This window comes from Aegilops tauschii, chromosome 3, assembly GCF_002575655.3.
Source record: "Aegilops tauschii subsp. strangulata cultivar AL8/78 chromosome 3, Aet v6.0, whole genome shotgun sequence".
Taxonomy (NCBI): Eukaryota; Viridiplantae; Streptophyta; class Magnoliopsida; order Poales; family Poaceae; genus Aegilops; species Aegilops tauschii.
This window is the reverse complement of record NC_053037.3, coordinates 515,431,816-515,503,904: the sequence shown is the minus strand read 5'-3', so window position 1 is coordinate 515,503,904 and position 72,089 is coordinate 515,431,816. Positions and strand designations below refer to the sequence as shown.

Genomic DNA, 72,089 nt, shown 5'->3' with positions numbered 1-72,089 from the left:
GCAGCCCATAGCCGCCGCACTCCCTGACGGGGTCCCTCCCGGGGGTGTGGGGTTTTCGGGTCTGCAAAAGCGCCTGTCGACTGTCTTGCGTATCGCGCTGTCGGTCGGGTCTCCTTCGACGTGAGCTGCGGTGCATCACCCCCGGCGTCGAGGGTACACGTGATGTGTTCGTGTGTCAACAAGCATGCAACATGCCGATCATTTTGTGCAGTTCCTGTCATGGAATTGTCACGGCAGATGCCCTCGAGCTAGGACTTAGTCGCGGAGCCATCGCAGCTAGGAAGCTTGAAGGAGTTAAGTGGGACAAGGAACACGAGGGTTTATACTGGTTCGGCCCCTTACGGTGAAGGTAAAAGACTACGTCCAGTTTGAGGTGGTATTGATTAGGGTTTCGATGACCAGGGAGCTTAACTGCTATGCCTGGCTCTCGATGAGATCTTACTTGTCCCTAAACTGATGTCGGGTCGTCCCTTTATATAGGGAGGCTGACGCCCAGCAGCTCTCAGAGTCCCGGCCGGCTCATAAGAGTGTCCGGCTCGGATTCTCAACTATTCTTGCCTTACACTACAAGTTTACCATAATAATGACTGTAACTACGGGCTTTAAGCCATATCCGGGTCTTAAGCCCATCTTTGGCCCACCGTCTTTAAGCTTAGCACTGGGCTTCTGGCAATGACCTTTATGAGTAACCCGGCCCCTCCTGGCGGGTGACTCTAAGGTCTATATCCTCAACATTAGGCCCCAGATTGATTTGAGCCGGCTCATGTCAATCTTCAATCCTTTCGACAGAAAATCCCCGGCTTACAATTGTGTGAAGGCCATAACCCGGCGTGACGTCATCCTCTGGACTCCGGGTAATCCGCCGTGACATCATCTTCCATTAAACCCGTTTTTTACTCCGCCAGATCCGCAACGGATCTTATCTTTACTGTCATCCCGAAAATCGAGGCGTTTCGTGGGGAGATAACCACGCCGTGGTCTCCTTGATTCTCGCGCCCACTTATGAGCTCGCCCTTATAAATAGGCCGGCCCGACGGGCCTTCAGCCACTCTTCTTCCTCCTCGCGCCACTGTTCCTCTGCTCGAGCTCGAACTCCACCGCCGCCGCCGCGCCCCCGGTCTTCATCAACCTTGGCCGCTACATCACCCTGACTCGGTCCAGACAAACGGCGGCGACCCCCGCACCTCTTCAGCACCGGTAAGTCCTCACTACCCCGTAGAACAGATCTGCAGTAGGGTTCATCCTTGTTCGTCTGTGTTCGTCGCCGTCGCCCACAAGCTCCGGTAGTTCTCATTGTTACTGCCCCTGTTTGATCTTAGCCTTGTATAGAACCACTGCGGTAGATGTTTAGCATCCATTTCACACGCAAGTAGACCCCTCCTTCACTGCATAAAGGCCTCATTCGAGCTCAAGAACTCCCCTGCGTCTGCTTTTAGGTCTAGAAATTTTCTTTTTACCCGACCATTTTGATCCAAAATATTTACCGCAAAGTGTGAAACATGTTTTCACCACACTTAGTAAAAAACTGCACTCATTGAGTCATGGCGGTTTATATTTCCGGCTTAAAGAAAACCCGCCCCGTAGAATCTTCCGACTCAAAGGAAACCATGCGCCATAGAATTTTCCGGCTCATCTGTGATAAGGCCATAGACAAATTGAATTACTCTTGACATCTTTTCTGCGGCTTAGATAACTCAATGTACTCAGATATATATCATTAGGCCCCTCCGTAAGCCGCCACTTAACACTGAACTATAACTTTCCTCCGGCTTATACTTAAACCGGACGTTTCCTTTTATCATAGGCTGCCGACTTTCACCATGCCTCCCAAAGCTCCTAAGGCCTCCATCACTTGCAATTGGATGAGGTCCAACGTCACCAATGAGACCTTAGCGGATTTTGTCAAGTCAGGCCACCTGCCCAAGAAGGATGTCATGTCCTACCGTGCCCCTGACCCGTCAGAGGAGATACCACAGCCAAAGGACGGAGAGGTGGTAATTTTTGCGGATCACATGAGCCGGGGCTTCGCACCGCCCGGCTCAAAGTTTTTCAGAGACGTTCTGAATTTCTTCGATCTGCGGCCTCAGGATATAGGACCCAACTCAGTGTCATATATCTGCAACTTCCAAGTGTTCTGCGAGGTTTACCTTGGAGAAGAACCTAGTCTGCTGCTCTTCAGAGAGCTTTTTTACATGAACCGTCAGAATGAGTGCGCCAATGGGCCAAGTCTGGAGCTAGGTGGCATCTCCATTCAGCGGCGGAGGGACTGCCTTTTCCCGTACGCAGAGCCGCCAAGCCACCCCAAAGACTGGAATCTGACGTGGTTCTACTGCCAAGACACGTCACCGGCTGATGAAAGTCCGTTGCCCGGCTTTCGCCCCTCGCGTCTGGAGTCAGCACACCCACTGTCAGACAAACTGACTCAAGCGGAGCGCCAGCCTCTGCTCCCCACCATAAACAAGATCAAGGCTCTTCTGGGCAATGGTCTCAACGGAATCGATCTGGTCCGGGTCTGGATCTCCTGGCGGGTGATCCCATTGAGCCGCCGCCCCGGCTTAATGTGCGAGTACACGGGCCGAAAGGATGACCCCCAGAGACACAGCCGCAATGACCTTCCTGAAGATGTTGCAGAGGAGATGACTAAGGCTCTCTTGAATGAGAGCCTGGCAGATTGCGAGAGGACCGGGTTAGCCCCCTTCTGCAAGATCAACCCAGCCCCAGCAGTAAGCCACTGATTTGAACACTTTATCTTTGTCTATAGATAACCTTCATCTGAATCTTTTAAGAAATCATCATTGTATTTTTCAGGCTGATGACAAATTCTGGCGGGTCAAATATGACCATGAGGCGGCCAAGAAGGCCAGAAAGGCGAAGAAAGCCGCTCCCCGCAAGAAGGGAAGTAGGCCAACTGCTTCGGAGCTGATGCAACTAAGCGACAGCTCCGAGTCAGAGGTAACCCCTGAACCTGTAAGCTCTTGTTGTGTTTATTGTTTATTTCTTGTCCGCCTTACCAACACTTGTTCATCAACAGGATGACACCGGAGCAAGTAACCCGGTGGTTGAAGAGGTGATGTCACTTTCCTCCGACTCGGAGCCCTTGCCAAGGCTGAAAGTCCGAAGGGTAACCCGGAAAGTAAGCTTTTCACATCCTTTTGCTTATCAAGATCCTCAATTTATTTTGAAGCAACAGACTCATGAGAGCCGGCGGCACACCCGGACCAACAAGGACGCCGACCTCTCTTCCAGCTTACCAGACGCGTCGAGGAAGCGCCGGACCGAGGTGATCTCAACTTTGTACCCTTTTCATCCTTTGGCGGGTGTTATACGTCAACCACTTAATTCCTCTGACTCAAATTATCAGGAAACTTCCCCCTCTTCTGGCGACTCTATGCAGTCAAGCCTGCCGGCTTTCAAGACCGTGCCCGGGTAATGATAATCACCTCATGTTGTACTTTGTCTTTACTTACACTATTGTGCTTAACCTTTCTGTCTTTTCAGTGCCCAGGCCAAGCTCACCAAGAGGGCGAAGAAGACTAAGCCGGTCGAAGAGCCGGAGTTGCCTGAGCCGGAGGTAGTAGGTCAAGAACCGCCAGCTGCCTCTGCTCCCGAAGCCACCGCTCCAACCGTCAAGGCAACTGTAGAAGCTTCTGCTAACCCGGAGGCCCCCAGCCCGGCTCAACCAGCAGATGACCCGGACGTGGTAATCACCCGGACGGAGTTTGTTGAGCCGGGGAGACCTACTGCGCTGGCCAAGTGCTCCGCCAAAGGGGAGCTGCTAGAATCCCGCCAGGTAAATCTGGACCTCACCGACTACGCCAATTTGAACATTGGAGAGATCGTCTCCGGCTTCGTCAGCCAAGTGCACAAGAGCCGGGACGTAGAGATTGCCATGGTGAACTAGATCCAGCAGAAATCTGAGGTATTATTCTTCTGTCCTCTTACTTACTGCATAGTTACCTTTACCATGCTAGCCCCCAAGTCAACGACTTATGACTGAATATGTTGTAGACTTAAATTTCGGCTTATCCAATTGAACCGGCAAGTTGTAGATAGAAACGTTCAACACGCATTAGCCCCCAAGTGCCAAGTGTCTTTGCTTGGAAAACGCTTGGGACTTTAAATTTGTATAATAACTGCTCATGCTATAACCCGGAAATTTATGCAGGCTGCTAGCAAGAAGTTGGAGGCTGATATCGCTGATCTCAAGAACCGGCTGAAGATGCAAGAAATGGAGACCCGGAAGGCAAATGCCAAATTTGTGTCCAGCATCGCCGCGCAAGAAAAGCTGAAGACGGAGTTTGACGCTGAACGGAAGGCTTGGGCCGAAGAAAAGGCCGCGCTGGTGACCCGGGCTGAACAGGCGGAGAAGGCTCTCTCCGAGAAGACCGCCGAACTCTCCGGTTTAAAGCGCCAAGTGTCCCAGATGGTGGCCGCAATCTTCGGTAAGTCATCCGCCGGCTTTCGTCCAGTTTAAAATTTTAATGCCTCAATACTCACCCTTGTCGGCGGCTTATCCTATTCTGTGAAACAGGTCCCAGAAGTGCCAACCTCAACCAGAGTGTGGTAACCAAGCTGAAGGCCGTGTACACCCTGGTGGAGCAATTCTACACCGGGTCACAGCGTGCCTTGGCTGTGGTGGCCCTATCCAACGAGGTGCCGACTCGCCTGGCGGAGGTTCTTCGCCGGCTCGCCGTTCTGCCTCAACGTATCCAAGAACTGCGACGGGCCTCTGCAAGAGCCGGATCAATCGCTGCACTGAGCCAGGCCAAGGCGTTCCTTCCAGAGTTAGACCCGGCAGACATCGCCCTTGGCTATCCAAGTCTGAAGGAAGACGGCACGGCTTTCGACCAAAAAGACTTCGCCGCCTGCGTGAAGATCATGCGCCCGGTGGCAACTCTTATTGGAAACGACACGGATCTGACCAAGTACCAGCCGGGTTACAATGCGGAAAATCAGAGGATTCCGACCCCTCGCTATGAAGCCCTCAGCTTAATCCCGCCGGCTCGTCAGCACACCTTCGCCCCGGAGATTGACCCGGCCGGGTTAATTGACGAGGAAGCTCAATTCGAAGCTCTGAGCGGCATCGACTGGAAGTCGTCGACTTTCCAGACCTTGGGAACAGCCGGAGGAGAAGAGAGGGACGAGCCGGAGACTTCAACCCAGCAAGCGTCGTAACTCTGCTGGCGGCTTATCAAACAATGCCTCACCCTTTTGGACTCAATGAGTCTTGTAATAGAGTAGGACCAACACTTTATCTTTGTCGTGCCATCGTGCACGTATTGAATCCTGAAGTCTATTGAAGTTGTCTCTTTTATATTTCTCCGGGTCATTCATTCTCCTTAGTCTCAAATAGTTGCCTTTAACTATCCTGCATAAAAGGACAAATCACAAGTCTCTAGGCGGCTTACCGCGCTGAGAATCATAGGTTTTAGATATATAACCCGGATATGAATCAAAAAAGATTGGCCCTCAAGTATGTCCTTAATACAGCCGTAATAACACACTTAGCGGCCTGCAAGCGTACTTCCGGTTTAAATAACCCGGATAATAAGGTTGATACCTCAATGCTGGTTTACCTGTCTGGCTAACACCAATTGTGTTCAACTAACACTGTAAATCAAAGTTAAGCCGGCAAAGTGAGACCCGGCCATACACACTTTGAAATATTCAGAAGAAACGTGCTATAAAGCAGAAGAACTTAGGGGCTTCCGGTTTGAATACGACCAGAGACCCGGCCCAAAGGGGTTATGCTATGATTCGAATACGATCATATAGCCCCCAGTGGGTGTGGCGATGCCAATCAAGAGGGTACCGACAGCTATGTTCTCTTTGGTTCGAATACGACCCATGTTTGAACAGGAAGCCCCCAAATGACTTTAAGAATTGTTTAACGACGCTGATTCGAATACGATCCACGTCGGTTCTCAAAGGGGTTAAACTATGATTCAAATATGATCAAAGAAAACTCCCCAATGAGCTCGGCACTTTGCCAATCAAATGGGTATCGACAGCTATGTTCTCTTTGGTTCGAATACGACCTATGTTTGAAAAGGAAGCCCCCAAGTGACCTTATTGCCTGCAGCCAGATTCGAATACGATCATAAGCCGGATCCTCCTTCAGATTATCATGTAATCTTGCAATGAAAACAACACGTGCACATATGGAGGAGAAAAAAGGACAGAGGTCCTGCTTTATTGCTTATCATAATATATACATGACTTAGAGAAATATGTACATCATGAGAGCCGGTGGCTCAAGTGTAGTAAGGCCGAAGCTAAGCTATGTTCCACGGCCGACGGGTTTCTTCCTCCGACTTACGTGAATCTTTGTGCTCCCGAATGTCAATGAGGTAATATGACCCGTTGTGCAAATTCTTGCTGACCACAAAGGGCCCTTCCCAAGGCGGGGATAACTTGTGCGCGTCTGTTTGATCTTGGATGAGTCGGAGCACCAGATCGCCTTCCTGGAAGACCTGGGACTTAACCCGGCGACTATGATAACGGCGCAGGTCTTGTTGGTAAATCGCTGAGCGAGCTGCTGCCACATCACGCTGTTCGTCCAACAAGTCAAGAGCATCTTGGCGCGCTTGTTCATTATGCGCCTCAACGTAAGCCGCCACTCGAGGTGAGTCATGACGGATGTCACTGGGGAGGACTGCCTCTGCCCCATAAACCATGAAAAAAGGCGTGAAACCTGTAGATCGGTTAGGAGTAGTGTTGATGCTCCATAACACGGAGGGCAACTCCTCCACCCAACAACCCGGCGTCCGTTGCAAAGGGACCAAAAGCCGGGGCTTGATGCCCTTCAGAATCTCCTGATTAGCTCTCTCAGCTTGACCATTGGATTGAGGATGAGCCACTGAGGAAACATCAAGTCGGATATGCTCTCGTTGACAAAACTCTTCCACAGCGCCTTTGGATAGATTGGTGCCGTTGTCAGTTATAATGCTGTGCGGAAAGCCAAAGCGAAAGATCACCTTTTTCATAAACTGAACTGCCGTGGCTGCATCACACTTGCTAACTGGCTCTGCTTCTACCCACTTGGTAAATTTGTCAACTGCCACCAAGAGGTGGGTCTTCTTATCTTTGGACCTTTTAAAAGGCCCAACCATATCAAGCCCCTAGACCGCAAAGGGCCAAGTAATCGGGATCATCCTCAGCTCCTGAGCCGGCACATGAGCCCGTCGTGAGAACCTTTGGCAACCATCACATTTACTGACCAAATCTTCCGCATCAGCATGAGCCGTCAGCCAATAAAAACCATGACGAAAAGCCTTGGCCACAAGAGATTTTGAGCCGGCGTGATGGCCACAATCCCCTTCATGAATCTCACGCAAGATCTCTTGACCTTCCTCAGGGGAGACACAACGCTGGAATGCTCCCGTAACACTGCGGTGATGCAACTCGCCATTGATAACGATCATGGACTTAGCCCGCCGGGTTATTTGCCTGGCCAAATTTTCATCCTCAGGCAATTCTCCCCGGGTCATGTAAGCCAGATAGGGCATTGTCCAGCCGGTATGATATGGAGAGCCGCCACCAGTCGTGCCTCCGGGTCAGGGACAACCAAGTCTTCCTCTGTAGGCAACTTAACAGAAGGGCTATACAGGACATCCAGGAAAATGTTAGGCGGCACCGGTTTTCGCTGAGAGCCCAGCCGGCTTAAAGCATCAGCCGCCTCGTTCTTCCTACGATCGATGTGTTCCACTTGGTAACCCTGAAAGTGCCCAGCAATGGCATCAACTTCGCGGCGATAAGCCGCCATGAGAGGGTCCTTGGAATCCCACTTTCCTGATACTTGTTGAGCCACCAAGTCTGAGTCGCCGAAGCATCTTACCCAGCTCAAGCTCATCTCTTTAGCCATCCGAAGACCATGGAGCAAGGCCTCGTACTCAGCCACGTTGTTAGTGCAAGGAAACAGCAACTGTAGCACATAATGGAACTTGTCACCTTTAGGGGAAGCCAACACGACTCCAGCCCCCGAGCCCTCCAACTGCCTGGACCCATCAAAGTGAATAGTCCAATATGTGTTATCCGGCTTCTGCTCGGGCACTTGTGACTCTGTCCAGTCATTGATGAAATCCACCAAGGCCTGAGATTTAACAGCAGTGCATGGCACGTACTTGAGACCATGAGATCCAAGCTCTATAGCCCACTTAGCCACCCTCCCTGTGGCCTCTCTGTTTTGAATGATATCACCAAGAGGGGCAGAACTGACCACAGTGATAGGATGACCCTGGAAATAATGCTTAAGCTTCCGGCTCGCCATGAACACACCATAACAAGCTTCTGCCAATGCGGATACCGCTGCTTGGACTCAATGAGCACTTCGCTGACATAATAAACCGGCCGCTGAACCGGATGCTCCTTACCCTCTTCCTTGCGCTCCACCACCACAGCCACACTGACAGCTCGTGTGTTCGCCGCCACATATAATAATAAGGGCTCTTTATCAACCGGAGCAGCAAGGACTGGGGGCTCTGCCAGCTACTTCTTCAAATCCTCAAAGGCAGTATTAGTTGCATCATTCCAGACAAAGCTATCAGTTTTCTTCATCAACTGATATAATGGCATGGCCTTCTCACCCAAACGGCTTATAAACCGGCTTAAAGCAGCGATGCGACCCGCCAAGCGCTGAACATCATTTATACACGCCGGCTTAGCCAGGGAGGTGATGGCCTTGATCTTCTCCGGGTTAGCTTCAATGCCTCTGTCAGAAACCAAGAAACCCAAGAGTTTGCCTGCAGGAACACCAAAAACACACTTGGCCGGGTTAAGCATCATCTTGTAAACCCAGAGATTATCAAAGGTTTCTCTCAAATCATCTATCAGGGTTTCCTCCTTTATAGATTTAACCACAATATCGTCCACATAAGCATGAACATTGCGCCCAATCTGCTTATGAAGACAGTTCTGCACGCAACGCTGATAAGTCGCCTGTGCACACTTGAGTCCAAAGGGCATGGACACATAGCAGAAGGCTCCAAAGGGAGTGATGAACGCCGTCTTCTCCTGGTCCTTAACTGCCATTTTAATCTCATGATATCCGGAATAAGCGTCCAAGAAACTTAAGCGCGCACAACCGGTCGTAGCATCAATGATTTGATCAATACGGGGAAGGGCAAAAGGATCAGCCAGACACGCCTTGTTTAAGTCCGTGTAGTCCACACACATCCGCCAAGTGCCGTTCTTCTTGAGCACGAGCACCTGGTTAGCTAACCACTCTGGGTGAAAGACTTCAACAATAAACCCGGCCGCCAAGAGCCGGGCCACCTCTTCACCAATAGCTTTCCTCCTCTCCTCATTGAACCGCCGAAGGAACTGCCTGACCGGCTTAAATTTCGGATCAACATTGAGAGTGTGCTTAGTGAGTTCTCTAGGTACACCTGGCATGTCAGAAGGTTTCCATGCGAAGATGTCCCTATCCTCACAGATAAACTCGATGAGTGCGCTTTCCTATTTTGGATCCATATTGGCACTGATGCTAAATTGCTGAGATGAATCTCCTGGAACGAAATCAACAAGTTTAGTCTCATCAGCCGACTTAAATTTCATTGCCGGCTCATGCTCCATAGTCGGCTTTTTCAGAGAGGTCATATCAGTTGGGTCAACATTGTCTTTGTAAAATTTCAACTCCTCTGTTGCGCAAACAGATTCTGCATAAGCTGCATCGCCTTCCTCACATTCCAAGGCCACCTTCCGGCTGCCGTGAACCGTAATGGTCCCATTATGACCCGGCATCTTGAGTTGTAAGTATACATAACACGGCCATGCCATGAACTTGGCGTAAGCCGGCCGCCCAAATATAGCATGGTACGGACTTCTTATCTTGACCACCTCAAAGGTCAATTTTTCCACCCTGTAGTTATTCTCATCTCCGAAGGCCACTTCCAACTCGATCTTGCCGACTGGATAAGCCGACTTACCAGGTACCACACCATGGAAGATAGTGTTTGACTGGCTGAGGTTCTTATCAACCAACCCCATACGGCGAAAAGTCTCATAATAGAGGATGTTGATGCTGCTGCCTCCATCCATGAGTACCTTAGTGAACTTATATCCTCCCACCTGAGGAGCCACCACTAAGGCCAAGTGACCCGGATTGTCCACCCGGGGAGGGTGATCCTCTCTACTCCATACTATAGGCTGCTCAGACCACCGCAAGTAGCGTGGAACCGCCGGCTCAACAGCATTCACAGCCCTCTTATGAAGCTTCTGATCTCGCTTACACAAACTGGTGGTAAATACATGGTACTGTCCACCGCTAAGCTACTTTGGATTGGTCTGATAACCCCCCTGCTGCTGTTGATGACCCTGGCCAGACTGTTGATTAAAGCCCCCTTGACCGTTCTGAGGATTAGAGTTTGAGCCGCCGCCCGGGCCATGAAAACCGCCGGCGCCTGAGCCGCCGCCCGGGCCATTGTAATTCTTAAATGCCTTCATGATTGCACAATCCTTCCATAGATGAGTCACTGGCTTCTCTCTAGAGCCATGCCTTGGACAAGGCTCATTCAACAGCTGCTCCAGCGTCGGGCCTGACCCGCCGCCTCAGGGAGGGGGCCTCCCCTAGCGTCGCTAGTTATTACCTTGTGAGCTGGCGTTGGCTACAAACTCTAGGCTGCCATCGGCCTTGCGCTTGCCTCCTCCTTGGTTCCCCGGGTTATGCTGAGGACCCTTGCCATTGCCGTTCTTCTTTCCCTTCCCTGTCCTTTCATCATCTGAAGCGGGGTCCTTGGTACCATCAGAATCGGCATACTTGACAAGAGCCGCCATCAGTGTACCCATATCATTGCAGTCGCGCTTAAGCCACCCGAGTTTCATCTTCAGGGGCACAAAACGACAATTCTGCTCCAACATTAAGACTGCAGAGCCGGCATCCATCTTATCTGATGATTGTATGATCTCTTTGACCCGGTGAACCCAATGTGTCGTGGATTCACCCTCCTGCTACTTACAGTTAGTCAAATCCACAATTGACATAGACTGCCTACAGGTATCCTTGAAGTTTTGGATGAAACGGGCTTTCAGCTCAGCCCAAGACTCGATGGAATTCGGTGGTAGCCCTTTCAACCAAGTGCGGGCAGTCCCATCTAACATCATGGTGAAGTACTTGGCCATTGCCGCCTCACTGACCTCCAGCAGTTCCATGGCCATCTCGTAACTCTCGATCCAGGCTGCGGGTTGTAAGTCTGCCGTGTAATTAGGCACCTTCCTAGGGCCTTTGAAATCCTTGGGTAGACGTTCATTGCGGATAGCTGGCACTAAACAAGGGACACCCCCAGTCCTGGTAGGGATACCCACGTCGACGGAAGCCGTCGGGTAAGCCGGGGGAGTCTGGTAAGCCGTCAACTGAGGCACCTGCTCCGCCTCTTGCCGCGCTCTGTCCTGGTCTGCTGCGTGAAAGGCTCCATTATGAGCCGGGCCGTGGCCAGGGGGCGGGTCATGGCGTCGGACGTTGCTTGAGCCGGTCGCTGAGACCATGTGCCTGCTGTAACTCGGGCTCCGGCCTGGATGAAGGGTCGAGTGGATCCTGTCCCGGCTGTAGGAGTACGCCTCTTGCTGCGCCAGTGCTGTCTGAAGGAGTCCCCTGACCCGGCGGGTTTCAATAGCCGTCGGAGAGTCGCCGTCAACTGGGAGAGCCGCCAGCCGTGCTGCCGCGGCGACCATGTTCTCCAGCGGGTTATTATAATGACCCGGGGGTATTGGCACGTACTGAGGCAGGGCAGGGGGCACCTGGGGAGGCCCCATCACTTGTGGCTGAATAGGGGTCCCAGACCCGGGCACTATGACCCCTGGCGGGTTACTAGACCCTGCACCTGGCGTGTTGAAGAGGTTGCGTGGATCGTAAACCGGAGGGAGTCGAGATTGGGCCTTTTGATGCCTCCTTCTCATGACCTCATTGGACGCGTTCTGATCCATCATGAGTTGGAAGGACTGCGCCTGGATCAACTGAGTTTGAGCATCGAGAGCCGCCCTCTCCGCAGCCATCCTGATCCCTTCCGCTGCCAGATCCTCCTTAGATTTCACTAGATCCAACTTTAACTGTGCCACCTCCGCATCATGCTGAGCCTGATCCACCGGGTCAACCGTGGCAGTTAACAGGGCCGTCATCTTGTCCGTGAGATCCATTAGCACCTGAGCCGGCGAGGGCACCGGGTTTCCCGCTCCAGCAGCAGGGTTCTGAACAGGCTATGCACCGGCCATAAAGACTCCAACCTGACTTGGCGGCTCAAACGGGTCCGGAATACTGTCACCATCGGAACAACCCATGAGCCTGCCATCTTGAAGTTGATACAACGAGTTTGACTCATCGGTGGACGACTCGACGTCAGAGCCGGCGGCCGCCTCATCACCAGATCCAGATCAATCAGAGGGCCCTCCATGAATACATCCCACAAAAGCATCCCAGATCGGCGCAGAGTTCCGGCTCAGGGCCCGGCTCACCAATCTTGCCAATGAAAACATGAATTCCGCCGAAGGGGACCCGGTACCCGTACTCAATTGAGCCGGCGTCGGGGCCCCAATTTGCATCGTCGATGTAGAGCTTGCCGCGACGACTCTTGGTCATCCGGCCCACAGCGTATCCCTTGAGCCCTTCGAAGCTGCCCTTCAAGAACTCAAATCCACCATGCGCTGGCCCCACGGTGGGCGCCAACTGTCGTGGAATTGTCACGGCAGATGCCCTCGAGCTAGGACTTAGTCGCGGAGCCATCGCAGCTAGGAAGCTTGAAGGGGTTAAGTGGGACAAGGAACACGAGGGTTTATACTGGTTCGGCCCCTTACGGTGAAGGTAAAAGCCTACGTCCAGTTTGAGGTGGTATTGATTAGGGTTTCGATGACCAGGGAGCTTAACTGCTATGCCTGGCTCTCAATGAGATCTTACTTGTCCCTAAACTGCTGCCGGGTCGTCCCTTTATATAGGGAGGCTGATGCCCAGCAGCTCTTAGAGTCCCGGCCGGCTCATAAGAGTGTCCGGCTCAGATTCTCAACTATTCTTGCCTTACACTACAAGTTCTACCATAATAATGACTGTAACTACGGGCTTTAAGCCATATCTGGGTCTTAAGCCCATCTTTGGCCCACCGTCTTTAAGCTTAGCACCGGGCTTCTGGCAATGACCTTTATGAGTAACCCGGCCCCTCCTGGCGGGTGACTCTAAGGTCTATATCCTCAACAGTTCCACTAAAATAGAGCTGAGCGTCCCTGTTCCAAAGATATTAAGTGTGATTATGATAATAGAGGACTGCTGATGAAACAATAAACACACAGATAGAAGCCGGTCACCTTTGCAGTCTCTCTTAAGACTAACTAGTTTAGTTGGAGAAGATTAGGCTCGGAGTTGGATGAGGAGGATAGAGCAAAACCAATCTCCCTTTGTGCAGTCGCACTGAAATGTAGAGACGTTGCCCGTCTGACATTTTAGTACAACTGCACAAAACACTCTTAAGAAAAAAGTGATTTGTGCAGTTCACCAAAAGGTCGCAATAGCAATGAGGTGAAATGGATAGCCCTGTTTGCAAAAAAGAGGTAGAAAGGAAACAATTACTGGCCAATAACAGTTGATGACACATGCGACGACAAAAAAGAAGCATATTCCTTGTCCTAAGGGAAGATAACAACCCGGTTGTGTTTGTCTAAAACGGTGTAAGGACGAGATTGCAATATGGAAAGTACGCCGGACAAGCTACGTTTTGGGCAAAGAACTATGGAAGATCCACATGCAAGATTTTCCACATGCAGCGACATGGGAAGGCTAGCAGTGGAGCAAGGCTGGAGGGGATACCTGGGGGTCGTCGGGATGTAACTAGGTGAGCGGCAGCAGGCGGGATCTACCCATACTACGGCAGCGAGCAAGTGGCGTAGGCCCTACCGCGCCGGAGCTTGGTCAGAGAGAACGGCGGGTACCGCAGATCGGGACGTGCTGCCTCGGCGCCGTCGAACGGAGAAACGATGCACATCCTCCCTTTCCGCCGGCGGACGAGATGCGGCCGGATCATTGACCAACGGTGAGAGAGAGAGGCCACCGCCGTATTGTGTGAGATACTCTGAAGAGAGACAAACTCAGGCAGGCAGGCTCCATTGTATATAGTGGAGCGGACTACCTTTTTCTCCATAAAAATCATTTTATATTCTCTGTACGTGCCATTGAGCGATATAACTTTATTTAAAAATAACGCGCCAACGCATCAAGTCAAACTTTGTTTCGTGCACGCGTGGTACACGACCTCCGTAGGTAAACAACCGCTACACGCGTTCAAATTAGCATGTGGGCTGCCATTTCGTACAGAAATGAGCTCCACCGTGTACCCGCGCGGGTGTGGCTGGGCACGAAGCGTGAGTACGTGCACCTATTCTCTTCGTGTACGTACACCACCTACGTGGGGTTGTGTGAGAGAGATACAAACGTAGAGAGATATAGTGTGTGGGTTCGTGAGTGTTTTTTTGGGGGTGTCAATCAAAAAATGTAACATATGCAATGTGTGTGAAATAGAGTCCTGGATATATCATATATATAGAGGGGGCGATCACGAGAAGAGAGTGGAGGTATCATCGGCTTGTATCCATAGAATCAAAGAGAGGGATGATGTGTGTGTGTGTGTGCGCGCGCGCGATCGATAAAGAGTGCCATCGAATTTGTGTGTGCCCACGTCAAAGATATAGGGTGGCTGGCCTACTGGAACGTGAGAGGGGACAGGTGCAGTTTGTCTCTATGGCATGGATACCTACCTACAGTGCTCGACTATCGGTGTGTGGTGGGGGAGGCCTTATTAACTATAGAGGTACAATGGCTGGTATATGTGTGGAGGAGGAGAGAGGCCTACCTTATGTATTAAGGGAGATCGATCGCATCCATGCATATGTGTAGGAGAGGAATAAGGTTGGGAGAGAGACAGAGCTAGAGTGTTGGAGGGGGTGGTAGTGGAGTTGCTTCTAACAAATGGTGGGAGAGGCTTGCTAGACAAACGGAGGGCACGCCTGCAATATCAATAAGAGAGGGGATGGCTGCCTGTCTGTGCACGTGCGTGTGAGAGACGGGTTAGGAGGCATGCACGAATGATGAGGGGGGACGATATGGCTGTGGTAAGCAGACGTAACTACATAGGAAGATCAATCGTCCTCTGTCAGAGAAAGGAGAGACATAACTTGTGAGGTACGTCGATCAATGGGTGGGGGGGAATAGTTAAAGTCGACCTAGGTATATGTAGGGAGATCGATCGGTATACATGCATGTATGTGTTAGAAGCAAATAAGGCCCGGGGAGAAGGATAGAGAGAGAGAGAGGGATGCATCTAAGAGGTGGTGCGAGAGGAATACTATATCGAGGGGGAAGGAATGTGCGAGTACGAGATCGATGAAAAGAGTGGTGGGAGTGAGGCATGGACGGTGAGAAGAGAAGAGGGGAAGCTTGTGTTTGTGGTAGGCACACCTGGCTAGAGAGGCATATCGATCGATGTGTGCCGTAAAGAAGGAGCTGGGGGGCCTACACACACCATGGGTGAACGACCTAAAGTGAAAAGGCGAATTTGCGCGATGGAGCTAGAGAATGCCGAGGGAGGGTGAGAGGGATGCGGGCGTGTGCATGCACGAGAGAAAGTTAGCGCTAGCTACAAAGATAAGAGGATTGTGTGGGTCTAAAAGATGAATAGAGATCATAATTCATTATAAAAAGCGAATTCGGATATTTGAAGAATTTATTAGTGTTTTAAACCGACACATGCGTGAATATATATAACGGTGATCCACATGGTGTGGTTATGAACAGGTTATACTACATATAATATATTTTATCTCTACTCTTATAAAAAAAATAGAGTTGTTGATGATGGTGTGCCTACCATCCTGCAATATAGGCCGTCCGATTTATATCTCACGGATAGGAAGGAAACTATGGCAATTTTGAAAAAAGATACCCACACCCCTCTCCATATTTGCAAATAAGGCCTCCCCTTGATCATGTTGATGTTCCGTGGAACGCATGGGCATCTTGCTAGTACTACATATAATATATAGAACACTGATTATAATTTGGGCTAATGTGTGGCTTTTGCAGCTCAGGGCTAAATACTTGTCATAATGTAGGGGGCGGGGCACTATACTTTGTGTGATAAACACGGTGTACGTATGGAACATGGTTTAGATTATGAATATATATAGTTAGTCATCAAATGTACTATTATTTGGAATCAAGACCAAGTGTATTCAAAAAATTGAATTCGAGTTCATATAGTACACATAGTTCATATATATCTCTATAGTAATCATGTGGTGTGTTGTTAAGGTAATACACGAATGATGGTTGAAGTTGGCAACAATCATGATTGTAGATTCTTATTGAAATAGAGAAACGAATTCAAATTCAGTTCGAATTGCAGCGGTAGTACAAACATTTGGAATGCACTAAAATGTTGGTATGAGTAGGTTACATGCATTATACAGCCAGCGAAAAAATTTAATTGGACATAACATGGATTCATACTCCCTCCTTCCATCTATATAGGGCCTAATGCGTTTTTTAAGACCGCCTTTGACTATTGACAAGATTAATAGTACATGACATGCACAATGTGAAAATTATATCATTGAAAGCTCCTTTCACACACGAATTTAACGGTGTGCTTTGTGTAAGTTGCATGTCATATATTATTGCTCTAATATTTGGTCAAAGTTAGCCTCGAAAAACGCATTAGGCCCAATATAGATGAAAGGATGGAGTAGCTTTGAATAGCATTTGTATAGTAAAACGGGACAAGACTCTCTCTTTGTGTGGTGTGAATAGTTTTATTTTTTTCGTTTTTTTCGTTGAGGGAAGTGCGAATTGATTTGGTACGTACAAGTACAATATTACACGTTAGGCTTGTCCCTAAAATTCAACCCGCGCCTTGTTATATCCTGAAAATTCTGATATCGTGCTCCCAAAACTGGCGCCTTCACAACCCGCGCCTTGCTATCCCAAAATTACAACGCGCGCGAAAACTCCCTCCAGCTGCCAAATCCCGACACGCAAAATCCCCCTTCTAACCCTGAGCCGAAAGGGCCGCTAGTTCAAATCGGTGGGGGTACTTTTGAAACACATCCTACATTTTGGACAAGCGCGTCCCTAAGTCATGGTTCCCCCCTCCCATCGCCTCCTTTTCGCCATTCGAAATCCCAGGCCGCCATAACCTCTCCGCTCCAGCCGCGAAACCCCACCCTCCTTCGTCCACCACCTCACCGCTGCCCAGCCGGAGCCTCTTCCCCGACGACGTCGTCCACCGCAACAGCTCGACGTCCCTCATCCACCTCCCCGGATGAGGATCCGTCGTCCATCTCGGCGTCCCGCCGGTTCAGCCGCCCCGTCCTCCACCTCCAAGGAGCTGCTCCGACGATTGCCTCGTCTATCACGGCTGCTCCATCCCCACAGCGCCGCCTTAACCTGCTCCACTGGAACCGCAGCATCCTCACCGACTCCTCGGACGAAGCTGAGGCCAACTCAATGCTACCAAAGAGGTTGTACACTCATTGCATTGCACCTTCTCCTTAACTCGACCTTCCGGCACCGACGGTGCTCCATCCCGCACCCCCATGGAGCGGCTACCTCGAAGCCGGCGCCGCGGGCGACATCTCCACGGCGGCTCTCCCCCAGTGCGAGGCCCCTTCGGCGGCAACGTCCATACCAGCCAGATATGTTGCTGCTGCTCCGGCTCTCGCTCGCTCGCTCACGCTGCTGCTGCTCCGGCTCTCGCTCGCTCGTGTTGCTGCCGCTGCTCTCCCCCTCACTCGTGCTACCCCTCTGCTCCGATTTAGCTACACTTCAGTCGACTGAATCGACTTCTGGGTCAGTCGATTTTTAGGGGGGGCTCGCCGGAGTTAAGGAAGAACCACCCGCAGCGGGGAGGGGGCTCGCCGGAGAGGTACCCCACTATCTATCTTAGGGTTCTGAGTGGGGGTGCTACCTCTTGAGCACTGCGTTGGTTTTCCCTTGAAGAGGAAAGAGTGATGCAGCAAAGTAGCGTAAGTATTTCCCTCAGTTTTTGAGAACCAATGTATCAATCCAGTAGGAGGCTACACACGAGTCCCTCGCACCTACACAAACAAATAAATCCTCGCAACCAACGCGATAAGGGGTTATCAATCCCTACACGGTCACTTACGAGAGTGAGATCTGATAGATATGATAGGATAATATTTTTGTTATTTTTATGATAAAGATGCAAAGTAAAGAAAGTAATAAAAATGGCGCTAGAAATAACTTGTTGACGGAAGATTAATATGATGGAAAATAGACCCGGGGGCCATAGGTTTGACTAGTGGCTTCTCTCAAGAGCATAAGTATTTTACGGTGGGTGAACAAATTACTGTTGAGCAATTGACAGAATTGAGCATAGTTATGAGAATATCTAGGCATGATCATGTATATAGGCACCACGTCCGAGACAAGTAGACCGACTCCTGCCTGCATCTACTACTATTACTCCACACATCGACCGCTATCCAGCATGCATCTAGAGTATTAAGTTCATAAGAACAGAGTAACGCTTTAAGCAAGATGACATGATGTAGAGGGATAAACTCATGCAATATGATATAAACCCCATCTTGTTATCCTCGATGGCAACAATACAATACGTGCCTTGCTGCCCCTACTGTCACTGGGAAAGGACACCGCAAGATTGAACCCAAAGCTAAGCACTTCTCCCATTGCAAGAAAGATCAATCTAGTAGGCCAAACCAAACTGATAATTCGAAGAGACTTGCAAAGATAACCAATCATCCTTAAAGGAATTCAGAAGATTCAAATATTGTTCATAGATAAACTTGATCATAAACCCACAATTCATCGGTCTCAACAAACACACCACAAAAGAAGATTACATCGAATAGATCTCCACAAGAGAGGGGAGAACATTGTATTGAGATCCAAAAAGAGAGAGGAAGCCATCTAGCTAATAACTATGGACCCTAAGGTCTGAGGTAAACTACTCACACTTCATCGGAGAGGCTATGGTGTTGATATAGAAGCCCTCCGTGATCGATGCCCCCTCCGGCGGAGCTCCGGAATAGGCCCCAAGATGGGATCTCACGGGTACAGAAGGTTGCGGCGGTGGAATTACGTTTTTGGCTCCGTATCTGGTAGTTTGGGGGTACGTAGGTATATATAGGAGGAAGGAGTACGTCGGTGGAGCAACGTGGGGCCCACGAGGGTGGAGGGCGCGCTTGGGGGGGTAGGCGCGCCCCCTACCTCGTGGCTTCCTGGTAGCTTTCTTGACGTAGGGTCCAAGTCCTCTGGATCATGTTCATTCCGAAAATCACGTTCCCGAAGGTTTCATTCCGTTTGGACTCCGTTTGATATTCTTTTTCTGCGAAACTCTGAAATAGGCAAAAAAAACAGCAATTCTGGGCTGGGCCTCCGGTTAATAGGTTAGTCCCAAAAATAATATAAAAGTGAATAATACAGCCCAATAATGTCCAAAACAGAATATAATATAGCATGGAACAATCAAAAATTATAGATACATTGGAGACATATCAAGCATCCCCAAGCTTAATTCCTGCTCGTCCTCGAGTAGGTAAATGATAAAAACAGAATTTTTGATGTGGAATGCTACTTGGCATAATTTCAATGTAATTCTTCTTAATTGTGGTATGAATATTCAGATCCGAAAGATTCAAGATAAAAGTTCAATATTGACATAAAAATAATAATACTTCAAGCATACTAACTAAGCAATTATGTCCTCTCAAAATAACATGGCGAAAGAAAGTTCATCCCTACAAAATCATATAGTTTAGTCATGCTCCATTTTCGTCACACAAGAATGCTCTCATCATGCACAACCCCGATGACAAGCCAAGCAATTGTTTCATACTTTAGTAATCTCAAACTTTTTCAACCTTCACGCAATACATGAGCGTGAGCCATGGATATAGCACTATGGGTGGAATAGAATATGATGATGGGGGTTATGTGGAGAAGACAAAAAAGGAGAAAGTCTCACATCAACGAGGCTAATCAATGAGCTATGGAGATGCCCATCGATTGATGTTAATGCAAGGAGTAGGGATTGCCTTGCAACGGATGCACTAGAGCTATAAATATATGAAAGCTCAACAAAAGAAACTAAGTGGGTGTGCATCCAACTTGCTTGCTCACGAAGACCTAGGGCACTTGAGGAGGCCCATTGTTGGAATATACAAGCCAAGTTCTGTAATGAAAAATTCCCACTAGTATATGAAAGTGACAAAACAAGAGACTCTCTATCATGAAGATTATGGTGCTACTTTGAAGCACAAGTGTGGTAAAAGGATAGTAACATTGTCCCTTCTCTCTTTTTCTCTCATTTTTTTTGGCCTTCTCTTTTTTTATGGCCTTTCTCTCTTTTTTTTATTCCTCACTTGGGACAATGCTCTAGAAAATGATGATCATCACACTTCTATTTATTTACAACTCAATGATTACAACTCGATACTAGAACAAAGTATTACTCTATATGAATGCTTCCGGCGGTGTACCGGGATAGGCAATGAACCAAGAGTGACATGTATGAAAGAATTATGAATGGTGGCTTTGCCACAAATACTATGTCAACTACATGATCATGCAAAGCAATATGACAATGATGAACATGTCATTATAAACAGAACGGTGGAAAGTTGCATGGCAATATATCTCGCAATGGCTATGGAAATGCCATAATAGGTAGGTATGGTGGCTGTTTTGAGGAAGATATAAGGAGGTTTATGTGTGAAAGAGCGTATCATATCATGGGGTTTGGATGCACTGGCGAAGTTTGCACCAACTCTCAATGTGAGAAAGGGCAATGCACGGTACCGAAGAGGCTAGCAATGATGGAAAGGTGAGAGTGCGTATAATCCATGGACTCAACATTAGTCATAAAGAACTCACATACTTATTGCAAAAATCTACAAGCCATCAAAAACCAAGCACTACGCGCATGCTCCTAGGGGGATAGATTGGTAGGAAAAGACCATCGCTCGTCCCCGACCGCCACTCATAAGGAGGACAATCAAAGAACACCTCATGTTTCAAATTTGTTACATAACATTTACCATACGTGCATGCTACGGGACTTGCAAACTTCAACACAAGTATTTCTCAATTCACAACTACTCAACTATCACAACTTTAATATCACTACCTCCATGTCTCAAAACAATCATCAAGCATCAAACTTCTCTTAGTATTCAACACACTCATAAGAAAGTTTTTACTATTCTTGAATACCTAGCATATTAGGATTATTTAAGCAAATTACCATGCTATTTAAGACTCTCAAAATAATCTAAGTGAAGTATGAGAGATCAATAGTTTCTATAAAACAAATCCACCACCGTGCTCTAAAAGATATAAGTGAAGTACTAGAGCAAAAACTGTGTAACTCAAAAGATATAAGTGAAGCACATAGAGTATTCTAATAATTTCCGAATCATGTGTGTCTCTCTCAAAAGGTGTGTACAACAAGGATGATTGTGGTAAAATAAAAAGCAATCATGTGGTGAATAAAAATATAGCTCCAAGTAAAGTTACCGATGGAAGTAGACGAAAGAGGGGATGCCTTCCGGGGCATCCCCAAGCTTTGGCTTTTAGGTGTCCTTAGATTATCTTGGGGGTGCCATGGGCATCCCCAAGCTTAGGCTCTTGCCACTCCTTGTTCCATAATCCATCAAATCTTTCACCCAAAACTTGAAAACTTCACAACACAAAACTCAGCAGAAAATCTCGTGAGCTCCGTTAGCGAAAGAAAACAAAAGACCACTTCAAGGTACTGTAATGAACTCATTCTTTATTTATATTGGTGTTAAACCTACTATATTCCAACTTCTCTATGGTTTATAAACTATTTTACTAGCCATAGATTCATCAAAATAAGCAAACAACACAAGAAAAACAGAATCTGTCAAAAACAGAACAGTCTGTAGTAATCTGTAACTAACACAAACTTCTGGAACTCCAAAAACTCAGCCAAAATAGGACGACCTAGACAATTTTTTTATTGATCAGCAGCAATTGGAATCAATATTTTATCACGTTCTGGTGATTTTTAACAATTATTTTCGTGAACATAAAGTTTCTGGAATTTTCTGCAAGATCAAATAACTATCATCCAAGAAGATCCTGTAGGTTTAACTTGGCACAAACACTAATTAAAACATAAAACACATCTAACCAGAGGCTAGAACAAATATTTATTCCTAAACAGAAGCAAAAAAAAAACTAAAAATAAAATTGGGTTGCCTCCCAACAAGCGCTATCGTTTAACGCCCCTAGCTAGGCATAATAGCAAGGATAGATCTAGGTATTGCCATCTTTGGTAGGCAATCCATAAGTGGCTCTCATAATAGATTCATATGGTAATTTTATATTCTTTCTAGGGAAGTGTTCCATGCCTTTCTTTAATGGAAATTAGAATCTAATATTCCCTTCCTTCATATCAATAATTGCACCAATCGTTCTAAGGAAAGGTCTACCAAGAATAATAGGACATGAAGGATTGCAATCTATATCAAGGACAATAAAATCTACGGGCACATAGTTCCTATTTGCAACAATAAGAACATCATTAATTCTTCCCATAGGTTTCTTAATAGTGAAATCCGCAAGGTGCAAGTTTAAAAAGCAATCATCAAAATCACGGAAACCTAGCAAATCACACAAAGTTTTTGGAATCGTGGAAACACTAGCACCCAAATCACACAAAGCATAGCATTCATGATCTTTAATCTTAATTTTAATAGTAGGTTCCCACTCATCATAAAGTTTTCTAGGGATAGAAACTTCCAACTCAAGCTTTTCTTCATAAGATTGCATCAAAGCATCAACGATATGTTTGGTAAAGGCTTTATTTTGACTATAAGCATGAGGAGAATTTAGCACGGATTACAGAAAGGAAATACAATCTATCAAAGAGCAATTATCATAATTAAATTCCTTGAAATCCAAAATAGTGGGTTCATTAATATCTAGAGTTTTGATCTCTTCAATCCCACTTTTATCAATTTTAGCATCAAGATCTAAAAACTCCGATTTTTTGGAACGCCTTCTAGGTAAAGGGGGATCATATTCAGTCCCATCATTATCAAGATTCATGTTGCAAAACAAAGATTTAATAGGGGACACATCAATAACTTTTAGATCTTCATCTTTATTTTCAAAGTTTTCCGGCTTAGCGGCCATCTTATTAACTAAGGTAGCCTGCTTATCCGATATTTCAGCTATTAACTTCTCAAGATAAGCAATTTGGGATCTCAAACCATCAAATTCTTTAGACATATCATCGAGCTCTTTATTCATATAACCCATAAAGCTTTTTTGTTCCTTAAGCTCGTTTCTAAAGAAATTATTATGCTCAGACTGTAAGACCATAAAACTCCTGACATTGCCTTCGATCTCTTCCAACCTTTTAAGGTGAAGATCACCAAATTTAGGCAGAGCCGTCGTGACAAGCAAGCAATCCAACACACGGGCAAACAAGAAGCAAGCGAAAAAGAGGCGAACGGAAAAGAGAGGGCGAATAAAATGGCAAGGGTGAAGTGGGGGAGAAAAAAAGAGAGGCAAATGGCAAATAATGTAATGCGGGAGATAAGGGTTTGTGATAGGTACTTGGTATGTTGACTTTTGCGTAGACTCCCCAGCAACGGCGCCAGAAATCCTTCTTGCTACCTCTTGAGCACTGCGTTGGTTTTCCCTTGAAGAGGAAAGGGTGATGTAGCAAAGTAGCGTAGGTATTTCCCTCAGTTTTTGAGAACCAAGGTATCAATCCAGTAGGAGGCTACACACGAGTCCCTCGCACCTACACAAACAATTAAATCCTCGCAACCAACGCGATAAGGGGTTGTCAATCCCTACACAGTTACTTATGAGAGTGAGATCTGATAGATATGATAGGATAATATTTTTATATTTTTATGATAAAGATGAAAAGTAAAGAAAGTAATAAAAACGGCGCTAGAAATAACTTGTTGACGGAAGATTAATATGATGGAAAATAGACCCGGGAGCCATAGGTTTCACTAGTGGCTTCTCTCAAGAGCATAAGTATTTTACGGTGGGTGAACAAATTACTGTTGAGCAATTGACAGAATTGAGCATAGTTATGAGAATATCTAGGCATGATCATGTATATAGGCATCACGTCCGAGACAAGTAGACCGACTCCTGCCTGCATCTACTACTATTACTCCACACATCGACCGCTATCCAGCATGCATCTAGAGTATTAAGTTCATAAGAACAGAGTAACGCTTTAAGCAAGATGACATGATGTAGAGGGATAAACTCATGCAATATGATATAAACCCCATCTTGTTATCCTCGATGGCAACAATACAATACGTGCCTTGCTGCCCCTACTGTCACTGGGAAAGGACACCGCAAGATTGAACCCAAAGCTAAGCACTTCTCCCATTGCAAGAAAGATCAATCTAGTAGGCCAAACCAAACTGATAATTCGAAGAGACTTGCAAAGATAACCAATCACACATAAAAGAATTCAGAAGATTCAAATATTGTTCATAGATAAACTTGATCATAAACCCACAATTCATCGGTCTCAACAAACACACCGCAAGAGAAGATTACATCGAATAGATCTCCACAAGAGAGGGGGAGAACATTGTATTGAGATCCAAAAAGAGAGAGGAAGCCATCTAGCTAATAACTATGGACCCGAAGGTCTGAGGTAAACTACTCACACTTCATCGGAGAGGCTATGGTGTTGATGTAGAAGCCCTCCGTGATCGATGCCCCCTCCGGCGGAGCTCCGGAACAGGCCCCAAGATGGGATCTCACGGGTACAGAAGGTTGCGGCGGTGGAATTAGGTTTTTGGCTCCGTATCTGGTAGTTTGGGGGTACGTAGGTATATATAGGAGGAAGGAGTACGTCGGTGGAGCAACGTGGGGCCCACGAGGGTGCAGGGCACGCCTGGGGGGGTAGGCGCGCCCCCTACCTCGTGGCTTCCTGGTAGCTTTCTTGACGTAGGGTCCAAGTCCTCTGGATCATGTTCGTTCCAAAAATCACGTTCCCGAAGGTTTCATTCCGTTTGGACTCCGTTTGATATTCTTTTTCTGCGAAACTCTGAAATAGGCAAAAAAACAGCAATTCTGGGCTGGGCCTCCGGTTAATAGGTTAGTCCCAAAAATAATATAAAAGTGAATAATAAAGCCCAATAATGTCCAAAACAGAATATAATATAGCATGGAACAATCAAAAATTATAGATATGTTGGAGACGTATCGGGGGCGGTGCTCACCGGCGGTGGGTGGGCGCGGTGGGTGGGCGCGGTGGGTGGGCGCGGTGGTGGGGCGGTGGCGTGGGGATCGCCGAAAAAAAAGCTTGGCGCGGGGGGATGGGGCTAGATGGCTGGCCGGGGAGGCGGCGGACCGGCGGTGGGGAGTTGTTTCGGGGCGGCGAGGCGGCGGCGGACCGGCGGTGGGGAGTTGTTTCGGGGCGGCGAGGCGGCGCGGGGTTCGGCCGGTGGTGGCTGGCCGCTCAGGGGGGGTGCAGGTTGAAGATGAACTACAGGCGCTCCCTAAACTATCCCATGTGAAGTGCCTCTTTGCTACCATAGTGTTCAGTTTCGACAGTAACATTCAAATTCCACGGTAAATTTCAGCTTCGACAGTTAAGTTCAGAGTCAACAGTTTTTACCTTGTCTATTATAGCCAGGTGGTTTTTGGTGATGTAAATTTTACATATATCACTTTTTGGTAATGCATTTTACATCATTTATTGGAGATGCTTTTAGAATCCCACTTGAGATTAACAATGGCAAACCCTTCCCCCCCCCCTCTCCAGACTGTAATCCAGAGGAAGATATTTGTTCTGAGGCGGATTCAGACGCAGCTGACCACTCCTATTTACCCCCCAAGGTGTTTGCTCTAACTTGGCATGATGATGTTAGTCATATCATGCATATGTTGCCTTGTAGTGCCTACTTTCGACATCATATATGTCATCTGCTTAGTTTAGACATGTTCTGTAATGCCACCTGTTTACTTTCAATATCATATATGGGAATTATGCAGTCTCATGTCTTTTAGCCAGCCATAATATATGTGAAATGTGCAATGCCATCATGTTTAACCAGGCATCATATATTTGAATGATATCTAGCCCATCCTTTTCTTCATTAAATTTCCATTTGTCGACAATGTTTGTACATTAAACTACTCTTTCTGTGAATCAGCCATTTGAGTGGGTGATGGACAAATCTGGAGTGAAAACAAGGCCTTCAGAGCAAACAGTGCTACCTGTCGAAGCAGATCTCTTGCTGGGTCCCGATAGCTCCTCAGAGATGGATTCAGAGACAGATGACCAGTCCTATTCCCCCACCGAGGTGTATGCTCTAACTTGGCACAGTTCTACTGCTCATATCATGCATATGGTGTCTTGCATTGCATAGTTTAGACATCATATACACAATATTCAACACCATGTTCTTAGTTCAGACATCATATATGCGAATGCCCTCTACTTAGCATATAAATCACATATGTGAATTAAATCATGCGATCCTGGTTACATACATAACATGTATGTGAATTATGTCATGGGATCCTGTTTAGTTAGTCATCATATCTTTGAATTATGTTATGATATGTTGTCCAGTTTAGATAGACATCATATATGTGAAATTATGTCATGCTATCCATTTTAGTTAAACAATATACATGTCAACTATTTAATGCCCTCTTTTTTCCACACTATCTATTGCATCTGTCTCTCATACAATGTATGTACATTCAACTATGTTTCCTGTTTATCAGCCATTTGAATTGGAGCGGGTCATGGCAGTATCTAGCGGAGTAAAAACACGGTCTTCAAATAAAACAGTGCTACCTCTTGGTGGAGATAGCACCCCGGTTGTACATGCACGAGAACCAGCCCTACCACACATAACCCAGACTCTCACGGATTTTACCCCTACTGCGATGGACAGAGAACCAGCTTCACCCAATCTAACCCCAACCCTAGCATATAGTAACCCAGTTCCTGTTGACACAGCACCATCTCCACCATAGAGCTCCCAAACAAGAGCAGTTAGTAAGGCAGCTCCAGTGCCCAAAGCGCCAGTACTACCAGGGCAAACCCCAACTCCACCAGTTAGTACACCTATTCCTGTGGAGGAAGCACAACCAGCCATTCATAGTTTAGCATCTATCGCATTTGATGTTGTTAAATCCTATGTGTGTATCTTCCCATCATGGAAATATTATACTAAAGATGAAGGACAATGTCAGTTGCAGGTGTTTGTCCAGGAGTTATGTGTAAGTAATGTTATTCATGGCAATTACTTTGCTTTGTCACATACATTCTACCTCCATGATGGTTATAATACAGCAAATTTTCCCATTTTTCTCTATAGAGAAGGACCGATTTGGAAACTCAGGATGAGGTAACCTGTGCTAATACCTCTGCTATCTTCAAGAATGCTTGGTGGCAGTATCGGAATTACCTGAAGAAAACGTACTTCACTGGCAAAGAAACTCATCAAATTCCCTTACGTTCTCCTGAGACACATTTGCTGGACGATGACTGGGAATGCCTTGTTCTTTACTGGTCCCGAACCAAGAATGTGGTAAGGTCTATGAGCTCATTTTATTTTAAGTACTATATGCTTGTGTCTTACTGTACTCTGTTCATGTAGAACAAGTGCTTAAACCTGAAGAACAACTGTTCTCATTTAAGATTCCATTGCTATCGTGCATACTGCTTTGCTCTTGTATCACTGTATTTACTCATACAAACTTATTGCTAAATTGAACGATCCAATGGAAACTCCAATGGCACAACAGGTATGTTTACGCATGTATCTTTAACAGGTTTCCTCTTATAAATAGCTCTGTTGATTTCAATTTCAATTGTGTATACATTTGACTTCTCATATCATGCACATTACTAGCATCATAACAGGGCCAATAGTGTTGTTGTACATGTAGACTCGTGGTACCCATCTGAAATCTTGTTGTGCCGTGTAGTTTCCCACGCTTTGTATTATTTCAGTGCTGCTTTCTCTTGGACTGATATGATTTGAACCGTGTCTCTATTTTGATTTGGCAAGACAATGCAGTGACCATAGGACATAGATATATGTTTGTTTGATGCTTTTATAATGTACTACTTGGCAATAGAAGACTTGGTAGTTTAATCTTGTCCACCTTACTAATGAACTGGTTCACCGAAATGAGTTTCATATACTACTACATGCTAAACCTGTTATGTGTCTGCTTGTTTCTTCTTTTAGAATGCTGACAGAATACTGGGTTAGAGTGCCTTATTAAGCAATGATAAAGGAAGTAATGCAGATAAGGTTTAGGATCGTGAGACATCCTTGTTGATCTCCAACAAAGGTGATAAAACAGCTAAGGAAAACTATCTTGAAGACAGTGAGGCAACCCCAAAGTCCTGTCTTGGTTTAGTGTTCGAGTTACTGGCCACTACCGCTTGCACAAGCTATTCAAACTCACTGTCTAAATCAGTTCGGTTTCTTGAGTCTCAACTACAAGCTGAAAGACATCGATCAGTTGTGCTGCGACAAGAGCGGAAGGACTACGGAAGTCCTTGGAGCATTCAGATGCATACTTTCTGGTGCAACAGCAAGCGTTGGAGGATTTTAGCGCCAAATAGGACAAAGCTAATAAGCTTGTTAAGCTTATTGCCAGCATGGTGGATACCCAGGATAACGTTTCTTGAGCTCTTTTGAAGTTGTTTCAGTTATGGACTTGTTTTGTTGCCGCGTTTATTTGCATTGGTGCCCAATTTTGACGGCCAGTGTATGTAATATGTTGCTTTGTTCCCTATATTTGCACTGGTGCACTACTAGGGAAAAGCCTAGCAGCAGCGCGGGTTTTGGGTGTATCAGTAGCGCGGGTGCCTGCGCTACTAATACGGCGCCACAGCTAACTTTTAGCAGTAGCGCGTGTTGACACACGCTACTGCTATACATGGTTACTTGTAGCGTGCGTTGCAGACAGCGCTACTGCTAATTATCTGTAGCGGGTCTTATACCCCGCGCTACTGCTATTACTTTCAAAAACAAAAAAACTCGATCTTGTGCGTGTTGTCAATGGCAGCTGTGGTTCGATCTAGCGACGATTGGCGTCACCGGAGGCATGAATGGACAGCGGAAGACCAGATCCGGCGGTAGCTTTTGGAGAGGGCCCGTTTCTATGGCAGAGCCAGACTGCGGCGTGGGGCTCCTCTTCCTGACCATGCCAGATAGCTCCGGGTCGTCCATGGCGACGACCTGCACGGGCATGGACATGGGAGGGTGAGTCAAACCAGAGGAAGAGAGAGAAAAGGAAAACCAAGGTAGAGAGGAAGGTGATGGAGGGAGTAGCGGAGCTAGTCACCGGTGGTGAGGTGCTCCGGTGTGGTGGCGCGGGGCGGCGGCCTCCTAGATGTCAGTGGAAGACCGGCGAGCTCCTAGACGCCGGTGGCGCGAGGCGGCGGCCTCTTTTGGCGCCACGGAGGAGGATGGGCGCATGGGCAAGAGGTCCATGTGAGAGCGTATGGAAAGTGAGAGGAGAGAGTGGCGGAAGAGAGGAGGGATTTGGGGGAGGAGATGGGGATTCGGCCGAGGATATGGCGACTTCACCTACCTCATACTTAGTAGTAGCGAGGGGTATAAAACCGCGCTACTACTATCAACTTAGTAGTAGCGCGGGTTTATACCCCTCGCTACTACTATGGCATGTCTCGGGGGGCACGGTAGAGACCGCTTAGTAGTAGCGAGGGTTAAAAACCCGCGCTACTACTATCAACTTAGTAGTAGCGAGGGGTAAAAACCCGCGCTACTAGTAAGTAGCAGTAGCGAGGGGTATAAACCCTCGCTACTAGTAAGCGTCTGCCTATAAGCTTTTCCCTAGTAGTGGTGGTGAACTTTGATGCCCAGTGGATGTAATATGTGTAATAGCTGTAATAGGCTAGCGTTAGTTGCTTGCTTATTTATTTCCTTATTGTCTTGTTTAGTTGTTTGCTTGTAGTCACTGCAGTTCTTTTTCCGCGTTCTTCTAGTGGCCACAATAACCTATTTGGTAACTAGGCCACAATAAGCATGGCAACACACGAACTGTTGTAACCATGGGCCTCCTGCGGGCCGTAGGATCCGTGGGCCTTCTACGGGCTGTAGGATCCATGGGCCTTCTACGGGCCGTATGATCCATGGGCCTTCTACGGGCCGTAGGATCCATTGGTCTTCTACGGGCCGTAGGATCCATGGGCCTTCTACGGAGCGTATAATCATTTCGCAAAACATGGGTCGTACTATTCGTGGACCATAACGGGTCGTTAATAGGCCGTATTTGATAACGCTATGAAAACAGCCCAACGGGTTAACGGGCCACAAACGGGCCGAATGTAACCATGGGCTGAATTTGGCCCACAAACGGAACAGGCCAGTAACGGACCGTAACTAACCGAATTCTAGAAATGAGCCCAAGAATAAATGGGCCCTTATAAGGCCAAAAGTTAACACGGGCTAGAAACGGCCCACGGAATAATGGGCCGCTAATGGATATAAAGCGATACACTGTTCATTATGGGCCAGTTTCATCTCGGGCCTTTAATGGGCCGAGAGTTACAAAGGGACTCATATGGGCCGAAAGACATCATGGGCCATACATGGGCCAGAAGTTACAACGGGCTGGAATCATATTGGACGGCCCAGATGAAGCTACTGGGCTTAATTCCGATAGGCCATAACGGGTCGGGAGTTAGCGGGCCGTAAATGGGCTATATACGAACAGGTCATTAACAGGCTTTCCATGGGCCAGCCCGTTACCTTTTGACCAAGTCAAACGGGCCAGCCTTTTCACCGGAATGGGCCTCTGTTGGGCCGTGCCACGTGTCGACGTATCATAGGCGCCTCCTGTCCAATGAGTGGATGACATCTGTCCCAACGGTGAGCCAACACGTGTTTCCTCTAGCCAATGAGAATTTTACACGTGGAAAATCCCCATTGGTCCGGGCTTTTAACGGGTTATCGGATCCAAAATCGGACCCGGTAGCTTAACGGCGACCTGTTACGGTGGATGCCACGTGTCGGTCACCCTTGATGAAAGCACTTCTATGACGCGCGATTTATCGTCATGGAAGTGGACACTTCCGTGATGATAATTTTGGTAATGTCACGGAACACTTCTACGACAGCACAGGTATGACTATCTTGATTCTGTCATAAAATCGTCATGGATGTACATGCATGACAGAAAACGTGACCTACTGTGACAAACACGTATCATCACGGAAGTGTATTTTTTGTAGTGTAAACTATGGAGGGGGGCACCGCACACGGCTAAGAGAACAACTGTTGTGCTTTGGGGTGCCCCCTGCCCCCGTATATAAACGAGGGGAGGAGGAGGCCGACCACCAAGGGGCGCGCCAAGGGGGGGAGTCCTACTAGGACTCCACTCCTAGTAGGATTGCGCCCCCCCCCCCTCTTTTTCCTTTTTCCGGAGGGGGAAAAGGGGGGAAGGGAGAGGGAAGAGGAGAAGGAAAGGGGACGCGCCCCCTCCCCTAGTCCAATTCGGACTCCCTATGGGAGGGGGACGCGGCCACCCCTTGTGGGCTGCCTCCCCTCTCCCCTATGGCCCATGTAGGCCCAATAATTCCCCGAGGGGGTTTCGGTAACCCCTCTGTACTCCGATAAATATCCGAAACGTCCCGAAACCATTCTGGTGTCCGAATACCTTCATCCAATATAACAATCTTTACCTCTCGACCATTTCGAGACTCCTCGTCATGTCTGTGATCTCATCCGGGACTCTGAACAATCTTCGGTCACCAAAACACATAACTCATAATACAAATCGTCATCGAACGTTAAGCGTGCGGACCCTACGGGTTCGAGAACTATGTAGACATGATCGAGACACATCTCCGGTCAATAACCAATAGCGGAACCTGGATGCTCATATTGGTTCCTACATATTCTACGAAGATCTTTATCGGTCAAACCGCAATAACAACATACGTTATTCCCTTTGTCATCGGTATGTTACTTGCCCGAGATTCGATCGTCGGTATCCTCATACCTAGTTCAATCTCGTTACCGGCAAGTCTCTTTACTCGTTCCGTAATGCATCATCCCGTAACTAACTCATTAGTCACATTGCTTGCAAGGCTTATAGTGATGTGCATTACCGAGAGGGCCCAGAGATACCTCTCCGATACTCGGAGTGACAAATCCTAATCTTGATCTATGCCAACCCAATAAACACCTTCGGAGACACCTATAGAGCATCTTTATAATCACCCAGTTACGTTGTGACGTTTGATAGCACACAAGGTGTTCCTCCGGTATTCAGGAGTTACATAATCTCATAGTCAGAGGAATATGTATAAGTCATGAAGAAAGCAATAGCAATAAAACTTAATGATCATTATGCTAAGCTAACAGATGGGTATTGTCCATCACATCATTTTCTAATGATGTGATCTCGTTCATCAAATGACAACACATGTCCATGGTCAGGAAACTTAACCATCTTTGATTAACGAGCTAGTCAAGTAGAGGCATACTAGGGATACTCTGTTTTGTCTATGTATTCACACATGTACTAAGTTTTTGGTTAATACAATTCTAGCATGAATAATAAACATTTATCATGATATAAGGAAATATAAATAACAACTTTATTATTGCCTCTAGGGCATATTTCCTTCAAAGATCCCGTGAAGTAGGACCTGGGAAAACAAGCCACTAGTTAACTGAGGAGAGTAACTTTACTAACCCACTCCGTCGGAGATGCAATACTCTCGAAAACTATATGGTAGGTTGATTTTTGTCTTAGTGTGTTGAAAGTTTGTATAAGCAAGATGCTATCCTAGAGAGCGATTTTTGAGGAACACACCTATATGAGCCCAAATGTTGGTCACATTTTATGAGATTGGGGCGATCTCTAGCAAGTTCATGAATAGGCCATGAGTGTGACTAATATGCTCCACCAGAAGGGTCAACCTTTAGCAGCCTTATACTGGTAAGACATTTGGTGAAACTTCTTTACGCCAAACTGACAATTCAGGGCATAGTCCATTGTTTAGTTGTAGAGGAGTGTAACTACTTGCTCTAGATGGAGTTCAGTCTTAACAAGTCTCCACTGAAATACTGGTATATCAAAACAGTGTTTGGAACAGAGGATGGAATGAGCCCTCGAGAGCTGATGGGGGGTTGTTGAAATATGGGGTGGGCTTTAGGCCCATCCAACAATTTCAGAAAAATCTCTAAGGGCCCATGTAGATGTCATGACAAGGGATGCAGTGGAAAGTTTAGTATCACCCCGCTGATAGAGGAAGAGTTGGACCTCCTTATAAGGGATTCTCTTCCACATGCCATTGGAGCTTGAGAAGAGAAGTGATCCCCGCTCACTCCTCCTCCGCCGCCAGCCTCGCCACGTGTTGTGTTTCATGTTTCATGTTTCGTGAATGAGCCAAGCCAAGCTCAGACCTATGTCATGCGTGCGTTTATTTTTGCTAGAGAAAACGAAGAGCCTGTAATAGACGCACCACGAATTTGAGACGTCGAATCATGCGCTGTCACTGACTCGGACATGGGTCCAGCCCACGTCCTACTACCTAGCCACGCCTATATAGTGGAGGTGTCGGCAACCCTAGCCATAACTAGAACAACATAGCGCATCTGCTCTGCCTCCACACGCACCGCCCACTGTCGTTCCTTTAGTTGTTGCCGCCGGCGATTCCATCCCATCCACTACGTGTAGATTGATGGGAGAGCAGGCCTTCGAAACCCTGCCTCTCGAGGTCCTGTACTGGAGAGGGGCAATTAGGGGAGCGTCTTCTACATGATTGTTCGCCGCCGTTCGTCTATGTCCATGTCGCCTGCGTCGTCATCATGGCCATCGAAGCCGACAAGCTCGCCGCCGAGAAACTTGAAGCCGAGAAAAAGGCCGCCGAGGACACCGCTGCCGCCGCCGCCACAGTTTCGGCCTGACCTACTGAAGGGCATAACTCATTTATCTCGCTCATGCTTATTTCTGTGTTACCCATACTAGCGTTATGCGTAGATGTGCCTGTTGTTTGCGCAGTATGTGCTTGCGTGATCAAATATCAGCATGCGTTTACTTATTAATATCATGCTCATCATTTATCTCTGAATTAATTCAATCCAAAAATCATGCTCATGATTTATCTCTGGATTAATTCAATCAAAAAATTGCTAATATATCCAACACATATGAACTCTCGTCGGTCTCGTGTATAGCTTGCAAAAACGTCTTTTAACGGGACACAGGGGGTACAGCGCTCGGGTGCAGTGTACGGACACAGAGAGAGTTTATCAATCTAACTTCTCACTGTGAGCGAAGGAGTTTCAGTTCACACTTCTCAACCGAGGAGCTGCTGCCCGAGGACCCCGCGGCCAAGCCCCCTTGGCCCTCCACCTCCTCCTCCCTGCGCCGCCGCCTCAGCGTGCGCCTCGGCGAGATTGGCGTGCGGGCCACCGCACCCGACGCCCACCACAAGTCGTCGTTCCACCACCGCCTGCCCCGCCGCGGCACCCGGACGACACCCTCGAACACTCCACGGTGCCCAACGCCGACGCGGATACGGCCCCAGGCCCGGCCAGCGCCGCCCGCGCACGGCCTGGATCCCAGCGCCTCACGGGGCTGACGGGTACGAGCTACGAGGAGGAGGGTCAGTACTACGATGACACCGACCAATTTGACTCCGCTGCGGCTAGGTCCCCGGTAATCGCGGGGCTAGCGGCGACGAGTGGTGGCGCCCCACAAACGGCTCAACGGTGGCCACGATGCTTGCGATTATTTTCTCAAGTTTTCATATACGTTTCTTAAAACATTCCAGGCATTGATTTCCTTTAACAATTTACATGTCATGTGTTTCATACAATGCACAAGTGGAACTGTTGTGGTCTTTAATTTCTATGTATGAGGAGTACATCATCGACTCACTATACTAGATGCAGTTAACCTTCATAGTTCCTTGTTGCAACTGTTGTTCATGTGAAGCTTACCATATATTATGTTTCAGGTAGAAAATTTGTTGGCTCAAGATCAATTGGGACTGTTTGGATCGTTGAATTTAGGAATATATGAGGCATTTGAATTAAGAGATGGAGGATTTGCTAACGTTGCGAAAGGTGCTCTCTAGTATTCATAACTGACAGAGATTTCTTAGAACTTGTGGCATATGGTGTTTTCTATTAACAGCCAACAGATATGTGTGATTTTATTGGGTGGACCTCCCAATTAACGTGTCATCTTTTGATTGGCTGTCTGTACAGTGTAATTATTCTTATTTGTCAGCACTGATTGGGAATGTATGTATCTCAACCTCTCAAGTAATATATACTATATTTTTCTTCTTAACATTGTGCTGACATAAAAGATAGGTTGCTTAGTTGATGATGAGCTATATTACATGTTCCAACTGAGCCATTTCACATGTATCATTGTGGCTGGTGCAACCAAAAGGACTCCGCTGGCCTTTGTGTTGACGTAGAAGAGCTCACTCCCCTCTCTTTTATCATGATGAATTCTCTGGTCGTGCCTTCTTCTTTGCTTTCATCCATAATACTATTGGACAGATTCCCTTGCACTTGCTTTCTCTGAAATAGAATTTGCTCTATTGATTGAAGAATTGAATCTGATTTAGACCAAAATTTTAGCAAATCAAATCATCTGACCTCATATTATGTGCATTTATCTTTCCCGACAGATTCATCATACATAGAAAATAAATTGATAATGTTTAGACTAGAGGATGGTGCTTTCAGTATATCAATTTTAATTACTACACTGCATCACCACCTGACCAGAAGAAAAAAATATTAAACGTAACAAGGTCATGGCAGCTCTTCCTGAACTTAGGGATATTGCTCCATGCATCCTTTTAACTTATTTTGTGTGTGCCAGAAATAACGCAAAATTCTCAGGATTCTGAATGGATTCTTTTTTTATAGTACATTACTGATGTATTTATCTGCTGTTATTTGCAATCAGTTGTGTTTCTTGCATGTGGCTTTGCAGTACCATCCAATGCAGGGCTTTACCCAGGGATAGCCCAAAAATAGAAAACAATGTATCGTATTATTGTCATTGAAAGTTTAGATGTATTTCCCCATGCTAATTTGTAGTATAATTTGTGCTTTGTGTGAACAGAGGAGCCTAAAAGAAAATATACAGCCATTGACGTTCATTGTTATAAATCTATAAATTTGAAACAAATAGTTGCATCCATGTTACTGTTATCTGCCGCTAAAATTATAGCTTTTGTTTTTGTCATCTTTACACATCCTGACTCCGATTCAAAGCGCGCAGGTGGTGTACTTTGCTATTCACAGTTAATAAATATCTTGGTTTTGTTTATTACACATTACTCTATTAAACTCATTGGTTTGAATTTGTTCGTTCTATGGATCCTATTTCTGCCATTGCTGGTACATATTCACATAACGCAAGTTGACAAGCTCCAACTGGATAATCCAGATTATATAGTCACCATACTTAGGACTGTGTTCCTTCGAATTTAGAAAAGAAGATGGTGTTCAGTCTGATATATTACAGAACTATGAGAATTTGCCACTTATATAAGATGGACAGTCAATTTGAAGTAAGCTTCAGTTCTGCAAAATAACCTTTTTAGCCTGCAGTCTACTTTGGTAATAAAATTTGTCTGTCATTTTAATTATTTATATCTGGAAGGGAGATTTCTATCTTTCGCGATCATCAGTTTGAATCTGAGAAAATATATCTAGAGATCTAGATTGATACAAGTTTTTTTTTTACATGTCAACTTCAACTATATCTGCTGTCGACTATAGTATAGATTTTTTTTTCTTCCTCTAGAAACCCTTAAATTGACCAGTTTTCAGTATTTTGTTATTTTGTGCTAAAGAAAGTGAAGAAATGATTTTGGTTTTATTCCTGTTTTTTGCTGTTCCTTGTGTTGCTAGATTTTTTACACTACAGTAGTGATAAGCCATATAGCAATTATGGAAAAGATTTTATGCGCTACTGGGCAGGTTTGCAAAATGATGGTGATATGCGATGCTGGAGCAAGGAGCAGAGAGATTTCAAAGGGACGTGCTGACGCAACACGCAGGTGGATCTGACGAGTGGAGCGAACAGATGTTGCGGATGGAAGCAAGAGAAACTTAAGCTGCTGATAATGAAGATGAAAGAACAAATGAAGCTGCTATGGAGGAAAATTAAAGCAAACTGAAGAGTATATAAAGGGAAAGGGAACAAAAAGAAAAAATAAGCAATGTTTTGATGCGTGTGGGGGAGTTTTGCTACTGAAGCTTGCAGCATTGGAGTGTCCAGCAATCAAGAGGAACTTTTGTTGTGTTATTGACTTTGCGTTGGTTTTTGAGTTGTTGGCCTACGATTTAGACTAGCTAGCTCTTTGGTTCTCATCGGTTGTCGTTTTACTTGTGCTGTTTAGCATTTTGCGGCAGCTGACTTCTTTATCTTTGTAGCACCTGGATGCTGTTACTTTTGTTCCGTTATCGTCTGATAGTGGAACCCAGTCCCTTGTTTTGGGTGTCATATGGAAAAAAACATGGATAGCGTGAGGGCCTGAGAAAACCTGTTGTCCTTGGGAGATGCCAGGGAGTATTCTTCAACAGTTGATAGTTTTACTTGCATTTTAGCAAGCTCAGTCTTTTTGGTATACCTTTCTATCATCTGCTATCCAGTTATTAGAGGTGTGATGTGTTAATTCTCTGAGCACGCCAAGTTGTTCTTGGAAGTTACAACTGAAGGGCTTGGTTTTCCAGATGAGTAAAAAATGACAGAGCTCTTTTTTCTCAGAATGTTATCTTTGTAGTGGCCTGTTCAGAAACAAGTAATGGTCACTGCCATTTTTGTATTTGAGTACTGTTTGTAGTTTATATGTATCAATGTATGAATTCAATGAAAACATATGTGTTATGTTGTGATTCGAACCGCCAGAGTTATTACTTGGTTTAGACCTGGGTGCTCATCATGCGTCCAAATATTTGTAGGAATTCCTATCATTCGATTGAAAAAAAATGATGGCCGCAGCGATGCGCGTCATCAATGATCTAGTAAGACGTTACGAAAGCGCATTGTGCTGATGGTCTCATCTGCATGCACAGTGACATTTCTTCCCCTATCGGAATGAATTACAATTATTTGTACAAAGGCTCCGAGACATCAGTATCTTCAACAATGCATCTCTAAAGAGAAAATTGGACTCGTTTTTGCAGTTCAGCACAACTCATTACGAGCAAAGAACTTACCAACATAACACCGCAAACATGGTAAAAGAGCATTCCAATCTACTCCCACTTAGTTGGACCCTGAATCAATTAGGAAGGATAACAACACTGCAAACCGACAAGGATAAAAAGGAATATAGTTACCTCATGAACTTTTGTAACATTCAGTCTATGTACTCAGAACTTAAAACTACAAGGACCGAAGAAAATACATTGAGAAGAAAATCAATGTAACATTCAATCAAGTACTCACAACTTAAAACTACAAGGACCGAAGAAAATACATTGAGAAGAAAATCAATGTAACATCCAGTCAATGTACTCAGAACTTAAAACTACAAGGACCGAAGAAAATACATTGAGAAGAAAATCAATGTAACATTCAATCGATGTACTCAGAACTTAAAACTACATACAAGAACAGAGGAAAATATATTCAGAAGACAGCACATACGAAGTTTCTATACACCACATATGTTCATACTCCACACTTCCCTTGTTTGTATGACAAAATGATTAGAATCAACACTTGCGAGGCCGATGTATCGTCCCTCCGGTTTTGTATGGTCACACTCTACGCTTTCCTTCTCTGTATGGTCAAACTCTACACTCTGTCACTTCCCTGCAGTTCTTGCAGCAATCGTGGTGAGGCAAATGCCTTAGGAACTGTAAGGAACAAGGGCGGTTCCCGAACTGAGCGTACAAGAGTGAGAACCGATGCCAGCTATTCTTGCAAAGAGGTTCGACACTATGTCAACTCACTGCCTCCTGCTTTGCAACAAAAAACTCACTGCTTCCTGCAAAGATCATGCATTGATAGTGAAACAATGTTAGCACACTTCAATTACCAAGAGACCAGAACAGATATAGAGTAGGAGTAAAAACGAGAAGCTTATAACACTTTACCAAAATGGAAGACCCTATATGTATAGCAGCAGCAGCGCCCAAAATGAATTTGACAGTTCTAGTGGCCTCTGGTGCTATAATAAAGCAGCTGTAGAACACCACAAGGGCGGTGATGGCCAGCATGCCAATACGGTCAGCAAGCCAAGCATACCAGATTAAGACTCGATACTGGCTATGCTTGCACAGAGCACCGAAAGCTACCATGCCCCAAAAGCAACTGAAGAGAACGTGAAACCACCATCTATCGTCGGGTGACATGCCCTTTGTCAGTCCATCAGCTCCCAAGTATGGCAGTAGGGTGAGTGAGCCGAATAGTGGGTACCCCAAATAGTCTCCAAGGTCGGGGTCCTGCAAGATATCATAATATCCTCATTTCAATCAGGCGATACTACACCAAATTTGGGGTGGATTGGATGGCCATGGCGATGGGAGTGAGAGGAGGGAGCTGCGCGCGGTGTACCTTGTGTTGCCGCTGAGGTTGTTCGGGTGTGCCTGTGGACGAGGAAGATGAGGGACCGGGGAGCAAATGCTCATTGAGGCCGCCGCCCTCGTTCTCCTTCTCCTTCCCCTTGTTGCGCCACCCGAACAGCAACATCCAAGCTCGCCCCTTCAAATCCCTCGCCGCCGCCTCCCCGAATTGCTTGACCGTGCGCTCTAGCTCGCGAGCTGTCTCTGCTAATAGAACCAGTGCTTCCTTGTCCGCGATGGCGGCGTCAGTGCTGGCCTCCTCGGCACGTTGAGCCACATGGGCGGCGGCGACGCTGACCGCGTCGGCTGCCGTCTGCCTCTTCTCAGGATCGGATGAGGCGAGGGACTGTGAAGCCTCCCGGAGTGATTCAGGTTCCTGACGAATGAGGTATCTAGCGGAGGCGTAGGCCACCCTATCCGCCACCCAAGAGAGGTAGGTGGCGTCGAGGGGCGACCGAGAAGCAGCTTGCCGGACCAGGGAGGCCGCGTTGGCCACTTTGTCGGCGTTGGATTTCTTGATTGCCGCTTGGCTGAAGTGACTCGCCGCTCGCTGCAAATCCAGAGCGGCCTGCGCCAAGAGATCCTGTTGAGCTCCTCCGGCTAGCATCCCGGCGGCGATGCCAATCTTGTCTGCCGCATCGGGCGTCTTCTCGGGTTCACATCCCATCAGATGACAGGACGCCTTCATCAATCGCTCGGCGTCGTAGCCCGCGGCCGCAGCGGCGTGCCCCACCATATCCGCGATCAGGGAGAGCTTCTTGGCGTCGACGGACCGGGGGTCGATCGCCGCATCCCGGGCCAAGATGGCCGCGCGGGCCACAAACGCCATGACTCTCCTTCTTGAGTCGCCTCTCCGCCGGTCCGCCCCCGGTCTTTCTCGCTTCCTCGCCCCGCCTTGCTCCTTAACCCTAGCGGCTGTTCTTGAGGCGCGCTCCGCGGCGGCAGGTGGCGAGCTCGCTCGGTAAGTCGTCCGCGCCGCGCTCGCCTCTCCGCCTCCGGTCTTCCTCCCTTCCTCGCCCCGCCTTGCTCCTCAACCCTAGCGGCTGTTCTTGGGGGCGCTCCGGGGCGGCAGGTGGCGAGCGAGCCCCGTAAGTTGTCCGCGCCGCGCCGCGCCTCAGTTCGATTCGTCGCGGCTGTGGAGAGGTGGGTGGGGAGTGGGGACGAAGACGGAGAAGACGGCAAAGGAGAGCGGAAGGTTAAGAGAACAGAGGGCGGGGGCGGCGAGGGGGGCGGAGGAGGAAGAGGCGGCGGTGGGGTGGTGGGAAGAAGGGGCGGATGGGCGGAGGCGGTGAATTTAACCTCCGAGATCAGCGTGGCAGTCCACTTCCTTTCTCCATATGTTTGTGGACATGCATCCGAATCCGATGTTGTAATGTAGGGTTGCATTCAACACGAGAGAAAAAAGAATATGGAAATGGCTAGATGTAAGTCGTCTGATTTTTGAATTTGAGTCACTCGATTGTTACGTGAAATGAACCGCACGCAAGGCATGCAGATTTAGGGCATCTCCAACGCTGAATTTGCGTCAGTCGACTGAATTTAGCTATTGTGAAAAAATATATACTATGCCATTAGGCACCCAAGGTTAGGGTATCTTCAACGCTGACGCGCAAATTTGCTCCGGTATCCTTCAGCGGATAGAAGGGCCCAGTATGCCGACACAGATGTCGGAGGCGGTCATCCAAAGCTAGCCGCATATGCCCACTTACATTTCAAACTAATGTTTCAACTAAACGGACGGAATTCATAGCAAACACGACGGATTTCATCAAACTTCGGATAGAAAATAGCACAGATCAACCATACATAGCATGCAAATATGTATATTACAACAATAGTTCCAATTCAATGAGATTAACCGGATGTTCAACAAGTTTTTCATGAACAGATCCTGTCGTCCCAGACATACTGTCCCTTCAGCTTCACCCAACAATGTGTGTGCATGAATGGCCGTCCCTCTGTCATGTGTTACATCACGGCAACGCGTGCGAGCTACATAATGTGTAGACCAACATTGAGTGAAAATTAGCTCAATGGCATTTGACCAAACACCTACCGGGCATCGTGTCCACCATGGACGACGTCGACAGGGGGCGGAGTGTACCTGACTACGGACAAGTCCTGGGTGGATGATGCCGTCATGAAAGGCGAGCGGGCACGTCGGTGCTGGTTGCGGAGGTCTGGCAGTGCCGGTGTCCCGGTCGGAGAGGTACATCGGCGACGGCGGAGAAGGAGGGTGCGAATGCAAAGTAAGAGGGAGAAGGGGCGGAAGGAAGAAAATGGAACCGGGAGGAGGGATTTAGTTGGCCGGGGGTGTTGGAGTCCTACGTGGCTACTGTCCGGACTCCCGCAAAACCCCCCACTTTGCTTCTGGTTTGCGAAAAAGTGTGTCTGGACCGCTTGATGGACCGATAGACGCCCGCGTTGAATGGCACAACACATCCAGAGAGCGTTGTCCTGACGTATGCGGCCCGTTTGAGGGTCAGCGTTGGAGATGCCCATAACAAGGTTTTCCTTTTTAGCATCTCTTACTACCACTCCGATTAGCACTCATAGAAGCATCTCTAACAGATCTCGTCTTCTAGAATTTCAAAATGCATCTTTTATCTCGGAAAAAACTAGTTTTAATTGAATTTTTCTTTGTCTAATAGATCCCCTACAAGTTAACCCCTCAAAAAAACTATTTTACAAACTCATCCAAATGCTTGCTCACGCAATTGAACAAAATCATCACATTTCAAAACAAATATAAAAAATTCAAATGCATCACACCGTGATTAAACTATGAGCATAAATAAAGTTCATATGATCCATCAAAAAACTAAGCATAATCATAATTTGTGTCAAAAGGCACCGAATGAGCAAGTTCATTCCGAAAAATCACGAAACACACGATAGACCAAAAGACATCATAGTTCACAAAGGGCCTTACGCACTTGCATCATCCCCATCGGCACCACCATTGCCGCCGCCGCCACCACCACCAAACTTAGTTAATATGTCCCCATTGACTCTCAATATTGTCTTGTCATCTCATTCATCTTGATAGGATTCATGAATAAGGGCCGCATGGCGTGCATAACAAAACACGGGCAAGTCATGCGCCATGGCTATATCTTGGGCAAATCATATACGACGCCTTCTGCACCCGACAGTGTGTTTTGCAATTTGGCGCACACCCTCCCACCCTTCTAGGCTCGGGTCATTTTTGTTTCTTTTTATCCCTTCGAACCACTGCAACAACACACTTTGTTGTGCCCACTTCATTCTTTTTCTTTCTAGTTTTTGGTTCTATTACGTTGTTTTTTCTGTGATTTTTTCTTTTTTCTTTCTTTTTGTATATTTTCTTAATTTGAAAATCTGTGAACTTCTTTCAGTTTCCTAATTTTTTTTCAAAACTGATGAAGTTTTTAAAATTGTGAACTTTTTCATCAAAATTGATGATTTTTTTCAAATCCTTGAAAATTTTCCCAAATATTTTTTTTTCCAAAATGAATGAACTTTTTCCAGAATCAATAAACTTTTTACAAATTTTTGAACTTTTTCTCAAAATTGATGAAATTTCCCATGGTTATGAAACTTTTTCAAAATCAATGAACCTTTTTCCAAATTTGATTAAGTTTTTTCAAAATTGATGAACCTTCTTTCAAAATTGATGCATTTGTTTTGACAAAAAATTAAAACCGGTGAACTTCTGTCAAATTTCTGAACTTCTAAAAAATGATTAAAAAAATCTCAAAATCGAAGAACTTTTATTCTATTTTGTTAACTTTTCTCACTTGCGTGAACTTTCTTATTTTTTACGAACTTTTTAAAATTAGTAAACTTTTTTTCAAGTCTGGTAAAATTTTCAATTGTTTGTGAATTCTTTTCAACTTTTACTATTCTGTTCTCATTGTTTTATGAATAATTTTTCTAAAGTCAACAGTTAACCGGTCAACAGGTCAACATGAGATCTTCCGATCGAGCGAGCACAACGACTGCAATGATCGTTTTTTCCTACGGGAGCGCAACGACCGTTAGCGGAACAACCAGCCATTTTTTATACGTTTAATGGGCCAGCCAGCTTGGAGTCGTGCGTGGGAGGTCCTTATATCTCGCCTACAGCGAGATGTAGCCTGTCCACGCCTGAAACTTCCGCGGAATACTACAGTACCAGGGCGGCCCTGTACTGTAGCATATTTTCACTGTGTTGCACTGTTGTGCATCGGTTTTGTTTTCGGTTTTAGCGTTTTTGTCTTTTTCTTTCGCTTTCTTTTCGTGTATTCTTTGGTATTTTTCCTTCTTGTTTTTGCGAGATTCTTTGGTTTTTTTCCTATGGTTCTTTTAATTTTTTTCTTTTCGTTTATTCTCTCGGTTTTTGTTTCTTTTCGTTTATTCTCTCGGTTTTTGTTTCTTCATGGGGTTCTTCTGGTTTTTCCTTTATTTTTCACTGGTTTTGTTCATTTCATTCATGGTTTTACCCTTTTTTCTTTTTTTTGGTTTCTCTTTTCTTATTTCTCCAGTTTTATTAGTTTTTCCTATTTTCTTTGTTTCTTGGTTTTCATCAGTTTCTTTGTTTTCCCTTGTTTCTTTCTCGGTTTTCATTGCTTCCATAAATTTGTGTTGATTTTTTTGGTCTTCATTTTCTCCTTTTGGTTTTCTTTTTTTTATTGGGTTTCTTTGTTCCTCTTGCCGGTTTTCATCGGTTTCTTTTTTTTCAACACTTGCCAACACTTTTCGGTGCAAATTCTACATCCTTTGTATACATAAGAAACATATTTTATATACACGTTTAACGATATTGAAAAATATGATTAACATTGTTTGAAAATTAATATTTTTATACACATTGCACATTTATAGTATATATCTACTATATTTTATACACACGTTAAACATTTTACAGATACATGATTAACATTTTTTAATCATAGTCAACATTTTTCAATACATGGCGAACAACTTTTAATGGAAAAAACATTTTTTACACACAATATACATTTTTTCTGTACTCAAGGAACATTTTTTTATACGCATTTAACATTTTTCTAAAACATGAACAACTATTTCTTCATGCACACTCTATTTTTTCTATCTATATTTCGTATACATGACAAACATATTTTCTATACACATTTAACATTTTCCAAATACTAATCATCCTCAAATGTATGATAATGAAGTTGAAAAAAAAACACATATTGCATTAAGACAAACAAACACTTTTGTAGACGAAACAATATATGGTACACTACAATCATATCTACACTACTATGAAGTGATTAGGGGTGAATGACGTGAATTTGAATGGAGAAAAATGGATAGAAAGAAGACCTGACGATGAGATCCACGGAGAAGATAAAAACCATGAACCACAATTCCATAGGTGCAGTGATCCATCTTGTGGTAGACGACACAGATACTTTACAGGAGGTCGACAAATTCTGATTCCGTAGGTGTCGTAATGTGGTTGACGGCGTCGATCCTATATAGGTGGTTGACAACAATGTCGTGACCAGTCCTAAGAAATCCATAAAAAGGGCAAACAGGTGGAGGAGCTTGGATCAGCAGCCGAGGGAACGCCTTGTTGATCTCGTATATATGTAAAGAAACAGGGGGTGTCATTATGGAAATTAACACGTGGGATATGAAATACAAGGTTCATAGAAAGATAGTGGGGACTGGGGAGAGGATATGGTGGAGAAGACGAAGTGGGGGAGGAAGTGAATCGTTTGAAACATGGAAAAAGTTTGTCCCATTTTTTAGCGTCAAGTCACTGCACCAACAACCCAACAACCCAGTTATGAACATCACGTTCCAGAGCCTGCCATATGTTCCAGTTGTTGCGGTGGAGCATAGGAAATGTCGTAACTCATGAGCGGGAGAAGCTGAAAGAAGCAACCCTACCCTGTCCCATACTGCATCAGCTAGTTTGCATCTAAGGACAATGTGATCTACCACTACTTCTTTAGCATGTTATCTTTAGTATTCGGTCTACCCCTTAGAGCGATCCAAAGAAAGACTCTGTGTTTTTGGGTATGATACAATCCCAAATGTAGGGGAAATTGGACAGACAACCCCTCGAAAAGTAAGTATGCACGACAACTTCCCATTGGTAGCAGTTGGTGTTCTGGTGTCACTCTTGGAAGGGTCAGGCTGCACCAATAGTAGGAATCCGAGCAAGGCCTCCAGTTCGAGTGTGGCAGTAGTAGATAGGTTGGGGTGTAGCTAAAGTGCCCACTGCCCATCTCTGAATTGCGAAGCAACGGTGCATTGTTTGGAGAAAGCAAATGAAAACAACACTCGAAACTTGTACATCAACCTGCCACACTCCAGTCAGTGGTCAAACCAAAAGGAAATCCGTGTGTCGTCCCCCAAATCACATTTCGTTGATCCGAAAATGTATTGTAGGGAGGATTTCAGGCATTTCCACATCATGGTGTCTCTGCAGCGTTTCAAGAATGACATATCATTTTGACAGTAGTGTGCAGCAAACCAATTGTAACACATAACCTCACTGCCTTGTAGAATGTTAGACATAAGTTTGCAGACCATGCCCATATTCTGTGAAGGGCCTGGTGCAAATGGGCTGGGAGTTGAGGACCTGGTGGGCTTGTATTTGGATCTGGGCAAACGGTAAGGTAAGCGGGTTCACCCGAGAGTGTAAGAAGCGGCCCAACATATGGAACTAAGCTGGAAGGGACAAAGGTTTTAGGAGGGTACTTGCACTCAACCGAGGGCAGAAGCGGGAGAGCGCGGGAGCATAACTCCCTAGAAATGGTTTTGGGCGAGAGCTTGAAGAGGATTGAGCGATAGTTATGATGCTCAACCTCCCCTAGCGTGAGACCAATGTAACACCCACGATGCGGCTATATCTCCCACGTGTCGAGGCACGACTTAGAGGCATAACCGCATTGTGGTTTTGTCGCAAGAAGGGTCATCTTCACACAATCCCATGTAATGAACAAGAATGGGATAAAGAGTTGGCTTACAATCGCCACTTCACACAATACATGAATAAATCATACATCAATCAGAGTACACACATAGGTCCGACTACGGAACCAAAAGAAAAGAAGACAACCCAACTGCTAGATCCCCGATCGTCCCAACGGGGCTCCACTACTAATCAACAGGAAACGAAACAACCCAACGAACAAGAGCTTCATCGAGCTCCCACTTGAGCTCGGTTGCGTCACCTGCACTGGTATCATCGGCACCTGCAACTGTTTTGGAAGTATCTGTGAGTCATGAGGACTCAGCAATCTCACACCCGCGAGATCAAGACTATTTAAGCTTATAGGAAAGGATGGGGTAATGAGGTGGAGCTGCAGCAAGCACTAGCATATATGGTGGCTAACATACGCAAATAAGAGCGAGAAGAGGAGCAACAGAACGGTCGTCAACTAGTAATGATCAAGAAGTGATCTGAACTCCTACTTACGTCAAACATAACCCAAAAGCCGTGTTCACTTCCCGGACTCCGCCGAAAAGAGACCATCACGGCTACACACGCGGTTGATGCATTTTAATTAAGTCGAGTGTCAGGTTCTCTACAACTGGATATTAACAAATTCCCATCTGCCACATAACCGCGGGCACGGCTTTCGAAAGATAATACCCTGCAGGGGTGTCCCAACTTAGCCCATTATAAGCTCTCACGGTCAACGAAGGATATTCCTTCTCCCGGGAAGACCCGATCAGTCTCGGAATCCCGGTTACAAGACATTTCGACGATGGTAAAACAAAACCAGCAAAGCCGCCCGATGTGCCGACAATCCCGATAGGAGCTGCACATATCTCGTTCTCAGGGCAACACCGGATGAGACATCCTACGAGTAAAACCAGACCTTGAGTTTCCACGAGGGGGCCCCGCAGTCTACTCGGTTCAGACCAGCACTTAGAGAATCACTGGCCCGGGGGTTTTAAAATAAAGATGACCCTCGGGATGCGCGACTTCCAAGGGAAAAAGGCTAGGTGAGGCAAATGTAAAACCAAGGTTGGGCCTTGCTGGAAGAGTTTTATTCAAAGCGAACTGTCAAGGGGGTCCCATAAATCACCCAACCGCGTTAGGAACGCAAAATCAAGGAACATAACACCGGTATGACGGAAACTAGGGCGGCAAGAGTGGAACAAAACACCAGGCATAAGGCCGAGCCTTCCACCCTTTACCAAATATATAGATGCATTAATAATATAAGAGATATAGTGATATCCCAACATAAACATAATCCAACATGGAGCAATCTTCATCTTCACCTGCAGCTAGCAACGCTATAAGAGGGGCTGAGCAAAGCGGTAACATAGCCAAACAACGGTTTGCTAGGAAGGGTGACAAAGGTTAGAGGTTCATGGCAGTTTGGGAGGCTTGAAGAGCAAGTGAATAGGTAGCGCAGCATAGCAATAGAGCGAACAACTAACAAGCAAAGATAGAAGTGATTTCGAGGGTATGGTCATCTTGCCTAAAATCCCGCTGGGAAGAAGAACGAGTCCATGAAGAAGACAAACGGACGTAGTCGAACGAATCCTCACAACTCCGGAACAAAACCGAAGCTAACGAGGGAAGCAACCCGGAAAGAAACAAACAACATAGTAAACACACAATCATAAACATGGCATGATGCACAGTCAAGTATGATGCATGTCCGGTTTAAATGAGGCATGGCATGGGAAAATGCAACAAACAATACTACAAATTAAGTGGAGCTCAATATGCAACGAGTTGCATATTGACGAAACACCACATTCAATTATTTAGTTCTCTCACATTTATGTACCCAACAATATTAAATGTTGATTAACATGGCAAGAGGTGAAGCATAAGTAAGACTATCTATCTAGGCAAGTTTAAATGAGGCCGGAACAACAAACAACAATTCTGGAAAATCCCCATATGTCATTTAGCAGTTTAAAGCAAACAACAATTTTAACCATTTAAATGTTGTTATCATGATGCGGATGACAATGCAAGTTTTAAGCAATTTTATGAAAATGTTGACATGAGCATGTTATGAAGCATTTGTCGCCGTGGTGGAAGAAAAAGGGTGCCACGGCGGTGAAACGGAAATGGTGCCACGGCAACATATCGGTTCCGATAGCTCACGGAGTACCGGTGCAAAAGAAGTGGGCGTGAGCGTGTCATGCAAGGATGGTGGGGTGCTCCCGGATTCCGGGTTCCCACGATACGGCGGCATGGCAATCGAGGAACGTGCAAAGACCTCTCTCGGAAATGGTGCAAACATGAGCATCTCTTACAACACACACGCATTCGTTCACGGGCGTCGTCTCGGGGTTATACCTTTGAAGCGTGCGTTTCGGAATGGATCAAGTTCGGTACGATGTAGAGGAAGTAGTCGTTCACGGGTCGTCGTGGGAAGTAGTTGTACACGTTTCGTAGATGAACTTGGCGTAACCGTGCGGTAGTCGAACTTGGCGACGGTAGTGGTACATGTTGTCTTGTCGAATCCGAGCGACGGTAGTCGTACACGACATGTCGTGGAAGTAGTGGTACACGTATCATAGGAACTTGACAGAATCCAGTCCCCGGGGTCGTCGCGGTACTTCTAGCTCGTGTAACTCCACCGTTCGTTGCGTAATCGTACATGGGTCTCGGGTCTTGGTCCTTCTTCTTCTGCTTGCTTCCGCCGGACTTGGCATGCTTGGACGATGGCAGTGGAGCCTGCAGCTCTAGGTCGAGGGAAGGGTTGCGACGTTGATTAGTGAACAAATACTGTGGATAACTTGCGGGCGTCCCCGACGTAGGAAGAAGTCGGCAATGCCCTGCAGGAAGCCATGCCTTGCCTGCGGCGGTGAGGTCGAAAGAAGGCACGATCTGTCGCCGTCTTCCACAGGCACGGGAACAACGCCACGTACGAGCCCGCGTCTCCCTCCGAGCCGCTCGACAGAGGAGGCGAGGAGGGGACTCCGGGAGCAGCAGAACAAGAGGCCCCAGGCAGCTGCTGCGGGAGGCAGAGGCGGAGGCTCCGCGTCGACGGCCGGCAAGAGGGAGCCCTCCCCTGCGCCGCGCCCAGAGAAACCGGAGGCCTAGGGCTCGGGGCCGGCACAAGGCCACGGCGAGGAGGCGGACGAGGAGGTCCTGGCACGGTGGTGAGCTTGAGGCTGGCGACGGAGAGGTGCAGGCGCGAGCAGGAGGTTGGCCACGCGACGGAGAAGGACGGCGGGGACATGCGAGCTTGGCGAGGCCGAGGCTGTGAGGCGGGGCGTGGCGGCCATGGAGGTGGGGCGCAGCACGGCTGCAAGACGACGGCGGCTGCAGGGCGCCGGCGGTGGGTGTGGGTGGCGACGCCATGGGAGCGAGGAGGAGGTCGGGTACTGGCGCGCGGAGGGAGATGGGGATCGGGCGCGAGGAGAGGGAGGGGGTCGGGCACTGGCGGCGGTGCGGGAGGAAATGGGGATGGAGAGAGGCTAGGGTTAGAGCTGGGCGCGGCTGGGCCTAGGTGGGCCGCGGGGATGGGCCGGCCTGGAGTTGGGAGGCCCAGCTGAGCTCTCTTCTCTCTCTCACTCTCATACTCTCTTTAACATAAAAGAAATAGAGAGATAAAGAGAGGGGTTAGGGAAAGATTTTTCGCATGGGGGTAATTTTCCCGGGCTCATAAAAATGTGCTTGTTCCAAGAAAATAGAAAAGTCCAAGATTGAAAGATTTAAATTCAAATTCATTTGATTTTAATTCAAATGATTTGAATAGGAAGTGAGGGTGGGAAGGTCCAAAAATGTTCGGATTTTTGCTGGAGCTCCGGAAAATGAAGAAAGAATTTAGGGCAGAGTTTGGAGACCAAACTTGAAGCAGAAAAGGCACGGAATTATTATGCAAGTGTGTTATGATTAATTCCAAAGTTAATGGAATATTTTAATATAGCTCTCTAATAATATTGGGAGGATATATGTTATAAAGAGAAATCACCATGTGCATTTCCCTCGATTTAAATGGATCGAAGATCCATGCAATTTTACTTGGTTGATTTTTTTTAAAAATTAATGACATGATGGCATGATGACATGATGCAATGCAAAAATAAAAGAGCAAGCACAAATGAAACACACAGCGATCACGAAATATGGAAGTCTTCTGAAGCGTCGGTCTCGGGGCGTTACAACCAAAGCAAGGGAAGTGTCCATTGTACGTGCCCCACCCACAACAATGACACTGGATGAGGACCTACGAATTGAAACTTAAGCACATATATAATATATTTTATTATTATATAGTTGTAGAAAAATTGTTTAATATAAGCACCATGCATCATGCATGTTAAGGTGGGTCTTTTCCCATGCATGGTGGCATAATGAGTTGCCATAATTGAATGTTGAGAGAATTTAATTTAACTGGGGATGCATGATGGCATGATGAGTTGGCATAGTTACATGTAGTTGAGTTTGTGGGGATCAACTACTTAGGTATATAGGACTAAGCCTCCATGTAGAAAAATAAAGTAATACTAACCCCTGAGCCCTACCACTTAACAAAAGAGTTAAATCATTTTAGGAAAATGACTAGACATTGATGTGTGGGGTCACACTCTTTTGGTCGGGTCCCATGTGTACGTGAGAGAGACTTTTCTTTTTATTTTTGTTTGAATGGGTCCAACATGTAAGTGGTATATGGAGAGAGGGCTAAAAATGTCGAACGAACATCCCGAAAATGGTTAAACACCTTTGACTGGATGAAAATCGGCACAAAAAGGACATTTATGAGGAGACTAAATGGTATAGAGGGGTAAATTTGAGTAGGCTTGGAAATTAGGGGTATATCCGAGTAGTGAGTTTGAGTTAAGGGATGCAATGTATTTGGCCGTAATATATTTCTCATCGTTTAGAGGGAAAGCACCTCACCGTTGCGGCCACTGCCTCGGCCGAAGATGTCGGCGCACACCGACGTCGGCGGCCCAACAATACAAGACCACCACCACCAGGACCACCATGGATAGGCGGGGATATGAGGGGTGGACGGCCTTGGCGTTGCCGACGACGCCATGCATGTCGGGAGGGTGTCGTTTAGCCAAGAATGCAACGGAGGCGTGAAGACGATTCGGTGCTGACCCATCACGTTGGAGAGGAGGGAGTAGATGGAGTGATAGCTAGGACGGTCCGGTGAAAGGTAGAGTAGCGACATGAGGCAACATGGGGTGGCTGACACCAATAACCAGGCTCGGCAGCGGCAGCCATAGGTTTTGGAGTGGAGAATGAAAGGGCAGTAGGGATAATGGTTGTATATAAATGGTCGCGTTAAGCTTACCACTGATGAGTCGTTAGGTACGGCTCGTCGGTGTTTAACCTATATTATAGGTGGCATAACCTGCCAGTGTTTCAAATCGACCAATTTCAGATTCTGGAACCGGCCAGAAAATGGCTTGTCAGTGATATTTACCCTGCCAGGTAGGGTTGCAAGAAAAGCTCGAGGCTCGTGACCTGCTCGAGATTGACTCTTTTTTTACTCGACTCGAGATCGACTCGAAAAGAAACAAGCTGAGTTTGAACACTTTATGTAGCTCGATCGAGAAACGAGCAGATCTTGAGCCAATGTTGGCTCGCTCGATTTTAGCTTGATGGCTCGATAGAATATCATTATGTTAAATGATCATGCCATATATTAAATGGAAATAAGATAATTTATTACCATATATGTTGTCCATAATTTTTCTCCATTTTATTTACCTATGAACATGGAAAGTTAAGTAAGTGCAGAGAAGATTTAGGCCTAATTATGGCACGTGGTCGGCTATGTGTTAAATATCCTATATTCTTGGCAAAGGTTCCCAACGTATTCACCTTAATTTTTTTTGTTTTTCATCCACGGATTTATAATTTTTACCATCTCATGTAGCTCGAAACTAGCTCGAGATCGACTCGAGATCGTTACAAGCTGAGCATAAGTCATGTTCTACAACTCGATCATGAGCTTCACTTACTTTGAGCTTGCTCAAATTTTTATATGAGTTGAGTTGACCCAACTTTAACTCGCTCGAGCTCAACTCGTTTGCAGCCCTACTGCCAGGCCCTGAACGCATCATCATAGATGCCTTTCGGATTTCGGTCCATGTTAACTTACATCTCTGGCGCGTGGCCAGTGACCGTTCAGTGATGAGGGTCAACAGTATATGTCAATTTATAGTATTGCCTCCTCGACAACTCCGACTCCCAAACGACATGGCGAGTCACAAAAACCCCTTGAACACGCCGGAAGAAACTGACTAAGGCCAACTCCACCGCGCGACCTCAAATGAACGTCCGTTTTGTTCGGATTCTGTCCGTTTGGGTAGGGTAATGGGGTCGTGTTCGGGCGTGTCTTAAGATGCGGTGGCCGTGCGCCCAGCGCGCGGCCGCATCCGTTTGCCCAATCATGTCCGCGTCTATTTTAAAAAAGAGCAACGTTTCAAATGCCAAGCCCTAGTTCATCAGCCAGCGGCCCCAGTTCATCACGCCGGCAACAGAGCCAGCGGCCTACACGTCCATCGCCGGCATCAGCTAGCGGCCGACAACACAGCCAGCCTCCAAAATGAATAGGTGTCCTCTTCGACAACACAGCCAGCGGCCGCAACACAGCCGGCCTCCAAAATGAATGTTTTTCTCGCCGGCACACAGCCAGCGGCCCAGCGGGCGGGCGGCACCCATGCCAGCCTCCAAAAAGAACGGCCACGGCCGATCGAACGACCTAGTCCAGGCCGTCGGCGTCGAGCATCTCCTTCTGCCTGGCCCCGAACCAGGCCCTCCTCTTCTCGCTCATCTTGGACAAGTCCACGCTCATGATCGCAAGGGGCACCTCCTTCGCTTTGGTGGCGATTGGTGGCCTCGATGTCGAGCTGCCTCTGCCTGGCCTTGACATTGTCGGCCTCGATGTCGAGCTGCCTTTGCCGGGCCGCCTCTTCCATGTCAATCTTCCTCCTCTTGGCCGCCTCCTCCATCTCAAGCTTCTTTCTTTGAAGGTCTAGGTATTGCTTCATTTGCTCGTCCTTGCTTTGCCGCTTCTTCTCGTCCCTCACATCCTTTTGAGACATCATGCCATGCAAAGTGTCATGCAATGCCATGGATGAGGCATCACGTATGTCGTCAACCTTGGAGTTGGTCTTGCCCCTCGGCCTCTTCAACGCCTCGCCATCTCCACCTCCGGCGAACTTGGCCGTCTTCATGTCTCTCTTCCTTTGAAGTTCACGGTATTGGTCCTTGAACTTAGGGCAATTGTTGATGATCGTCCAACAATGCGTAAGAGTGAATGGCTTGTCATTGTGCCGGGCCTTGAATGCCTCCAAAGATTGAAATGCCTACACCACATGATCAACAACAATTGAACAAGACGCGGGGGGCGACATGGTGCCCGTGCTTGTTTCCTTTGCATCTCGACAGACAGCCGGCCGCCGCTGCTGGACCCAGGCGTGACGTTGAGGTCGATGACGGACGAGGGGGCGGTGTGGACGGCGCGATCACGCCAACGTCCGGCGACCCCGAGAAACGGGTCTGGTCGTCGTGCCTTGGCGGAGGAAAACCGGGCGACAAGGGCGTGGTCCGCGACGTCGGCGACTGGCAGTGCGGAGGCTGGGCGACCGACGAGCCTGTGCTCGCCGGGTCGACGGCCGTTGCAAGGAAACCGGCCGGACGGCCCATGCCAAGCATGAGGAGGGTGTGCGCTTTGTTGACGATGTCCTCCTTCTCGTCGACCGCGGCCTTGCGCCGCGCGGCCTCCATCGCATCGCGCTCGGCGGCGAACTTGGCTGCGGCGGCATTGACCTTGACGACCGCTCTCCGGCCCCTCCTCTTCGCCGATTCCGCATCCAACTTGGCGATCTCCTCCGGCGTGCACTCCGACCGCGGCTTCCTTGGCGCCTTGGCCGCCTTCTTCCTCACCTTTTCGGGCGGGTCGACGGCCAGGCCGCCGGAATTCGGCTGGGCGTCGGCCATGGAGGGGGGAGGGAGGGGGCGGCGGGAGGGACGTGGGAGGGTTTGGGGGAAATGGCGCCAAATGGGGTGTGGGGGGGTTGCTTTCTCCCTACGACATGCGGGCCAGGGGAGGACAAGCGCGCGCGTCCCGCCCGTCCGCGCGCTGTCCGTTTCACCCCAAAATCGGCGCAAACATGGGCCGGGATGGGTCGAAAGCGGACACAAAACGGATAAAAATCTGTTTGCGTCCGCGCGCTGGACTGTCTGATTTGTCCGTTTTACCTCAAACGGACGGGGACGGATAGAATGAGGTCGCGCGGTGGAGTTGGCCTAATACTGCCCAACGGCGGCCCAACATTGCCAAATAAAACGCCACGCGCCACTGACCCATGGCTCTCTAATCCCGTCGAAACAGGCAGGGGCAAGGGCAACAGATAGGCATGCACGTTGATCTTTTTGTGGCGTCGGAGGTCGGGGTTTCTTTTTGTGGCGTTGGAGGTCGGGTTTTCAGCAATGCTTGCTTGCTTCCTGCCATATGGTACGTTGTCATTGCATTCCCATACTCAATCTGCGGGTATGTGTGTACCACATCTACTATATATCACTAAGCTCCCTAGGGGTAAAAGGGCTCACAATCAATTGAGGTGTCCAATTAAAATTGAGTCATCCGATTTTGATCAATTTAACAATTTCTCAAAGCTCTCATTCAATTCTTTTATGCTATACACTATGCTTCCTAATTTTAAGTCCCGACAATTAACTGAGGTTGTTCACTTTAGAACTATGTCACCTGATTTTGACCGGGTCAATAATTTCTCAAGGAGCTCTCCCATTTAATTATTTTAATTCATCATATTCCCTAATTTTGAAACTCTTTTTATTTTATTGAGATATTTAATTTTAAATTTGGTTACGATTTTGATCGGGCCAATGATTTTTCAAATAAGTCAACACCAATCAGCTAGAAAAACATATCCACCCCATGCATCCTCTTACCACTTAGAAAAAAGAAGCGTCATCATGTGATGATACTATAGCACCAATATAGTACATGTAGCCATCGACGCAGAAATTTACCCACAAAGGTATGAGTTGATTAGCGCATAATATAGAATCACCCTATGAAAGGCCCACCAAATAACCGCATCATGAATAAACATAAAAACACTCCATCGTCTCCGCATCCGCCAAACTAAATATTTCAGTTTCAAAATACAAGTGCTATTAGTTCTTTGAAAAGTCAAATTTCTTTAACTTTGACCAATTTTTATTTTTTTTGCGAGAGAACTATGACCAAGTTTTGAGCCAAAAATATCGACATCCATAATATTAAGCCAAAAAAAATTGGAAACTCATTTCATGAGTGAATCTAATAACCCCAATTTGATATTACGGATTTTGATATATTTCTTCATAAATTTGATCAAACTTAAAAAGGTTGGATTTCCAGAAAAATAATACATCTTATATTTTAAAACAAAATGAGTAATTTCTTTTAAGAATCTCAACAACGCCAACGGCGCAGCAAAACGCGTCGAGCCCTTCTAGTTTGTGCTTGCTATAGCCGGTGCCGTTTGGCGGATTCGCCTTTGATCTATCCAGCCAGCCAGCGCGCGCCGGGACTAATCAATTCGCTGACACCGTGTGGCTGGCACATCACACGCTCGTGCTCGTTCAAATCCCGTCTCTCGGGCCTTCCGGCGCCGGCGCGTCAAAAGCAGTGGAAGGGGTTTCGATTCAGAGCGCTGCAATGCAAATATGCAATGCAATGCATGTCCAGCTGTGGCCCGCCACAACTCACAAGCAACAGTCCGCCACAACTCACAATGCAAATATGCAATGCAATGCATGTCCAGCTGTGACTTAAGTTAAAGTGACACCCTGACTGACAATAACGTTTTCTCTACAAGAATACGTACTGTACTCTCTGTAGGTTAGCCATAAAGCAACGGATCTACTGTACTAATCGGTCGCCGTACTCCATGGCGCCAGCGGTCTACGGGAAGGGAGGGGGGCACGTGGGGCCCCGTCCCGACCGTACGATGCGCCAGACCTGTTCCTGTCATGATGGCGCTGTCTCCCTCTCTCTCGGATCGCTCGCACCGCAGTTTTGGAACCCGCGACTCGATCCGATTCGAACCTTGCAGGGAGGGAATGGGACGGAGTTTCCCGTTCTGCCCTCCGCCGATGTGCCACCCCTTGGCTTGTGCTCAGCAAAATCCAAGCATCTTTAAAAAATTATTAGAATCTGGTTCTTTTATACACTCTCCGATCATAAATATCAGAAGTTTTGGATATTTTAATATAAACTCCGCATAACCTTTTCTTTTGACTAAAACTACGCACAAACTAAAATGAGTGAACAACACATTAAAACATGTCTATGTACATCAGATTTAGTTTTTTTTTAAACATCTTATACTTGTAAGCCGAGGGAGTAGTACTACATAACACTGATTACAATTGATTTTGGAAACCGCTATATTTTTTTAAGAATCATCAAAGAAGGAGTCCCTCCATCTAAATATATTGCTCAAAGTGGCTATAATGCCAGGAGAGTGATCCAGTTTATAAGGAAAACCGGATCGAAAACCTTAACAAATTGACCCCGTTTATGAAGAAAACTGAGTCGAAAACCAGACAAGTAACAAGCGTTACAAGGAAAGGAGAGGAACAGGACGCCCAACATAAGGCAAGACCTAGCTAGCATACTAACAGGACCAAGTAGATGAGGGATGCGTCGAGGGATCACAATACCAAGGCTCTACAAACAGCCTAACGCACCGCACCGGCATGCGTATCAAACCCCACGGCACAACAGAGGAGCATCCACAATCAACGAGTGCCAAAGCTTAACACGAACCTTGTGCCAAAGCTTAACACGAACCTTGACTGAGCGCTCCGCCACGGAAGTTCAAGACGATTAGCAAGTCGGGGAGGCGTCATTGCGTCGTCATTGAGCAAAGGTGAGCCAAGACGAGACCAAGAGCCCGAGGCTAGCCTCAACAGAACTGGGTCATGAGCATGCATAGAAGCAGGCCGGAGACTACACGTAGGACAGCCGAAGAGAAACACCTGCAGAAGAACACACCACCATCGGTCCTGAGCAGGCCGCACCACCACCACCAAATGCACCACCCACAACCACAAACAACAGAAGGCGTTGTTTGGGTCTCCAAGACGACGCCTCCAAGGAGGTAGTGTTGTCGAGCACTCAACACCGTCATCCGATCCGGCAAGCCCGATCTTGGGTTTTTACCCGGAGACCACAAACAAAGAACTGTAGGTGCTGTAGCTCCACGACGGCACCTCCTACGAGGAAAACGACGTCCGTAGACGCCGCTGCCGCCGGCATCAGCAGAGCCGATGCAGGGTTCTCACCCGGAGTTTGAGCACATCCCTACAGCAAGACGGCAGCCGACCACCACCGCCGTCGAACCCTCCAACGATGAAGAAGCACGACGAACCGCCTCAGCCAGCCGCACCTCGCGGAGACCACCGATGGCCAAACTCCACACTAGACGCCAGATCCACCAATGGCCGGCCGGACGCAGAGCCACCGGACGCAACGCGAGCCATCGTGCCCCACCCAGCACCATGCTGGCAAGGAGCAGAGGGGCGCTGCCCGAGGCCAAGAACCACCATGGTTCCGGGCTGCAGCCATACATCAGGCACGCCGACGCGCCCCACGCGCGCCACCGCACGCCTGCCGGAGGCCAGATTCGAAGCGCCCGCAGTGCAGACTGAAGGCGGGTTGATCGAACCTTGCTGTTGCAGCACCTCCACCGCCCACCACCCCTCCTCCACGCGCCCGTCAGAGACCAGAACCAAATCAAGAACCGACTGCAGCAGCACCGCCACCACCCACCAGCAGCACCCAGGACACCATCCTCTGCCCCAAGCCGGACCACCACGGGCCAGACCATCCGGATCCAGCCAGGCCAGCGAACCACCACCAGCAAACCGCGCGAACCACCCCCAACGGCAGGCGCGGGCAGGACGCCACAAGCTTGAGCCCAGGCCGGACCACCCACAGACAGGACGCCACTTGCGCGTGCCCAGGGCGGACCAGTGGAGCACGGGAGCCTGGCACCGCGCGCCCGAGGCCGAGGAGAGTCCCCAGCGCCGCCACCTCGTGCAGGGAGACCCAGATCCGACCACGGCAGCCGCCGCAGAGAGTCCAGCCACCGCGCGACGCGGCCACCGGCACCTGCTCTTTATTAACACGATGGTTCTCAAATCTCAACCGGTTCCGACACGTAAGAGAGAATCACGCTAATCAACAAACTCGTGCTCTTATATAACACTCTTACGGACCATGGCAATTCCATGAGCTACCGAATTAGCATATCTACTATTTTTATAGCTCTGAAGGCTCTCCTTCATGCCACAACTTCTTCATTGAAGTCAACAATAGTTGATTTGTACTTGTACATGTGACAAGGCAAGAGCAAAACATTCGGCATACATGCAACTAGTCTTGACAATTTTGGATATCTTGAGGCGCCATGAGGAATTTTTACAAAGCCTGAAGCAGCTTAGCTTACTCAACGGAAGAATGGATAGGCAAACACATCACAAGCCGACCAAATAACCCCTCAACACGAGTCTCTTGCCACCCATGCACATGAAGCCGGAGGAGAAATGGGGGTCAAAACTTAGGCCGGCGTTTACATTTACCCAATAAACTTAGGCCGGCGTTTACATGAAGCCTGGAGTAGTCATACACATCATGAATGCTCTCCACCATGCCCCGGGCTTCTTTCTTAAAGTCAACAAAAGTTGACCTATGCATGTGAGGAGAGAGCAAACGCTCGACATACACAATCAACTAGTTACAAGAATGACATGCATTGGATATTTTGGGGCACTATGAACGAGAGTCCTCTTCTGCTCATGAGCACATATGCACATGCTGTGAGTAGTAGATTAGAAAAAAAGGGTTAAACCATTTTAAAAAAGAATCTTTTTTAGGCATCGCACCACACCACACGAGAACCCGCTAAACCCTGTCAGCAACGGCGTCCCCTCTCACCCTTGAGGCCGCGTGGAATTGACCGAAGATGTCGAGATTTTCAGCCGGCCAATAATAGCAAACCTGCTATTTTTTTTCCTGATACAGACGTAAACACTCATATATGCGCATACGCTTACCCTTATGAACGCATACACACACATCCTATCCTTACCCTTGTGAACACCTCTCAAAACACTGACCCTGATGGGCTAGGAATAACACTGTCTACCTAATCATCGCAACCACAGGTTCGCCAAATCTTTCCCTAATATTAAAGAGAGGATTGTTTCTCCACTTTTTTTGGTCTAGCATGGTTTCGTACGTCAAGTCACAAAATTCGTACGTCGCTCCTGATTTTTTTTTAAAACCATCCACACGTCCTTCCTGAGTTTTTCCTTTTAGAAAAAAGTAAAGGAAAAAAGGGGACCCAGCCACTCGCCCTTACCACGTTTAGTGTTGAGAAGCAGCGCTACTCTATAAATGCACATAGGATATTCCTGATTTTTTTTGGAAAACCAGCCAAAATAGGAGGCCCGAGGGAGAATTGAACACGGAACCTTTAGTTTGCAGGCGAATGTGGTGACAAAATTAGCGCTGGGCCATAAATATGCACTGAACATTTTTTAGTATACGGTGAATATTTTTTTCAAATGTAATTTTTTAACTAGCAACAAAATTCCGAAATGTTTGAAAAAAGTGAATTTAAAAATACACAATGAAGTTTCTTTTTAGTATACAGTGCACATTTTACAAATACACACTGAACATTTTTAAATATACAGTGATTTGTTTAAATGAACACTGAACAAATTTCCCATACATGATGAACTTTTCTTATATATAGTGATGAGTTTTCAAATGTATGGTGAACTTTTTTTCTATACGGTGAACTTTTTTTATTTCGTGAATTTTTTTAAGAACATGAATACATTTTGGAATTACGAACTTCTATTGAAAAAAGATATGAACATTTTCTAAAAATTTGAAGAAATTTTGAAATTCTGAATGAAAGGTCCGAAAAAGTCGGCCATCTAAATGCCATTTTCAGCGAAGCAACAACGTTTTGATGCTCACAAGGGTCAAATAGAATCGGCGGCGTTTCGTACACCAAGTCACAATTTGTGTACGTCATTCCTTCTGCGAAGAAGTCTTGGTGAACACTCTTCTCTCATGGACCCGGGCCTACTGGAGTTCCATTTTTTTGGAAAATCAGCAAAAAATACGTGCATTAGTGGGATTCAAACTGGCTACATGAGATGCAAATCCCATCACATTAACCAACTACGCCAGCCGACTCTCATGGAATAAAATGAGCTATATCATATTTATACACTACAACAGATAACATTTTTTTCGTCCCAATCCCAAACAATTCACACTCACACTTGCACTTGCAATACTGCATCTTGTTTGTTTTTTTCTTCAAGTAATTGTTGACAAAATTCAGATTGCAACCTGAAAGTACTATGAGATCTAACTATAGCTTCACCAATCAACCATTACTAATGGATTCAAACAACATGTTGGCGCCACATATCAAATTAAGACAAGAGTACACACAAGTTGATAGTGTGCATATTCATTTACTGAACCTTGTGCAGTCTAAGTTCATATATATTTCAGCGACGCAGCCAGAACAGAGAATTAGACAACTACTGATTTGGTTGAGTTGGTAGAGCCAATCAGGGCAAGAAAGCGCGGTTTCCACACAACTAGCAAATGATAGATCTTGCTGTGGCAGTGGGCGCATGCAGCAAAGCGAACATGTCATGGGAGTGGGCGCATCCCCTAGAATCATCAATTGATATTAGTTGCTCGGAGTTGTAGGCGAGTTGGGCCTTGGCGGCGACCGGCTGGCATGCTACCGAGTTAGCGCTCAATGTGGTAGGGGATAAGTGTCCAACATTGTCGTTAGCCGCACATTATCATGTTCAATGTTCTGAGCTGGCCTCCTAAAGAACCCTACCACAGAGTGATTGATCATTTTTTACATTAGCGACCTAGACCGTAACCCAGTTCCTTGATCTGGACAACCTTCGTACAGGGCCACGGATGTTTGCTCCATAACGAAGCCCGAGGGTTGTGCAGGAGAAATTATATGGAGCATGTGCCCGAGGGACACAGAGGGCACCGCTCAACCCCACCTCAACATATTAGTATAAACATTCCCTTGCATTGGGGCAGTTTAATCCATTGGGCTGGTGCGATTCAATGACAGGTGTGTCATGTGATGGTCAAGCTCATCGCCTTGGGATTGATCACGTCTAGATGCATTATGATCAAATGGACACCGGGGTACCCGTCAGTGAGGGTGAAAATTAGGAAAAGCCATGATAGATGGATGCCGTGTTAAAATAGAGGACATGGATTTGCACGACGCGCGAGGTGGAGTCTTTGAGTCATGATTATTAGGCTAGATGTCTGTGATATTATTATTTTTCTCCCGTTGCAACGCACGAACATTTTTGCTAGTTTTTTTTAACGCAAAGATACATGGCACTGCCCTAGCCACGTCGGGGCCAACGCTACCATCAACCAAAAATACAAAAATCAAACCGGCGGGGGGCGGATTCGTAACTTCCGCTGACCAGGCAAAGCCCTGGCGGCAGCGCAGGCCCCGAACAGGCAGCCGGCGGCCTCCCTCCCTCGCGCAACGTGCCCACCTGTCAGATTCCAGAAAAGAGCAACGAGCAGCCACCTTCTTTTTCTTTTCTTTTGCCGAAAAGCCCCTCGAAGAATTCCCCCGTTCGCACGCACGGTAGAGAAACCGCAACGCGCTTGCCTCTCCTGAGCTGTGCCCGTGCCCGTGCCGCCGCTATGAATGTTCCGCCGCACCTCCAGCTGCCCGCATTTTACTAGTCCTCCTCCAACCCCCTCCCCCCAGCAGCGGCGAAGGCGACAAGGAGCCGACGAGGCGACCGTTGCCCCGTTGTCGCCTCCAGCTACCCCCACCCACCCGCCCGCCCGCACGCCACGCAGCCGCCGCCCGCCGGCCACCGGATTCGCCCTCTCTCCCTCTCCCTCTCCCTCTCTCGGGTGGTTGGATCCGTCGTCCGCGGTTCGTTGTTCTCCCTTGTGTTCCCCTCCTCTCCTCCGGGCTCGCTCCTTGCCTCATTTGGTCTGGCCGCGATCTGAGTTGCGTAGGGAGGACAGTGGTTCTGAGGAAAAAGAGTCGATCTTTGGCAGGGGCTGGATTCAGCCGGGCGTCGGCGGCTGTTCTTGGCGCCGTCGATCCGCGGCTCGGAGTTCGCCAGAGGGAAACGCCGCGTTCTTTGCCGGATTTGACCCGGGGAATTCGCTGCTTTTTTAATAGTCCCAGCACCGGCCTGGACTAGATTTGGTCAGAGGCGACTCTGACGCGAGGGGAATTCTTGCCGTTTCTTGATCTCAACCGAGTCTCCAGTTGGCTACGGGAACGTGAGGAAGGCGAGGGGGTCCTCTACTCTACTCTAGCCCTCCCTGCTACAACCAATTCGCTTCAGCCCAATTTGGTCGAAGTCCAAGAGAGTTCAGTTCTTGGAGTGGCCGTCGTGCCAAAGAGGGCAGGCAGCTGGAATTGCAGTTGTGCTGTCTCACCGCATTTGGATCAAAAAGTTTTGGGGGCCTTCTGAGAGAGGAGGAGCGGGATGGGGGTGATGTCGCGGCGGGTTCTGCCCGCGTGCAGCAGCCTCTGCTACTTCTGCCCCTCGCTGCGGGCGAGGTCACGGCAGCCCGTCAAGCGCTACAAGAAGATCATCTCGGAGATCTACCAGCTGCCGGCGGTATGTCCAATCCTGCCTGCTAGCATTCCAATTTTGGAATCATGGTAGTATAGTCCTGCATAATGGGTGTGTTGCATTCAAATGTGTGTGAGTTTCCTTATTGAACTTGGGATGCTGCCTTAGGATGGAGAACCGAATGACAGAAGGATCGGGAAACTCTGCGATTATGTCTCGAGAAATCCAACCCGCATACCAAAGGTAACACATTCGCATCCTCCCTGTTTCTCTTACTATATCGTGTGGCCTCTTAACAATTCTCACTGGATCACTACACATTGAAATGATGCTTAGCTAGTTGCCTGTTAAGGATTTAATAGCTAAGATTAGAAGATGGAACTGAATGAATGGACAGACTTCGTAAAAGCGGAATTAATTTTACTCTTATTTTCCTGAACAGATCACAGAGTATCTTGAGCAGAGATGCTATAAAGAACTGAGACATGATAATTTCACCCTGGCCAAAGTTGTTCCATGCATATATAGGAAACTTCTGCGTTCATGCAAGGAGCATACGTAAGTGCAAATGTTGTTTATTCATTGATGCATTTGTGACTAATCTTGGCTCACAGACTGGTTTCTTATTCAGACCATTGCTGGCCACAAGCACATTGTGTATTGTTCGCACTCTTCTAGATCAGAAATCAAGTGATGATTTGCAGATCCTGGGTTGTCTATTGCTTGTTGACTTTCTCGATGGACAGGTTATTAGCGTAGCACATACCAACTTAGATTTAATTTATTTTCTAGATACTTGCCATCTGCTTATTTTTAAATTGAATGTTTATATAGGTTGACAGCACACATATGTTCAGTTTAGAAGGCATGATACCAAAACTATGCAAAATTGCTCAAGAACTAAGGGAAGATGACAAAGGGATCCGCCTTCGATCTGCTGCGCTCCAAGCTCTTGCTTCAATGGTAAGACAATCTATTGCTTAATTGTTCTGATGAGAAAGGCAAGACTGTCGTATGTTTGCCAGTCATTTAAGGGCTTAAATTTTACAATTGTATTAAACCAGGAATAATCATGTCGAACAAATGAACTAATTACCATTTCCATCTATTATACAATTTCACATGCTTCATAAATATGAACTTTTGTACCTCGACTATATGTTTTCAAGGTTTTCAACAGATAACGAGACATTATTATATCAGTTTGTCTAATTCACATCTAGATGTTTTTTAAGGATGCCACATCTAAGCTCACACAAATATATAATGCAACAACAAGAAACAAAAAAAACTAGGACAAAAAAAATAGACCACAAACAGAGTGGACATTAGCTTAGATGTGACATAGTTATGTCACATCTAGATGTGTCCTAGACAAACCCTTATTATATAGGCTCTATATCCATCGTTCACTTTCGGTGGAACAAATACAATTTTTGTGCATCGTGCCATGCCATGTTCTGTCATAGTACTGTACTTTGTAACAAAATGTAAAGATAAAATAATAATTCATGGTTACGTTCTCTGCATTACCGGTTCTTGCCAGCAAGTACTGTCATAGGAGTAGGAGTGATTAAACCGGGAAAATTTATTTTATATCACAGTCTGACTGTTCGACCACTTGTAATCTTTACTTTCTCTGCATTACTGATTCTTCCCAGGAGTAGAAGTGATTAAGTGTAGAAAATATATTTTCTATTGCATTTTGACTGTTTGACCACCTGTAATCAGGTCGAATACATGGGTGACCACTCGCATATCTCAATGGAACTTGATGAAGTAAGTCCTTATTGCTTTTTATTTTATGCATGCTGGATACTTTCTTTGTTATTTTTATTTCCTGTATGGATTTCTTATGTAGTAGAAATAGGATCATCGGTTAGTGGAAAGAGATACAAGTATAATCAAAGTTCAGCGAATTCTGAAATAGCATGTCTACCATACTTAATACAGTAAAAGTACACTAATTTTAATTCAAAGTGAACCAGAAACAACCATTCATGAAGCAAAATGTTAGCATAGATGTTTCAGCTCAAATAGCATCTCAGACTGGCTATCTAATTTATTTCCATTCATTCTTGAACCCAGGTTGTCTCAGTGATAATAAGCTGTTATGAGGCTAATCAAACTCTCTCAATAAAAGAGGTCGTCAGATTTCAAGATGATGATGATTTGACAATGTTGGCAGTATCTGGGCAAAATAATGCCAAAGTGGCAGCTGATACAATGTGAGATCTTCTGTTCATTAACATTTTTAGATAGCAATGCGCCTTTTTTTTTATCTCTTTAATAATTTTATGTGTTAGCAGGTCTGCATCTGAGAATCCAGCACACTGGGCAAGGGTTTGCTTGCGTAACATGGCCAATATTGCAAAGGAGGCAACAACAGTGCGGCGTATTCTTGATCCTCTGTTTCGCCTTTTCGATAGCCACAATTACTGGTCTCCTGAAAATGGTGTTGCCCTTTCTGTTCTACAAGAAATGCAAACACTGATGGACAAATCAGGTGCAGTAATTTTCTCCCATGTAATTTCTTCGCTTGTTTTTCCCTTTCAGTGTTGCTTTTCAGTTGGAAGCATTGAGAGAGATTCAATACTCTGTTAAATCTTGTTTTTATAATTGCAGGGCAAAATGGCCATTTGCTGCTATCTTTTACTATAAAGCACATTGATCATAAAAGTGTTGCCAAGATGCCCGCCAAGCAAATCAGCATTGTAAAAGTTGCTTCTCATCTTGCAAAGCAGGCAAAGTCGCATGCATCAGTAACAATAGCGAGTGCAATTAGCGATTTAGTAAAACACTTGCGAAAATGTATGTACCGTGCTGTTGAAGCATCAAATGCTCAAGCTGATATTGACAAGTGGAACAGTGAACTTTATGTGGCCTTGGAGGAGTGTCTGGTGCAATTGACAGAGAAGGTTGTTGTAATCTTTCGGCACTTCATTACATAACTATTTTCCTGCTTTAGCGTATAAATCTGTAAGAAAAGTTTTTTGTTGTGCTGATTAGGTTGGGGATGTTGGTCCTATTCTTGACATGGTCAGTGTAATGCTCGAGAATCTCTCGTACACTGCCAACATTGCCAGGACAACAGTGTCATCTGTTTACCGCACAGCACAAATAGCAGCTTATGTGTACAAGTCATCATACAACCAGAAAGTAAGTTTTTGATATTTCCACTACTGTAGAGAAATGATTTAGAAGTAGGACATCAATATTAATTGGCATTTCTTTGTACATGTCTCAGGCATTTCCAGAAGCTTTGTATCACCAGCTTCTCTTAGCAATGATGCACCCAGACAATAAGACAAGGATTGGCTCACACCGTGTTTTATCCACCATCGTCGCGCCTTCATTGTTATGCCCATGGTCAGCCATAGGTTTTCCTGTCCCAATGAAAGTCAATGGGTCGCAGAGTGTGCTTTTGTTGGCATTATCAGCTTTCTCTTCTGAGACCATAATGGATGAACTGCAGTCTAAAAGTGGGATCAAGGAATCCTTGCAGGAAAACGAGAAACCAGAAGCTGTGGTAAGTGCTGAGAATGGATATGCACATACAGAACCAAATACAAGGCAGTCTTCAGGGAACCCATATTTCAACGATCGTCTTTCCACTTTTAAAGATGTATGAAGTCCAGCTAGTATTATTAGTATTTTGCTATTTTTTACCTTGGAGTTTTTGACCAACCAACTGATACATCTTATTTTCCTTACATCTGTGAGCAGAACTCAAAGTTAATGAAGTTGAACAATGGCCAACTTGTTCTTCTTCTTTCATCTATTTGGAGTCAAGCATCCCTGGAAGATAACTCACCTTCAAATTTTGAGACAATGGGCCATACTTACAATGTTGCTTTATTGTGTTCAAAAGCAAAAGTAAGTCGAGCTTTGTACAATATATTCTTGCTACCCACTATTCAAGAAGACCGTATCTCAAATAGAGGAGTTTGTTCCTACCCCCTTGTTGTCAGTTAGGGCTTTGAGATCCTCATTTGGAACCTCAGTAATATCAATTGTACAGTGCTGCTATGTCTAAAACAGGGTCAATGTGGTCTATATTAGTTCATTTCTAATGCATAACAATTAACATACATTCCAATGCATTAGTAGGTAAATATGGATAGTGTAGAGACATAAAATATGTGAATCTTCAAGATAGATAGTAGGGTTACAGCCCATCCTAGGCTACTTATGGTGAACTTGAAATGATATCAGATATATAAGGCTATTGCTTTGTTCTGAAACCGCTGGAATGATCACATCACACAGTTGGAATCCATTGAGTCAGTTTAACCAGTATTTTGCACACCATTTGAATTTGTTCTGAAAGCACTGGAATGATCGCAGTACACAGTTGGAATCCATCGAGTCATTTCAACCAGTATTTTGCACACCATTTGAATTTATCTACAAGATATAACTTTTGTATATTTTATTGATGTTGGAAGCATGAAACTTACTTTAAATTCTTAGAATATTGAACCAGAGATACCATCATGTTATGTACTGTTTAATTGACCAGTTAAATTTTATGACAGACCTCCAGTCATGTGGCACTAGTTCGATGTTTCCAGTTGGCCTTTTCTCTCAGGAGGTTGTCTCTGAACCAAGACAGTAAGTTGCTTCAACATTGCCTCTCAAACCAAAGAGTTGTTCCCTTTTTATTTGGCTATTAAAAACAAAAGATGATGTCCTCCATATTCGTATGCAACATTTTTATAACAGTATAGCAGTTGAATTCACGGCTTGATCTCAGTATAGTAGTTGAATTCATGGCTTGATCTCATATTTTTCTTTTTCCACTGTAAATGAAGATGTTGCACAGCCATCTCGGAGAAGGTGTTTGTATACAATGGCATCAGCAATGCTTATTTTTTCAGCAAAAGTTGCTGATATTCCTCAGATAACCCATCTTGTCAAAGCCGCAGTGCCAGAGGAAATGGTTTGTTGATATCCACCATGTGAATATTTCATTTGGATGGTCTACCCGCAATCACACATTGGCCCTATATAATTAGTATGAGCTATAATGTGCTTTGTTAATTTTGCAGGTTGATCCTCATCTTTGCCTGATTGATGACTGCAGACTCACTGTTACTTCTGCACAATCTTCGAATGGTGAAATGCTTTACGGTTCTGAGGAAGATGAAAGTGATGCACAAGTTTTTCTTTCAGCTGTAAATAAGGATGACACACAGTTAAAAGACATTGTGATATCCCACTTCAAGAGAAAATTTGAAAATTCACCAGAGGTGTGTAGATTTAGATTTACTTGACCGCTGTATTTCTGTGATTTAGCTAGCTGTACAGAATCAAGAACATAACTGATATTCTTACGGATTGCAGAAGTTTGATGGGATAGAAGAGCAGCTTCTTCAAGAGTTCTCCCTGGATGATTCATTTCCTCTTGGTGCTCCACTATTCATGGAGACGCCACACTCCTGTTCAATGTACGCTGAAAAGGACGATCACTGTTTTGATGAGGTCCGTACTGATCGTTTACAAATACTTGATTCTGAGTTATTATGATTAGGTAGTGCTGTTATTTCCTAACTTTTTGGCTACATGTCTTCTGACTTCAGGATGTTATTCCTTGTGAGATGGATGATGACGATGACATCGTCTTTGAACATAGTGGATCGCAGTCTGACAGGAAAACATCAGGATCTATGGCTTCATCCGATGTTCTAAACGTGAATCAACTGATGGAATCTGTACGTATCAATCTCTAAAACAATGGCACCTGAAAACCCCTCTGTTCTCTTATAAAATGGGCAGTCTTTCTCATAGGTTTGTACTTGAACTACTTGCTCTCAGGTTCATGAGACAGCAAGGCAAGTTGCTAACATTCCAGTCTCCACCAATCCTGTGTCATATGACCAAATGAAGAGTCAATGTGAATCCCTGGTAATGGAAAAGCAGCAGAAGATGTCTGTTCTCATGAGCTTCAAGCACTCGAGGACTGATTCGCGTAGCTCAATTGGGGAAAACGGACCAGAAACAAATGAGGCATGTGTGCTCCTATCAGATGTTCTTAACCTTAAGCTCTCCTAAATCCCGGCATCTTGTCAGTTTCTTACGATGTTGAAATTTCCGAAATCCTGACTGACAATTGTTGCATTTTGCAGTCATCTGCTCAATCTGAACCAGAGTCACATTTGACAAGAAAGGACTACATGCGGCGCAACGATTCAACATCCAGCGATGACCGCTCCTTCAGGTTGCCGCCTGCAAGCCCGTACGACAAGTTCTTGAAGGCAGCTGGACGGTAGATCCGTGCAATGGTGTGGAACCTGACAAACTGGTTTCCAAATCTGTATACAGAACTGTTTGCAAATTACATGTCTTTTAAGTTGATTCTTTCTGCTGTTTTTTTGTTCTCTTTCTGGGTTTTCTATTCTTTGAGTGTACAAATTTTCGACAAGGTGTACAAATTTCTGTTACCGTTGTAGGGTCCCGGAATAAATGGAAAGTGTAGTGTCTGAGTGTATGTACTTTTCCGAGGGCCAGAAAAGAAAATGACCGCATTGTTGTCATATATTTATTGATGTTTTTTTAAATCTGTGCTTGTCTGAGTTTTACATTTCTCATTGGTACCTGATTAATCTGCATCACTATGATTAGTTACCTACTATCTGGCTAGAAATACTATCCACGAGAGGAGGGGGGTAGCAGTTGGAAAAGAAAACTTGCAAAATGGAAAATTTACAGAGCAAACTTTTGAACATATCAATGAGCGGTCGCAATCAAGGGTGCAAGGATGGTGTGAGAGGAAGATGTTATGTGCTGCAAAAGAAGTTCTCTTAAAGTCTGTGGTCCAAGCTTTACCGGCCTTCTCTATGAGTTGTTTCAAACTCACAAAAGGTTTGTGCAAGAAATTGACGACGAACATGTCAAGATATTGGTGGGCTGGATCACTTGATAAGAAGGGAATGCATTGGCAGTTTTGGGATAAGATGTGCATTGAAAAGTCAAAAGGGGAACTCGGATTCCGGGATTTCGAAACCTTCAATGACGCGATGCTAGCCAAACAAGCATGGAGAATACTTGATAATCCGAACAGCTTGTGTGCCCATGTCCTTAAGGGAAGATATTTCCCAAATGAGGATTTTCTTACTGCGGGGTGCCCCAAAAGTGCATCTAGAACATGGAAGGCTATCATTGTAGGGAGGGAGATGCTCAAAAAGGGCCTTGTTCGACGAGTGGGAGATGGAACAACGACTGAGTTTGGCATGACCATTGGATAAACGGCACCACGTCCATGACTCCAATGGGAGCACTCAAGCCGAGCTCTATACAGCTAGTGGCAGATTTAATTGATCCAGTGTCAAATCAATGGGACGTGGAGACCATCCGGAGTGTGTTTTTCCCCCGGATGCAGACACAATTTTGGCCATGCCAAGAGCGAGGGTAGGGGCCCCAGATATATGGGCATGGGCTTGGGAGAAGTCCGGCATTTTCACAGTTCGTTCAGCTTACCGGCAGACGATGCAAACCAAGCTACAACTGACGACGATGGAGGGTTCATCTACTGGAGATGAAGGTATATGGCGTGCACTATGGAAGCTCAATGTGCTTCCTAAGATTCGGGTATTCTGGTGGCGAGTGCTCAAAGGCTTCCTACCAAACTATAGCGAGCTCCGGCGACGACATATAAAGCAGCTACTGAACTGCCCTATGTGTGGTAATGATAATGAAACTTTCTCTGATTGATTGCGACCATGCTTTGCGATTCTGGGAGGTGGCCGAGCATTTCTTTGATATAAATATCCCGAGGCTTAATCCACGGACATGGTCTCGCGATCTGCTAGATCATAGGCTGTTCAAACAGGATGAGGCTGCTATCATGATTACGGTGATGTGGGTGGTGTGGCACTCGAGGAATAGCTATACACATGGAGAGCAGGAGTATCAGCCGTCTCACTCCATGATCACCATCGAAGAGATTGTGCGAGCTCTTGAGATTCCAGCTAACATCAAAACCCAGACTATGGCCCTCCAAGGTGGCAGCCACCGGACGAAGGGTGGGTGAATATTAATACAGATGGAGCTACACACTTGGTTCGTGGACGAGGAGGAGCGGGTTTTGTTACTCGTGATCACCATGGATCCTTCCAGAGAGCGGGAGGCCCAAGGTTCGAGGGGGTTACTGATCCGTTGACTCTCGAACTGCTTGCCTGCAGAGATGCGCTTGCCATGGCGCAGGATATGGGTCTTCAGCAAGTCGAGGTTGAAACAGACTGACAGGAAATCATACGGCTCTGCGAGGCTCCGCAGAAATCATCATGTTTTCATCTTATAAGAGAAGTGAGAGTGATGAGTACCTTTTTTCAGGGATTCGAGCTACGGTTCGCCAGCCGTCTTTCTAATACGGTGGCTCACCGTGTAGCTAGGCAATCTTTACAACTTTCTGTATCTATGCTTATGTATGAGACAATTCCTGGATGGCTGACTGATCTTGTGCAGTCAGACATGCTAGCGCCAAATGAATAAAGAGCCAAAGGGCGTTTTAGCTTAAAAAAACTTGTAAAATGAAACTACCATATGCCTTATATTGAGTCCAGTAACTGAAGAAGTATAAAAACAACTCTAGCAGATTCGGCAAAAGCACCCGCACTCCGTAATTACCGCCATATGGAGGCTTGGGTCTGAAAACTACTATAGCTTAACTTTCTGCAGGGAGCTCCATATTTATCTCTAGCATATTGAACATGGTTGGTTTGCTACCAATATTTGGCTACGTGGTAAAGTTCGCAAGTTCTTATATTTTGTGTATAGCGGGACTAACAAGCGTGCGGAACCACCACCACATCAGAATCATTTTCAATTGGGAAATGATATTCCACATTGTTCTAATACGCAAAGATTAAGAATTCAAAAATAGCAAGAAATA

The 72,089-nt window shown here is 46.3% G+C and overlaps 2 protein-coding genes and 1 long non-coding RNA gene across 4 annotated transcripts; 2 read left to right on the top strand and 1 right to left on the bottom strand.

The window, feature by feature from the left end:
* Nucleotides 1-34,339: 34,339 nt before the first annotated feature.
* On the top strand, nt 34,340-37,916 carry LOC120976903 (uncharacterized). The gene is made up of 2 exons (XR_005773560.3): nt 34,340-35,112; nt 36,997-37,916. It is a non-coding gene; the product is annotated as an uncharacterized lncRNA (long non-coding RNA).
* Nucleotides 37,917-38,473: 557 nt separating this feature from the next.
* On the bottom strand, nt 38,474-40,834 carry LOC120975973 (uncharacterized). Its single transcript, XM_040402737.3, has 3 exons — nt 39,584-40,834; nt 39,124-39,471; nt 38,474-39,014 (listed from the first exon to the last, which is right to left on the bottom strand). Exons 1-3 carry the CDS (start codon nt 40,418-40,420, stop codon nt 38,976-38,978), a joined length of 1,224 nt encoding a protein of 407 aa, XP_040258671.1. The 5' UTR covers nt 40,421-40,834; the 3' UTR covers nt 38,474-38,975.
* Nucleotides 40,835-62,225: 21,391 nt separating this feature from the next.
* LOC109767943 (protein SEMI-ROLLED LEAF 2) lies at nt 62,226-69,756 on the top strand. 2 transcript variants are annotated; one of them, XM_045235078.2, is made up of 20 exons: nt 62,369-62,538; nt 62,667-63,241; nt 63,365-63,439; nt 63,639-63,754; nt 63,828-63,942; nt 64,031-64,159; nt 64,928-64,975; nt 65,285-65,424; nt 65,506-65,702; nt 65,822-66,114; nt 66,206-66,355; nt 66,444-66,821; nt 66,923-67,072; nt 67,735-67,810; nt 68,011-68,138; nt 68,248-68,448; nt 68,543-68,680; nt 68,779-68,910; nt 69,014-69,205; nt 69,325-69,756. In XM_045235078.2, exons 2-20 carry the CDS (start codon nt 63,107-63,109, stop codon nt 69,466-69,468), a joined length of 2,937 nt encoding a protein of 978 aa, XP_045091013.1. In that variant the 5' UTR covers nt 62,369-62,538; nt 62,667-63,106; the 3' UTR covers nt 69,469-69,756. The 2 variants fall into 2 exon arrangements, with proteins under 2 accessions (XP_020182266.1, XP_045091013.1); XM_020326677.4 differs by having other exon boundaries at nt 62,226-63,241; nt 66,444-66,725.
* The last annotated feature ends 2,333 nt before the right edge of the window (nt 69,757-72,089 follow it).

Bases quoted from the DNA above. Each gene is read 5' to 3' on its own strand.
- LOC109767943 (XM_045235078.2), top strand. From the start codon at position 63,107: ATGGGGGTGATGTCGCGGCGGGTTCTGCCCGCGTGCAGCAGCCTCTGC. The intron at 63,943-64,030 runs GTTATTAGCGTA...ATGTTTATATAG, and splicing joins TTGACTTTCTCGATGGACAG to GTTGACAGCACACATATGTT. The intron at 68,681-68,778 runs GTCCGTACTGAT...TTCTGACTTCAG, and splicing joins ACGATCACTGTTTTGATGAG to GATGTTATTCCTTGTGAGAT.
- LOC120975973 (XM_040402737.3), bottom strand. From the start codon at position 40,420: ATGGCGTTTGTGGCCCGCGCGGCCATCTTGGCCCGGGATGCGGCGATC. The intron at 39,472-39,583 runs GTACACCGCGCG...GATATCTTGCAG, and splicing joins AACCTCAGCGGCAACACAAG to GACCCCGACCTTGGAGACTA. The intron at 39,015-39,123 runs GTAAAGTGTTAT...TGATCTTTGCAG, and splicing joins ATATAGGGTCTTCCATTTTG to GAAGCAGTGAGTTTTTTGTT.